This window comes from Periplaneta americana, chromosome 14 (genome assembly GCF_040183065.1).
Source record: "Periplaneta americana isolate PAMFEO1 chromosome 14, P.americana_PAMFEO1_priV1, whole genome shotgun sequence".
In the NCBI taxonomy this organism is placed as follows: domain Eukaryota; kingdom Metazoa; phylum Arthropoda; class Insecta; order Blattodea; family Blattidae; genus Periplaneta; species Periplaneta americana.
In genome coordinates this window covers 155,083,056-155,141,049 of record NC_091130.1, presented here as the reverse complement: position 1 = coordinate 155,141,049, position 57,994 = coordinate 155,083,056, and the positions used below count along the sequence as shown (strand labels likewise).

The 57,994-nt window shown below is 35.3% G+C and overlaps 2 protein-coding genes across 4 annotated transcripts; both read left to right on the top strand.

The window, feature by feature from the left end:
* Positions 1-1,546: 1,546 nt before the first annotated feature.
* On the top strand, positions 1,547-24,903 carry LOC138713896 (tubulin epsilon chain-like). Of its 3 annotated transcripts, none has more exons than XM_069846404.1 (10): positions 1,547-1,853; positions 4,027-4,256; positions 5,133-5,248; positions 8,101-8,289; positions 9,862-9,982; positions 11,739-11,869; positions 14,382-14,534; positions 19,257-19,397; positions 23,044-23,221; positions 24,626-24,903. In XM_069846404.1, the coding sequence occupies exons 1-10, from the start codon at positions 1,826-1,828 to the stop codon at positions 24,770-24,772; spliced, it is 1,434 nt and encodes a 477-aa protein (XP_069702505.1). In that variant the 5' UTR covers positions 1,547-1,825; the 3' UTR covers positions 24,773-24,903. The 3 variants fall into 3 exon arrangements, with proteins under 3 accessions (XP_069702505.1, XP_069702507.1, XP_069702506.1); XM_069846405.1 differs by lacking the exon at positions 1,547-1,853 and adding an exon at positions 2,071-2,491; XM_069846406.1 differs by lacking the exon at positions 4,027-4,256.
* Positions 24,904-27,866: 2,963 nt separating this feature from the next.
* Positions 27,867-57,075, top strand: Vps16A (vacuolar protein sorting 16). Its single transcript, XM_069846403.1, has 17 exons — positions 27,867-28,124; positions 28,793-29,111; positions 30,621-30,765; positions 35,376-35,497; positions 38,432-38,607; positions 40,180-40,426; positions 41,962-42,087; positions 42,692-42,819; positions 44,501-44,645; positions 45,132-45,266; positions 47,891-48,052; positions 48,220-48,369; positions 50,952-51,058; positions 52,806-52,946; positions 53,102-53,198; positions 54,777-54,880; positions 54,962-57,075. The coding sequence occupies exons 1-17, from the start codon at positions 28,069-28,071 to the stop codon at positions 55,104-55,106; spliced, it is 2,505 nt and encodes an 834-aa protein (XP_069702504.1). The 5' UTR covers positions 27,867-28,068; the 3' UTR covers positions 55,107-57,075.
* Positions 57,076-57,994: the final 919 nt, after the last annotated feature.

The window sequence follows — 57,994 nt, the reverse complement described above, 5'->3', positions numbered from 1 at the left end:
CATGAATATGTTAGGAGAAAATCCACAAACGATTAGGGAAAACACGGAAATTTTACTTGAAGCAAGTAAAGAGATAGGTTTGGAAGTAAATCCCGAAAAGACAAAGTGTATGATTATGTCTCGTGACCAGAATATTGTATGAAATGGAAATATAAAAATTGGAGATTTATCCTTCGAAGAGGTGGAAAAATTCAAATATCTTGGAGCAACAGTAACAAATATAAATGACACTCAGGAGGAAATTAAACGCAGAATAAATATGGGAAATGCATGTTATTATTCGGTTGAGAAGCTCTTATTATCCAGTCTGCTGTCCAAAAATCTGAAAGTTAGAATTTATAAAACAGTTATATTACCGGTTCTGTATGGTTGTGAAACTTGGACTCTGACTCTGAGAGAGGAACATAGGTTAAGGGTGTTTGAGAATAAGGTGCTTAGGAAAATATTTGGGGCTAAGCGGGATGAAGTTATAGGAGAATGGAGAAAGTCACAACACAGAACTGCACGTATTGTATATGGGATATGATGATAGAGACTGGATTGATCTTGCTTAGGGATCAATGGCGGGCTTATGTGAGGGCGGCAATGAACCTTTGGGTTCCTTAAAAGCCATTTGTAAGTAAGCAAGCAAGTGCAAGTCTTATAACTGAATTTTTATAAGCGAATTTAAAAATTACACTATGTACTGTGTTTACCTACTATGGACGGTACACTCAATTTTTTTTTTTAATTTAAAAAAACTTTATGGGGAAAATAAAGGATAAATTCCAAAGACAAGCAGGTCAGGGGAACGAATGCGAGGGCAACACGTTTACGAGCCAGATGAACCCACCCCTAGTATTAAGCAGACGTGACATTGTTGTCATAAAAGTAGGTGAACAAGAGAAAATTTCGGCCTTTTACATAAAGAAATGGTGAAGAATTAATATTTAGATTGGGTAATACTGTACCCAGTGTGTTTTTAAGTGCGCGTGACCGTTTAACTCTTAAGAAAAGGGGGGGAGGGGAAATTAGACCCATTATTTCGGGTAATTGGTTTTACTGTAAAACAGTTTGTACAAACTGGTAGAGACAATAATGGGGGAAAGGCACTATAAATCATCAGTCACTATTTGTGGAACATACTACACCAAATTAACGCGCGTGCAAAAGTGATATGTGATAGTGACCTTAAAGCACCGTCAATTCTGTGGGCCAAACAATTTGCCGAAACGAATTCTGCATTAACAAGAAAAATTAAATACGTTAAGTTTTGGAGGGAAATTCGAGAGACGATATTGGTGCGGTGTTGTTTTAACGAACAGTGTTGCCAATACAACGATTCTTCCCGCTAGATATGGCGTTTTCCAGTGTCAGTTTGACGGATAAAGTGTATGAAATTTTTATTGAAGATATAGACATTAGCTATTTTTAATACTTACAGCGGGAGCAGTCTCATTTTGCCCTAGATCATATTCTGTGATCTAGGATTTTAAATTGAGAATATAGCAGTTTAGCGATTTATTCAGTGTTTTTATGGTGAGTTTTTAAGAAATGGGTTGGCGACACTGGAAATGGAGGTAGTGAGAAATGGTGGCGGTGAATTTGGATTCAGTATTACGGTATTACTGAATATTATTGAGTAGGATGTATACGAATTACACGATTAGCACCCTATAATGTTTGAATGACGTGACATTATTTTGCGGTCGGCGTGGAATTCTTAATACTGGGAAGAAGTTAGGCCTATGTAATATTGGTTCCACTCAATACAAAGCAGCAGTAGGCCTATGGCACCATGGACAGTAGATGATAATAATGATCAAGATCAGTGTAATTTTAGTTCATGATGAGTGAATTTATTACAGTTCAAGGTATGAAAACATATTCAAAGTATAATTAGGATTAGAATGTTTATAAAGTGACTGGCTGTAATGTGAATGTAAAGCCTAGCTATGAGCAGGGTGTGAAATAAGGAGAAAGGCACACCGCTTTGCAACACACGAGAAATGTCCCGAAATCGCTTAAATGACCTTCTAAATGAAAGAAGGAAGACTGTGTGAATAGTGTGAGCGCTGTATGCCAATCCAATCGTAGACCGATTGCTATTACATAACCACAAAAAGTTCCTATATATATTACGTCGCGTTTGGAGCTATACGAACCAGAGGATATTTTACAACACGATTACGTATTGTAAGAAGCAGATTTGCGTTGCACAAGAAGTCCTAGCCGCATATCGAGAGAATAGAGGAAGCTATCCCCCAACAAAATCTAGTCACGTATTATAGGCGTGTCCTTAAATCAAACTTTCTAACCTTGAGGCAGAAAGTGGGGCTATCTTGGCCTACCTATCACTGGTATTTGTATTAAGGGGCCTACTCTTTCTTTCGCTCTTTTCGTTTCTCAGATCTTACCTCTACTTTGCTCTTTAGCTGTGCCAGTGATACTTTAGTAAATATGCCCTAGAGTACCGAAGGCGACATGCAAAGCCATGTTCTGATTTCAGAAGGTGTTGCATTATTATTATTATTTTGTTATATTGTCCACCACTGTGGAGCAATGGTTAGCTTGTCTGACCGTGAAATAAGTGAGAACAGGTCCAAGTCTGGTTGGGACAAGCTACCCTGTTGGAGTTTTTCCCCGAGGTTTTCCCTCAACCACTTGAAGCAGAATTGCCGGGTAACTTTCAGTGTTGGACGTCGGACTCATTTCACCTTAATTAACATCAGCTCTGTGTATCATCTTTAATAGTTTCAGGTCGACCAGGAGATCACGGTAAATGTGGTTCCAGGATTCGCCTATAGGTGTCATCTGTTAGAGGAAGCTGCATAACTTCCAGTGAGTCATAGGGGCTTCTATAGTTGATTATGGCAGACTGATTAGTAGGGCTAGGATTTTGATGAAATTGCATGTTTTTTCTAGTAAGCCAGAAACATAGCTGCTTTAGTATTTATATGTTATGTAATAAACTGAGTGTTTTAAGACATTATTTGTTAGGGCATTTTTTGCCTGTTTCAACTCATAAGAGCATCTTTTGCTTTATTCGGTCATTTTTTAGGCATTTTCGTTTAATTTTGGCCATAAATCCCCATTATTAATGTAAAATAATGTCTATTTCCTTTTATATTTTCTTTACATATTTTGTCCATTAATACTCATTATTTTGTATAATATTTTAATCGTTTTTCTACACAAATATTGCCATTTTAACGTAGTACACCCCATGTAATGGATCAGTCCAACCATCCCTTCAATATCTATACCTGCCAATTCTGGATAAGAGTGGCCTTGTGGTAGACTACACGGAAACTAAAAGTAAAGTAAATCCATGGTGCTACAGCCCATGAAGGGCCAAGACTGACCAGCCGACTGCTGACCTCACTTCCACATGCCGACGCAGAGGTGAACGATCATACATGGAAACTACATCAGATAAAATAATTAATTAAAGTATACTATTTAGAAAAAATTATGTAAAATTTAATTTAATTACTAGTCTAAATATTAAGTGGTACAAAACTTCTTTTCCTACTAAGGCAATTATATAAGATCAATTTTAGGGCATTTTTTAAAGATTTTTAGGTCATAAATGCATTGTTTTTAGGACTTTTTTTATGATTTATGGGTCATCAAAATCCTAGCCCTACTGATTAGTGTAGCTCCCTCGGATAGATGGCGCCTTGAGTCCTAGAATCTGCGGTGTCGTGATCATTTAGTGAAAGGCTGCAGCAGGACGCAAGCACGTGAATTGCGAATAGATGGCATCGATCTGAGGAGGCGGTATATTAACAGGGAGTTAGAGGGGCGTTTGTGGACTTCGTCAGAACTGCATGCCATAGCCGAATCGATAAAATGGCACCAAGCAGTGAAACACGTGTTTGAAGAGCAGTGCTAAGGACTTAATTAATCATTCCAATACACGGAGGTTGCGGTGCTTGCCTACTGGCCCTGCTCAGGAAGGAAAAGAAATGCAGTTATGTTTTGTTATGTCATATTTTGCTACATTCAGTTTACTATTATTTAATGGAAATGTTTCTTCTGCAGTGGGCCAGTGTGGAAACCAGATAGGCAGTGCCTTCTGGCCACTTGTGCTGCAAGAACATGGAATTGAAACCCAGAGAAAATGCCACTCAAAGCAGTTACAACGGCGTTCTACTCAAACTCAAAAAAGATTGTTCGATGCCTTCCACAGTTTTTTCTGGAATCCAGATGGCACATCAGAAGCTGATTACAAAACTCTTGCTGATTTGGAGAGTGCAAAAATAAAAGCAAGGGTAAGAAATTGTTTTATTCTGTTTAGTATATTACAGCTATTATTATTTGCCGCACACTTCAAAATAATGTACATGGAACGAATTATTTTTAGTACCAGAATTGTGTGATGACTCTATTTTATGATGTTTCACTTATATCTTCGATTTCCTTTGTATTCGATGGTCAAATGGCTATCAGTTGTCATACTCACGTCTGGATCCGAGGTTCAGGGTTGTTCAAACCTGGTTGAAGGTAATGAATTTTTATGCTAGAAATTGTACGATTTCTTTTCCTTGCATTTCATTTTATATCGCATTACTTATAGATTGTAATGTCTTCCTTGCATAAATTATACTTCAAATAATTTTTCTGCTGAGTAATTCTGACCAAGTAATGTGAGTGATAGAAATCTAGCAGATTTTTCATGATTTAACTATATTCTACAGGAATTATATTCCTTGTCCTTGTCTTGTAATGTGAGTGACAGTACATTTAATTTTTTTCCTTATTAATAAATTATTATTTATCAAATAAATGTACACCTATTTTCAGTCTTTCTGTTGGGGATTGAAATATCTTATGAAATGAAAATATGCAATTAAGAATAGAAAGTTTATAATTAAGAACGGGTGGTGAGAGTTGTTACATTGTAATGTGAGTGACAGTGGAATGACCCCATCACATTTTCACCAATTCACCTGTAATAAATTAATGAATTGAAAAGTGTTATTAAAAACAAATTTTTCAGCCTTACAATGTGCAAAGCTATTACATTAATAAAGGCCAAATATCACCATAATGTGAACTGGGAGATATATATATATATATATATATATATATATATATATATTCTATTTGGCATATACGAGTACTTAATTGCTATTGTTTGGTTCCAGGCTGTCTGTATTGATATGGAAGATAGTGTGGTGGCACATTTTCGCACTGGCCAGTTCCGCAACTTATTTGATGATACTTGTCTCTTAACAAACTATCCTGGATCCGGAAACAATTGGTAAGTACGAAGACAGTTAAAAAAATATACATTCATTATCGATTCACAACACTTATATCAAATAATATAATGATTTTTAATTATGTTCTGTATTAATTATTGAAACTTAAGAAGGGTCTCTATCTTTGTATTGGTTTCGGCGTAATGTGCGCCATTTTAAAACAGCCTAGTCAGTGTTGTAGGAAAAGAATGTGTGGATATTAGTGGGGGTTTGTCTGTGATTAGTATATTAGATTATAGTATTGTCACAGTCTACTACATACAGTCACGAAACTTGAGTTTTGAGGGTGCTAGAAACAATAGACTGTGACGTACTATTTTGCATTGCCTGTAATGAGGCGATATTAGCGATCCTAGTGGTGAGCAACTATCTAATGTTTGCATATTTACTACGTATTGAGCTTCGCGACTGTATATACTAGACTGTGGTATTGTGTTGAACAAGGTGTGTGTTTTGAAATTCTGTGGACTGTTGAGGATACCAATATGTTGTGTTTATGTCTGAGTGTGTTCATACATGGTGAACTGTAAGTAATGTAATTAATTTCAAGGGGTTATTCTTTGAGATATTTCAAATAAAAACGTAGAGCTGAAAACCCGGGTTCAAATCCTGGCGCCGGAGAGAATTTTTCTCCGTTCCATTACTCTTTCATCGTTTAATACAGTTTTGCTCGTTTTTGCTTTCTTTTCGAGATAAAAATGGTTTCACATAAAACATTTTATAGTGTGTTTTGGAAAAGCCATTCATTGAATTTTCAATTTGCTCAATCAATTTAAGAGACCAGTGTATTATGATAATGAATAATTGAAATAATTTTAGTCTCGTCCTTTAAATGTGCAGAAATTTGATCCAAACAAATGAGGGGTTTGGGGGAAAAACCAGGCAGTTCCAATTCAGTACTTTTCAAGATAATGAAGAAAAACTTACCGCCAACTTACCAAGCATGTACAGAAGAGGCAGGTCCAAAATGCATTATAACTGTGAATGTAATTCTTGGAACTACTTGGTTCTTCGGCCAAACGATAGAGCATATTTTTTTGTCTATGCATAAACAACTCAAAAATGAAAAAAATTGGAGTTGCCTGGTTTTTCCCCCAAACCCCTCAAATGTAACATTGTAAAATTCCTTTGCAGAACGGGAAGTTACATTTGATCGAATCAAATTTCTGTACATTTAAAGGACAAAATTAAAATTCTTGCAGTCATTTATTATCATAATACACTGATCTCTCAACTTGACTGAGCATATTGGGAATTAAATCAATGGCTTTCCCAAAACACGTTATGAAATTTTTCACATAAAACAATTTTTATCTTCAAAAGGAAGCAAAAACGAGCAAAATTCTATTACAATTTTTTGTTTGAAATATCTCATAGAATAACCTCTGAAATGAATGCCATTACTTATGATTCACTCTGTGTATTTCGAATTCTAGTACCAGTGTGTTTAGTTTATGCTTTCCGATTCAATGTGTAAAATTTGCCATTTCTATTGTATTGTTGTAGTTATGGTTAGAGTTGGTGATGTTTCCTGCATAGGTGATGTATTCTGTTTGAAAAGATCTACCAAACTGTTTGATGTAAAAGTCGTACCAACTGTAGCATGTTGGCTTGTATTTGAAGGGTCCATGGAAAGAACATGCTTGCTTAAGTCACTTTTTTTAGATTGTATAGGGAAGCATTTCTCAACTTGATACACTGATAAGACATTATTAATTTATATCTCATTTGGCTTTTTGCTATTCTGATTTACTACAAAGATAGTTCACTTTGTGGGCTAGTAGATGGGAACAAAAAACACAAATAAAATAAACAAAAAGCGATTTACCATATTCTTTTCGTGGACCCTTTGCACGCACGAGCGTGAAGGGGTGTGTGTGCATGTGCGTGTGCACATGCGTGCGTGCGTTTTTTTTTCTTTTTCTTTTAGCTGTTTTTAGTATGTTCTGTATACAATGTTGCATTTTAGTTTTTCTAATTAAGATGCAAATCACATGAAACAAATAACCACAGCACAAACACAAGATAACAAGTACATCACACTAACATAAGAAAACAAATTCACAGACAGAATTCTTTAGATTCTTTGTCGAGTTCACTCCTAATATCCGCAGCTATTGCAATTCAGATTCTTTGTCGAGTTTGCCTTTGATATGCACATTCATTCATTCATTTATTTTATTCCATAGATCTTACATGAGCAATGAAGCTTTAAGATGTGGAACAAGTCAAAATTTTACAATATTACAATTACAATTTTTACAAATTTTTATAGTTTTACAATTTAGTAATTTTCTACAATTTTTACAATGTTGTGCAATTTTTTACAATATTTTGGCGAGATGTAGTGAGATGAGGTGAGATCCGAGGATTCGCCAAAATATTACCCTGAATTTGCCTTTTAGTTGGGGAAAACCTCAGAAAAACCCAGGTAATCAAATCAAAGGGGGGTAATCAAATCAAAGGGTTTGATGCCGAGGACTCGCCATAGGCCATCCTGCTTCAGTTCCACGGCTGGGGAAAACCTCGGAAGAAACCATTCAGTGAGACCAAAGGGGGATCCAACCCAAGCCCGAACGCAGCTCCGGATCAGCAGCCCAGCGAGTCTGCTGACTGAGCTACATCGATGGCTCTACTAAAAATATACAGTACCTAGCCAATCAGATTATTAAATTTACAAACGCAAACGATCATTCATCAGTTGAGCTGTATGTATAATACAAAACAAGTAACTTAATTAAATTTAAGGCATAAACAATTCAACCAGTTGTGATATACAGTGCCTCATGTCTTGAGTATCTTGCTGTTGTATTCCATGTAATAAAATCAGTCTGCTTTAATTTCTTGGCAGGGCAGAAGGTTTTTATGCTCATGGAGGAGAATATCAAGAGCGGATATTAAATCTGTTACAACGTTCTGCTGAAAGATGTGACCGGCTTCACGGATTTTTGTGTTTGTTTTCACTCGGTGGTGGCACAGGGTCAGGCTTGGGTTCTGCTACGATTGAAATCCTTGCCGATAATTTTCCTTATGTAGGAAGGTAATGTTATCTAAAAATAATTAATTTATAGAAATTACACGGTGAAATAGAAATGAATATACAGGGTGTTAACTAATACGCGGGAAACCATTGGGGAATGCAGAGAGGATCTAAAAACAGTAAAAAAGTTCATGTAAATATACATATGTATAGTCATTTTCGCTTTGTTTTTTAATTACAGGCAATTTTCATTTCATACGCATAGCAGAAAATTCTACAATCTGAAACTCTTTTTCACAACAGCCTGTTTTCACTGAACATTCATGTATTCTATGGAAGAGCTTGTTTTTGGATAAATGTTAGTTAGTTCAACATACAAATGCCTTGTTTCATTTGCATTGCAAACATTAGGTGCATATATATACATATATTCATATAGGAGACCTCGCCGTCCTCATTGAATAAAATATTGACTATAAGTATACTGGGTGTTCAGTTCAAAACGTGTCATGGCTCGCTGTATGCTGTCATGTGGCTAGTCGTTCAGCCTAGAGAATTCAATCTTCCTACACTTCTGCAGAGGCATATTACTTATGTGCCAGAGAAGTTGCCTAGCAAGTATGGCGTTCATTCTGAAGAGTACTTACCGATACGTACGGTAACACCTATGGTGGCAGGAATGTGAACTGTTTGGAAACACGTACTGAGGTGAGTTTTTTCTTATTGTCGGGATATGTGGAGAGGGTTAAGACTATTACTTACGTATCTGCTGACATTAACTTCGACGGTCAACATGGACACGGAGCATTTGATTTGTATTGTGGAATGTTGCTGTATTCAACCTATGATAACAAATACCCTGCGTAAGACTTGCCCGCGCAAAACACAGTTCGAAAGAGGTTATGGTAGCACGCAGACTTTACAGACCGCCATCTGTTGCTACGACGTTCAAGTTGTGCCGTACATGTTCTCAAGTTCAAATTGAACGCCTTGATTAATAGGCAACTTCTCTGACATAAAAGCTGAAACTCGCTTCAAATCGCTGACTCACAACAGTGACGTCATGACACACTTTGAAATGAACACCGAGTATATATATATATATATATATATATATATATATATATATATATATATTAATTTGAGAAAAATTCGTTTCGGCACCGGGAATCGAACCCGGGACCTCTCAGCTATCTCTCTCTCCAAAATTTGGAAATGATGTTGATTTATTCTGCAAAAAGGCAGTGGCAATGACAGTGAGGTTGCTATAAACCGTCTATTCTGTTCTCATGTCTGTTGGTGTGAAGAAGAAGAAAATTTTACAATAATTGATTAATAAAAACATAAAGGGTTAGCCAAGGAAGATATAAGACAATGTTTAGAGCGTGTAACAAAAGTTTTGAAGAGAATTGTATAAGAATGACGTTAAAAAGGAATGATTTCGAAAATTTCTTTCCAAATTTCTAAAAAATAAAACTAGGCCTATAGGATGTATTGCATTTTTTTGGCTATACTATGTACAAGTATAGTCTTTTTTGTGACTGGTATGTTAAAGTAGAAAATATGAAACATTAACAACTATTTTCAATTAACAGTATGTTTGAAATGATAAATGTCATGTCTTATTTCCAGATTTGTAAATTGTGTGTATCCTGCAGAAAACGAAGATGTAATTACTGCCCCATACAATGTCACTCTGGCTACTAAAAAGCTTACAGAACATGCAAGCTGTGTGTTTCCTGTTGACAACAAGGTAACACCCTGATGTTTTGCAGATTTATATCTGAATCTTAACCTAATATATTGAAGTATGGTTGTTGGCATAGTGTGGTAGAATTTCATAAAGCGAAGTAACGTATTTTTGTTTATACAAAGTGGATACGAAAAACGGACAATTTTAAACCTCGGTCTTTTCCAGCTAAACTCGGTTGGGTTCATTGCGAATATTTTCGTCGTCATCTTCAGGAGTGTATACCATTTAGTGAGGATGGAGAATTGGAGTGGTGGATTACATGCATATGCCGTCATTGCTTATTAAAAATAGTGATGATTCCCTGAATGCAAGGCGCTTATTTGGGCAGAATTACAATATCTGTCATAATGATCTATTGTCATCTGTGCAAGCTAGCAAAGCGTGGGTGAAAAATTTCGAAGGAACTTATCTACAGGGAGAATAAGAAGTATGCGGACACCAGAGAACATCACTGCTGTAAGAACTTCATTTGAAGGAAGTCCTAAATGTTCTGCTGGACGTCGCTCTGTTTCTCATGGGGTATCGCATTTTAGTGTGTTGCATAAAGATTTAAATTCTTTCTACAGGAAATCGAAATGTTTCAGACATTACAAGAAGGTAGATGCGCATTGGCACTGGATCATTACGTCGAATGTTGTAATACTGTCAAAAGAAGCGCTGTGAGGTCATGATACTATCGCCATTTTTGTAATAAGCATTCATGGCATGCACACGATGTGCACCACTCTAATTCTCCATCCTGACTAAATAGTACATACTTCTAAACACAACAAGGATGTTCGCAGCCAAACTCAGCCGAAAATAGCTCAGGTTTAAAATCGCCCGCTTTTCTGGTCCACCTTGTACTTTTACGAAATTGATAGAAATGCTTAAACTGCAGTTATATACACTAAAATAATGGGACGTAGTAATGATAAAAAAATAAATTTCAATAGACTGATTTTCAATTAAATCAGTTAATATGTGACATCTTTTTGACCTGAAGTATCTGTGTTCCAGGTACAAGAGAGAAAAATTGTAACATTTTAACATGAAAGGTTTATTCTGTCCCGCACCATGGCATCGTGGTCTAAGGCATCCTGCCTAGGGCTCACGTTATGCCATGCATGCTGGTTTGAGTCCTCATAGGGGGACATAATTTTCTCATATTTTGGCCAGTGTATGGGAACGGTCCCTACCCAGCATTGTGATGGACTTGGGGAGCTACGATGAGTAGTGAAATCTGGTTACAAAAGCCAGCTGTAATGGCTGGGGGATCATCGTGCTATCCACACGATACCTCCATTCTGGTTGGATGATCGTCCACCTCTGCTACTGCATGCGAACTTGAGGCCAGCAGTTGGCTGATCGGTCTGGGCCTTTAAAGGGCTGTAGCACCACGGATTCATGTAATTAAATTTGCATAAATCCATATAAAACTTCTACTTTTTATACTGTAATCTTTTGTAACATCTTTTTGCTAATTACGAAACTCGCTATAGAAATACTTTTAAATGTCTAATTTTTATCTATGTTCTGGATGCACTGCAGCCTGAAGGTTTATTGTGTTTGTCAGTGAACAACAATATATCGTCGCCTTAATGTAAGGTGGGATATCTTTGAAAAAGCGAGCAGTATTAGAACCATGGATGGGATGTAAAACACTAAATACTGTACAATTGGAAAGTAACATCAGCTCCATTTAGTACACTTCATGGTTAATACTGAAAACAAAAAAATGTACATGTGCTTCATTTTACTTGTCTTTTGTTTGTAGGCTTTGCTGGATATTTGCAGTCGTCTTAAATCTTCTAAAAGTATGCAAGGAGTGGCAAGATACATCGCTTCTTGCAAGCCATTCCAAGATATGAACAGTATTGTTGTCAACATGCTCCTACATCTTACTAGGTAAAGGCATTCTTTCTTGATATTTTAATTGCAGTCAACTAAATTAATTTTTTATCACAGCCTTTTTTTTAATCATTATTGGTGGGTGAATGGTTAGATGATTGCTGTTAAATTCAGAGTTCTAGGGTTCAAACTTGCCCATGGACAGTAAATTTTTAATCAATCAATCAAAGGACATAAAAATAACACATTGCTTTATCGCATGTAACAACTATTTTATTAATATAAACCATTTTTAACAATCTTATTTTAAACTCTTATCTATAAGTTTATGTTCGACAAAATCCTTCTTATGTTCAAGATCCAAGTGTCATCTGTTATTATGATGTTTTATGTAAATCTTAACTGAACAGATGAGGCTTTGAACTTTACTTTTATTCATAAAACAGATAGGAAGATGAAGTTGAGGACAATCACTTAATTAGAGGTAAAAGGCCATATAGAAACACTAGCAGAAAAAATTATGAACAATAAAATACAAATACTGATAGAAGTACCGAACAAAACTATTTACTAAGAGGTAGGCAACAACAAAATCTTAACTTTCCTATAATCAGAAAATCCAAAAAAAAAAAAAAAATAAATAAATAAATAATAATAATCTGAACAAGAAAGATGTATTTAGTAGTAAAATTCTTTGTTTATGAAGACAACATCAAATTAATTTGTATATTTCAAGATCTTGAATTTCAATAAGATTACACATAAAAATAAATTTAATAAAAAGTAGAATAGTATTAAACGAAAATGTGAGCATGGAAAAGAATGTTGTAACTGTAATTGATATTGATTTACGTAATTAATATGTCAAGTATGTTTACATGTATGCTGCAAGTGTATAAATGATAAGCAAATAACTTGCTGACAAGCATGTAGCAGGAATTTAGACTGACCTGCTGCACTCACTGAGAAATACCGATTCAGCTATTGCAGTGCGCTGGCTATATGTCAACAACTGCTAACCTGGATGCAGTATGATGACGTGGAAGAATTAGATTAGATTAGATTAGATTAGATTAGATTAGGTTAGATTAGATCTTTATTAGCCGAATAGAATTACAAGCATTCATGGCGTCGTCAGTACACAAGAAAAATGACATAACATACAATATAATACAAAAATAGACTTAATTCTAAATAAATTTAACAGTTTAATATTAAGTGACATGCAAAAAAAGAGAGAAAAAAAAATACATATAGGACAAGCTTGATCTTCAGTCTCCACTGTTCTACCTAGTATCTTCTCTTGTTGCTTTCCCCTGTCTTTTCTTCAACTCTGAGTTACCTGAAACATAAATGGTCAAGGGCAGTATCAAGAAACGTTAAATTCTAAAATTTTAAATTTAGGTATTCATTTGTGCAAAATGGCATATGTGTTAATAAAATGTTCTTTACCTCTTTTTTGAATTTTCTTATGTTAAGTTCTTTGATTTTCTGTGGAAGTTTATTATATAAATTGCTGCCTCTATGTGATACGCTGTTAAGACTTCTGGTAAGCCTGTGGAAATTCAGATGTATGTTTTGGGATGTTCTGGTGTTATACTCATGATAGGTTGAATTTGTTTTAAAGGAATCTATGTTTTGATGAATAAAGCACACTGTTTCTAAAATATATATGCAGGGTACAGGTAGGATTTTTAGTTCTCTGAAAATTTTTATACTTTCAGTCCGAATAGGAACTTTTTTAATGATTTTGAGTATTCTTTTCTGCAATTTGAGGACTTGTGTCACTTTTAGTTAATAGGCATAAGTGAACCTTTAATTAAACATAAATATGAAAGTTGTAGAATAGATTTAGATGTTTAAAGTAAAGAAAAGAAGAAAAAAAGAAGAAAAATTAATTTAAAAATGTTCATGGTAGAAAATTGTGAAAAGGAGCAGATAAATAAGTTTTAAAGGTTTAATGGTTATCACGATTGGTTTAAACTGCACTAAAACTAGACGTAAGTGCAAGTTTGAACCAATAAATTACTGACATTTGCGATAAATTAATTAGTTTAGGAAATTGTATATTTATTATGTATAACTACTTGTGTATATAGATCATTTTTTTAAATTATTGTTTGTACTTTTGTGAACTAATATCAATAAATCTATCACTCACTATCACTATCATAAAACAGATAAATCTTGTTCCCATGTTTCTTGGAAATTAAAACGAAACCTACAATTTGTTTGCCATATTCCACCACTTCACACACTTCTGATTAGAACACTATGGTACAGAGCTCAACCTCTATGTACACATAGATAGGTAGACAGGTAGAATATTTGTAGGGGGAGAAATGAAGGGTGGTGTAAATAGTGTCCATACATGAACATTGTGTCCGTCCGTGTCTTACGGATCACCAGGTTCGCTCACATCCAGATGGACTTACATCACATCACTCAAATAATAGTTCAAGAAAATTAACTAGACATGCGAATATTATTCACAGTATGATAAAGAAACTGAATTATTGAGAAACTCATAAAATCTATAATGAGGAAGTATGTTATGGTTATGTTTCAGTGGGTCACGATTCCCAGGTGCCCTGAATGTGGATATGAACGACCTGTACACGAACATGGTTCCTTTCCCTCGCCTACATTACATCTGCAGCAGCCTCAGTCCTCTGTTATTCAGTTCAGCAGGAAGCTGTTCTTCACAGTGGACGAAAGTGAAGTGAGTATTTGTTTTTATCATGGATCTCTTGTTTGCTATGCAGTCAATGTGTTCGTTCCAGTGTAATTAATTCTTTTACTGGTCTAGTTTCTAATTCGTTTCTTTTAGATGGACCTATGAATTCAGTTTTATTTGATATTTTTCGTGTTATCGGTAGTTACATTATGGTATCCAATTCTCTTTATCTGTGTTGTTCAATGAGTTTCCGACGGGAATTCGCATCGGAATGTTGAAATAGATTTTACTGCTGATTTGTAGCATATATCGATCGTCTGGTTCAAAAGTGCGATAACTCAAAAAAACAAGTTTTGAGATATCTTCGGTTGAAAGTTTCAAATAAATCACCTAGAAAGGAACAGATTTCTGGTTCATACCCACGACAATTAGAAATGAGTCGCTATTCAGGACGAGTATATCACAATCTTCCAGCAGTGGCGGCTCGTAGTCAAATGTCCAGGGTAGGCAAAATTTACAGAACATTTTTATGTAATTCCCGCGATTCAATGACAGCTCGCTTTCATCATGCCCCTCGAAAACTTAACTCTTGCTTACATAACAATACTGTTATATCAATGAGCCGTCTCATAATTTGTCGGTTTTTTCTAGTTTATTGTTATACTGTTGTCTTGCAACCCTTGTTGTTCAGACATTTCCGAAATTGGATTCAAATTCTTTTCAAGTCTCTTTAGACTTACCGAGTTACAAATATGATATGATTCCAAGTACCTTCTTTAGATTACAATAACAAACGTGACCACCTACAGCTTAGCTTTAACTTCACTTCCTGTTAGCCATTTATGTGTTTCATACCATACTTACTTACTTACAAATGGCTTTTAAAGAATCCGCAGGTTCATTGCCGCCCTCACGTAAGCCCGCCATCGGTCCCTACACTGTGCAAGGTTAATCCAGTCTCTATCATCATATCCCACCTCCCTAAAATCCATTTTAATATTATCCTCCCATCTATGTCTCGACCTCCCCAAATGTCTTTTTTCCTCCGGCCTCCCAACTAACACACTATATGCATTTCTAGATTCGCCCATACATGCTACATGCCCTGCCCATTTCAAACGTCTGGATTTAATGTTCCTAATTATGTCAGGTGAAGAATACAATGCGTGCAGTTCTACGTTATGTAACTTTCTCCATTCTCCTGTAACTTCATCCCTCTTAGCCCCAAATATTTTCCTAAGGACCTTATTCTCAAACACCCTTAACCTATGTTCTTCTCTCAAAGTGAGAGTCAAGTTTCACAACCATACAGAACAACCGGTAATATAACTGTTTTATAAATTCTAACTTTCAGATTTTTTGACAGCAGACTGGATGACAAAAGCTTCTCAATCGAATAATAACAGGCATTTCCCATATTTATTCTGTGTTTAATTTCCTCCCTAGTATCATTTATATTTGTTACTGTTGCTCCAAGATATTTGAATTTTTCCACCTCTTCGAAAGATAAATCTCCAATTTTTATATTTCCATTTCATAGTGTTTCATACCACGAAGGATTAAATTTTCTTGCACCTTTAGCACTGACATTATGAACAATAGAGCTTAATGCAGGAGTGGGTCGTCCATTGTCCAAAATACTTCTCTTTTCGATGTCATTACGACGCGAAAACGGACAACGTAACAGTTTACTTATTATATCAGTCATAATATAATATTATTGTTATCACTTACATTAACTATAAATCACCAAATATACGTAACATTAATATACAGTACGTACTTGCAAAAATCACATTTTCTAAAATACACTGTTTAAAAAAACATCTTTTAAAACACACTGTTTAAAAACTGTTATACTACTCGTAACAATCTACGTTCCAACTCGTGAAACTTTCAAACAGAAATTTCGCAAATTGTAGGTGTTCGATAATGCTCGTGGGTTCTCGTTAGGGCAGGCAGAATTCAAGCGCGCTGGCTTGAGCATAGAACGCATGCGCTAAGAAAGCATTTAGAATAGCGATCTCTTTTAATGCTTACTCCAGGGCCAGCTTTGAAGTTACGTGGAAGGTCGGCTAACTTCGCTTCTGCCTACCTTCGGACCTCTGTTATTTGTCTATGCTTCTGACGCATCGTGATCTGTCCAGTGTATTCTTGTCGCATAAATCGAACTGCCAGCAGTAAGCAACGTCCAACTAACCCTCAAAAAATCCCATTCATAGTTAATTGAAGAATTTCTAAGAACCTAGACAAGAGTATATAATTATGTAAGGTTTTCCAAATGTGTTGGAGTAGTTAATAAATATCCACTTTTAGGTTTTTCTAAATGTGTTGAGGTAGGCTTAGCCTACCCTGCCTGCCCTGAGGAGCCGCCTCTGTCTTCCAGTTCATTATTAATACATTTCGAAATGTACTAATAGTGAATTAATAAAGTCCATAGTTATAATTACTTCTGAAGCAGTTTATTTAGTTTTTTTTTCTTCTTGATTGTAAATATGACTTATCTCAATATTGAATCGGAAAGAGCTCCGAAAGGGGCTTTCAGTAGTATAAATAACTAAAAAATGGGCGAGACCTCATTCATATTTGATACATAAAAAATGGTAATTTTTTATTTGTCGTACTTTTGAACTGGACGATCGATATATTAACAATTCTATATCTACTTACAACATTTTTATTTTTCCAAATAATAATACTGAGACATGCAGATATTTTATTGATGAATGCATGATTTGAAGTGTCATCTATTATGGTATTCTTGCTCTTTATTTCTGTATATAGGGTGGAAATGATATAACCCTGCACATTGAAAGGAGAGATAGAGTACATTGAAATAAACAGAAATTCTGTTATACTTTTTGTGATTAAGTGCATGATTAATTAAATGATTGCATCAAACGTTTAAACTCGCTGCCAAACTTTCACAACAGCGCTACAAATTATTTATAAGACTAACACACAAATTTTTCACGTGGTAGTAACACTATGTAACACAAACTGACAACACAGCAGAAGTCTGCATGGCAGCAGCAGCAGCAGCTGATAGAAAATGTTACAATCTGATTGTCAGTCGCATTGGAAGGGTTGCCAACGCAAATAGAAACTGTCAAGTGCATAGTTACATGGTTTGGGTATATTGATTTATTTATTGATTTTTGTTGACATATTGATTTATTGATATAGTTCACAGGTACAAAACTTAATAATATAACAAAAGATCTATAAACAAATGTAGTTCTACATACTAAATATACAATTTCCTAGACTCATTATTTTATCGCAAATCTCAATAACTTATTGGTTCAAACTTGCACTTACGTCTGGTTTTAGTGCATGTTTAAACCAATCGTGATAACCATTAAGACATTAAACCTTATTTTATCTGCTCCTTTTCACAATTTAATTGTAATTATTTAGGTCTTACTTTAATAATAACTTATTATTCCAATTAGGTGATCAGATGTCGACATACTGTAAGTCATGAACCTGAATTAGCTGACTCGATACATTCTATATGTAGGTTGTCTTTATTTCTTACAATATTTCCTTGTCAGCAGAAACGTTTGCGTAACTTCAATGAAGACTACCGCATACCTGCTTAAAAGCAAACTTGACAAGTTGCTTACATGATCAACCTCAATTTAGTTTCATTATTGTGTCGCATGTACTCATTATCAATTCATTACTATTATAATGCCTACTAAATTTATTATAAATGCATTATTATTGAAATTAAGACATATTAGTAAAGCAATTTATAAAGTCAAAATTATCTTCTGAACCTTTACTAAATAATATAGCTATCTGAATACATTAATAACTGCCTTAATTCTCTATTTTCAATTTTTATTATTTTAAAACCTTGACGTAATTCTATCTTATTTTCAAAACCTGTCTGCTTATCTAATTTAATTAATAATAAGTGTTTCTAATTTTAGGAAAATTTAGTCTTTGCTGATGCCTATCTCTTAGTAGGTAGTTTCGTTCAGTATCTATAGTTTTGATTGAATCTACTTTATTTCTGATAGAGTTTCTATTTGTTAATTTACCTCTTAATAACTGTTCGTCACCTTCTCCTACTCCATCGGTCGGTAACGCACAGTTCCTCCATATTGTAGCCCTTCCTCTCGCGCACCCCGGACTACCAACGGCATGTGGCATTCTTATAAATTGCTCTTCACTTGCGCTGACTTCGGCGGTTGATCCACAATCGTTTCTCCTTGTTGAGTTTTCACTTGCGCGCCTCAGCCTACCCTCACTGGTCGTGGTTTGGGTATAGTACTTTTCGTTGTTTGTATTTATGTATTTTTTCCCCATGTTTCTGAATATTTTTCCTATTTTTCCACACAAGTTTGCCTACACAATACTAACTGCTATCACAATGAAAAAAGCTACTTCCAATAATTATGTCATATATCTGTTTTTGAACTCCCTTCTGTTTGCTAACTGCATTGACCAGCCAAAAGGAACTGGATTTGTCACTCGCCTTTCTGGCACCATGAGGCAGTGCCACATGCTGACTGTAGTTCCTTATAACTCAGTTGTCGTCGTATTGTAAACATTTTCTTTCACGCTTATTGCTACTAATTGCAATCTACTTTCCATGGTCTTCACTAGAGACATCAGAAGTCGATTCTTTCATTGTGATAGCAGTAAATTACCTATCTAGATATAGCTGATTCTTGGACAGTGGTACTGATATTTCACTATATTTCGTAACAAATGTGATGACGATGACTGATGAGTAGATGATTTTCTTGACAGGCAGGATGACTTGTTTACATCAGCCTGGTCAAGGGACAATCAGTTACTCAGAGTCGACCCCCTAGGAGGCGTGATCACAGGTGCAGCTGTGTTGGGTAGAGGACTGCTTTCTGTTTCAGATATGCATCGCAACATAAACAAGTAAGTGACATTCTGTCTGCTTTCAAACTCATTACATTACTCAATAAATTTAAGAATGCAGTTATATTGTCAGACTCCAAAGCAGCTATTCTATCATTAGTCTCTAAACACACACCTTCATCTCAAACAGCAGAAATAACTAAAATGCTCTCTCAATTAATATCACTCAATAAAAGAATTGTATTCCAATGGATACCATCCCATTGTGGAATCCTGGGAAACGAGAATGCGGATGCATTAGCAAAGAAGGGCAGCACTGCTACTTACAGACCTGTTACTAAATCTACGTATTACTCTGTGAAGAGATTTATTAAATCTACATACTTAGACTTTAACAAACAAAATTTGATAACACAATCACAAGGGGGAAAAAAATGGAACTCTCTGCATCATAATCCACAGTTATTCCCGATTTACCACGAAAATCGTCTGTAGCTGCATTTAGATTGGCAACAGGCCAAACACCTGCATAGAATTGGAATATATCAGTCCCCTAACTGTCCATTGTGCAACTCAAACCAAGAAATGGATTCGGAACACCTCAAAATCTGTGCTTCAGTGGCTGACCATGATAATATCTTTGAAAAATATTGGAGTGCAAGAGGTCAAATGACTTTATTGTCAAACGCCTGGCATTAGAAAACAACAACAACATTACTCAAGTTATAACTAAAGGTTTCCTGCATAGAATTGGAATATATCAGTCCCCTAACTGCCCATTGTGCAACTCGAACCAAGCAATGGATTCGGAACACCTCAAAATCTGATAATATCTTTGAAAAATATTGGAGTGCAAGAGGTCAAATGACTTTATTGTCAAATGCCTGGCATTAGAAAACAACAACATAACTAGAGATTTTAAATTGTGGCATTAATTTTTTCTGTTTATAGCAAAAATGATTTTAAAACTAGCATTATGTAGCATTACTTACGGTACTTAAAGAAATACTTAGTGTTTATTGGCTAAATAATATTTTGCTATTTTATGAGAGGAGTAAATAAAAATAAATACATAAATGGTAATGGAGGCACCTGTTCACTGTTGTCTACTGCTGTGGAGTAATATGCATGCCTGACCATGAAACAAGTCTTAATTTAGTGGCCACATGTGTTAACGAACCTTGATAGAAAACTGTTCAGTGGCTGTTATCTCGATATTTAAGATTTAATACCGGTACTTTAAAATAAAATAACATTGTCTGAATATGTTAAAAGAAATCTTCTCAAATGGGGCCTAGTGTTTTGTTTCACAATAATTTCATTTTTAGTTCCGGATCGTATTCATAAACGAGACTTTGGATAAAGACTTCCCAAAGTCGACTTTCGTAGTAAAGTTTAACTTTGTTAAAAGTCCTATTCATAGACAATACTTCTGAGACTTTGACTTTGACTTCGGTAAGTCGAGATTTGACGATCATGTTCTAATGTTGGCAATCAAAATCACTGCCTTCTAAACGAATTAAATTAATAGATAGTTGAAATAGAGTAGGCATTGCCACAATCAAAGCCATCTTTTGAGTCACAAATCAGTGAAATAATTGAACATCGGTACATGTTAAGCAATTGTTAACCGTTCTAGCAGCTTTACATAAGAATAATACTATTTGAGGGCTTATTGTGAAACTAACGTAAGTACAAAAATTGAAATTTTTAGGTCTTTACACCAGTCGATAATAATTTGTTCTTCTACCTGGCCACAAAAACTTGTAACTCAGTTCGAACAGTCTTGTATATAACACAGTTCATAACTACAAAACATGATGGTATAGTTCATCTGAAATAGTATTGCCTGTTAAGAATTTTGTTGTGAATAAAACATCTATTGTAGTTACGTTAGTTTCACATTAAGCCTTGATATTATTTCACTGTAAAATAATTTTGTTGTGAAGATATGGAAGATGAGATTCCACCAATGACAGACTATGAAAGAAACATATTATCCTGCTCACAGTTGGCAGAGTTATTCCCTACATGTCTGCAGAAACCAGCGAATAGGGATTATAAAGAATGGACACTGAGCGAATTTTCCTGTGTTTTGTTTCTCTGTGCGCCAGCGGTTAGTTCCACTTTCAAGCGCTAGAGGTAGTGTAATCGAGCATACGCTAAGATAATAATTGAGAATAGAGTTGAGGCACAGAATCCAAATATCGCCTACCTTATTGCATAATCCAGTAACGCTTTGCTTCAAATAAATTCAAATTAACAGTTTTTCCTTATTTCTTAGTGTCAAACTAGTTGTAATAATAATATTTTATATTTCAGATATAATACATTATATTATAAAATAATATAATACATTATAAAATTAAGTATCGAATTCGCTTAAAATTTGTATATAATATTATATAGGTATATGGTTTTACTTCTCGTAACAGTTTTGTTTTTCCATTTTCACTGCTATCAAACCATTACAAATTTTAATTGCTGTTGGGGTCAACGTCTCAACTCTCATTATAAAGGAACTCTAGAGTCTAGACATTGCAGTCAATGACGGATTTATTATTTTATGGATCCAATTTATTTTATTTGAGTACATAATGTACCTAGATGTATTAATTATATGTGTTATATTTCCGCTGTGTCGACTGCTAGCTGGTGTGATGTCAGCGCCAACTCTAGGGAGAAAGCAGAATCTGACGCTTTAGCTGGCTTGAAGGTCATTGAAATCAGTCCGGCTACATCAAAGGTACCGACACGAAGTGTCCATTCTTTATAATCCCTATTCGCTGCAGAAGCTATTTAAAAATTATCTGAAATCAATATGCGGAAAACATTATTATGACGACCACAAGGATTATAAATTAACAGAATTTCCAACTGTATAACCTATCCTCTATAGAATTAAATAGTAAGAATCAATATTAAGCTATTAATCCTTACCTATAGCGTAAAATCGCGATGAAATAAGTTGTATTATTTATTGGTGGAACAGACAATCCTCTTTGATTATTCATCAATGAAAGTTGAAACATGACAAGGATATTTAATACTGTCTGTTTATGAAATCTGTACCTTGATTTGAATTTATAATCTATAATAATACGCTAAGGTACATGAGCAGCTTTAATAATCTCCTGGATATCTTCAATATTCTCGGCAATTCAACAATTTCCAAAATATCAGCCATTTTTCTGATGTCCACAAACGAAAGTCAAAGTCAAAGTCTAGATTTTCGGCAACTTCGAAGTAAAGTCACGATTGAAGTTTACTTTGCTCAAAGTGTCGACTGTGAATATGGAAATGGTGACTTTGTACTTTCCAAAGTCAACTTTGGTCCAAGATCTCGTCTATGAATACGACCCTAAGTCATCTGCTCTAATTGAGAGTGAAATTTACATTGTTTAGATTTTTTTATTGATAAATATAGTTAAAGTATTTTTAAGAATTGCTTTAAGAAAAGTCCTAATCTTTGTCTTCTTGACACTAGATAATGTTTTGCCATGGTTGCATTATCAGTTTCTGCTATTAACAAATATGAATGCTTTTAACAAAACGTGTACTGGTAATGGTTTAATTCAGGAATTACTACAATAGTAAGTGATATTTTAAATTTCGTAAATAATTTTCTAGCATAGTATTATATTTAGTTCATTAATTTAATTTTATTTTATTTCAGTTCTCACTTGAAGCTATCTTTCATTTTCAGATTTCAAAATAAAATGCGGTTTGTTCCCTGGAGTTGTGGTGATGCTATAAAAATTGGAATCTGTTCAGTTCCACCTCCAGGTCACTCGGCTTCCCTGCTTTCTCTTGTGAACACAACCAACATATCTTCATTGTTCAGTAGGGTTGCACAGAAATTCAATACACTGTATCGAAGAAAGGTAAGCAGTGCACACAGTCTGAATTTTTTTTCTACTTTCTATCATCTTTAATTTTTTTTGTAATGCTAAACATGTTAAATTCTGTGTGGAATTTTTCATTCCCTTTTTGTGTCCGTATCCAGAAATATTTGTTAAAATCTTTATTTCTGCCACTTCTATAAATTCCAGCCATTTAATATATGAATATATAAACAAGCTTTGTATAATTTGAAACTCTGAAGAGTTGCATTTGAAATTATTAATAATAGTGAAATTTGTGCGTACAGAACATGAAATGTTAACAGTGTACATATATCTCTCCTGTCTGACTGCCGTTGATCCATTCAACATTAAAGAGGTATGCAAGCCCTCCAACCATGTCAAGGTAGCAGGAGAAGGGACGATGCTTCTACCAACACCTTATCTAACTCGCAAAATAACTGGCACCGAAAATACGAAATTTCTGTAAGAATAGTATTTCAGTAGCCAAGTTTTTTTGTTGTTTCACACGAAAAATGAAGTAACAAATACCGGAATCGAAGGGTAAGACAGAAACAATTGAAATAGCTGCTAATAAAAGGTAAAATAATGTTCAAATCCATTATAACTTGTAAAATTGTTCTTCAAAGTTCTCCTCTTCTTGAATACCATGAAAATGTCAGAACGCAAAAATACAGGACATGTTTATTGTGAAGATGTGACCCACTTTGAAATTCGTTGAAATTCGAAGCTTATATCCGCTGGTCTTGTGACTAATGATGATGTGTTACTGTTGTAGAAAGTGAAACATTTTGTAACACATCATGATGTACTTGAACAAATCATGGAACAGTTATCACAATTTGTTCCTTAGGAGCAAGCAGTCCAAAATAACTGACTTTTTGTAAAATAATCACGTGTCATTAAATGGAGATCACACTGGAAGACCAAGGTAAGTCATTGTCGTAAAAGTTTTTGGATTTGAATTTGTAATGTAATATACCAGACAGCTTTGGCTCTAAGCAGCAAAAATTCCGTACAAATAGTCTTACATTCTTCAAGTAAAATTTGTTTGCAAAGCAAAGTCAAAAGACAAAGCAATAGCATTTGTGAAGGTGTATCAAAGTCTACAATTTGGAATTTCTCATTAGACAGAGGACAGGATGGAGAAGGAAAAATCTCTAACGAGAAATTCCAAATTTTAGACTAAAATTTGTTATAAATTTGAGTACTGTATTATAGATTTAAAGATGGATTAACTATGAAGTTCTAAATTTTTCATTTGAAAATATTATTAAATTGACTTAACTCGTTCTCTCCATGTAGTCTTCAAATGTTATTTCAGTTGTTAAATGGGTTAACATTAACTCAGATTAGTGTCTGTCGTATTTATTCTTTAAGCTGTATTATGTATAAATATTTTATCTTCTCGGATTCTTCATAAAGGCTCATGCACACCACTACATGCAAGTACCTGGATTCAGTGAAGAGGATTTCACGAGCAGCCTGGAAAGTCTATATGAAGCGGAAGAAGGATACAATAAGCTAATACAGACTAAAACCCAAACAGTTCCAAGATTAGAAGTGCTGTGATCTGTTGACAGTTCATAATTTTGTACTTCAATGGAAATATGAGTGCAGTTTTTCACACTAATTTTGTATCCGGAGAAGAGTCCTATTTGTGTTACATTACATTCTTGAAATAAAATTATTTTTAACCATAACCTATGTTGTCCCTGTAATCGAGTGGTTATTTTATTCTCCACCAAACCAGAAGTTTGTGTGCTCAACTCAGCTGAAGATTACGGATTTGGTTTACTGTCATCTTAGAAAGGCACGTAAAGTCAAGAATGCTGGCCATTGATTTACAGCACGTGAAAAGACCTTGTCCTGAATGAGAGGACCAATCAACTGTTCCTAACCCCACCTCATCCCCTGCTTTGTCTCTCTTTGGGTTAATGTCTCATTGAGATTGCAGGTGTCTTTACAGGACAGTATCTCATAGATCAGAGATCTCTGGCAACATAGGAAAGAAATGAAAAATTTCAAATTGGGGACTGCAGTGTATCTAGGCATGGATAGTTGGCGTAAAAAACTGTTAAGCGTGTACTTGTATCAAATATCTTATTTCAATCCCTTGAAGAGAATACCACAGTGTGAAGAATTCATATTCGAGGCCTAGGTGTTCATTTCACTTCCCTTCTTCCTCCTTCTACTTTTCTGTTCCTAGTGCTGACCTGCTATGGCACTAAAATCGTCCTCCAGTGGCTTAAGGAGGAAAAAGCTGTTGATCAACAAGATCTCCCAGCTAGGTCCAATGGACCCGTCGACCAACAGCAGGTGTGGTCCTTCATACATTCTGAAGGTTGTGTGTGGATGAAGTAGCCACCAAAACATTAAAGTATGGAGTTCACTTAAATTGGCTACAACTTGCCAATCTCAAGGGAAAAAATGGAACTCTCTGCATCATAATCCACAGTTAATTCCCAATTTACCACGAAAATCGTCTGTAGCTGCATTTAGATTGGCAACAGGCCATAATTGTTTGGCCAAACATCTGCATAGAATTGGAATATATCAGTCCCCTAACTGCCCATTGTGCAACTCAAACCAAAAAATGGATTCGGAACACCTCAAAATCTGTGCTTCAGTGGCTGACCATGATTGTATCTTTGAAAAATATTGGAGTGCAAGAGGTCAAATGACTTTATTGTCAAACGCCTGGCATTAGAAAACAACAACAGAATTCATATTTTTACCTATGCTTCCAGAAAGTAAGTTTCCCTGTGGCTGTTTATAGAAAGACTCGGATCACTACAGGTTCACCATTCATCTGTAGATAAGAATAAAAACAAGAAATAACTGCTTAGTGAGCTTTTTTAATGATATTGGAATTTTGAATTCATCTATATTCAGTTCAGTGGCTAAATAAAAGAGGAGAGTGTGCAGTTTCTGGCAGCATTTTGTACAAGTCTTAAGACCAGCTTTTCCCTAATATAAAACTCAGAAAACTTCTCCTGCTCTTTGGACGACTTCCCAGAATCTTTCGGTAGACCTATCCTGGAAGCTCCTAACCTGCATTTAAAGAAGATCGTCCTCAGTACAAACAGTCTGAATGCAAACATTCCCTTCCAAGAAAACAAGAAAGCAAGAGATGAACGCCACAGGTGCTGCAGTAGATTGCTAGCCGCTGAAATGGTACCTTCTGGTTGCCAAAGATACATTACCTTTCTTAAATTTTAACACTTCTAATTTTTTTTTTTTTTTTTTTTAAAGCTGTATATTTTAACAGTAAGTCTTACAAAATGAACTTTAAGAGAAATAAATACTTGTTTTAAACATATATTCTTTATTACATAGTTATCCTATTTTGCTTCCATACTTGTTCTGACTTGGGTCAGGGTGTTATGGATCTGTTTGAAATGGTGAGGTAGAAAAAAACTTATAAATTCTAGTAGATTGTGTCGTAACGTGAACAAAATACTGTTCAGGTTTTTTTTATGCATAGGATTATATGGGTGCTGGTAGTATATCATTCACTGGAACCGACTTTTTCGTTAGTATGGGCCCACTTCCAATAGGGTCGCTACTGACGAAAAAACAAGTTTCAGATACATGGAAAGAACCGAATCTGATGTAGGTTATTTCACATATATTACAAAATAAAGCAATGATACATTACAAGGCTACCAACATAGCTCAGAAGTAAGGTGTTATTCTCCTGATTCAAGGCTGTGGTCGGTATAGGTTCGAATCCCGTTCGAGCTGATTAACTGGTTTTCTCCGAGAATTTCCACAAGTGTGTGATAAATATCAATCGATGGCATCATTAAATAACGGATTAAACTGATATAATAACATGACGTAAATTTCTGGAAATGAAAATCCACGTGTTACATGAATATAAGCGCAAAGGTCTGCCTCCTTGGTCTTGAGATAGCGTGCTGGACTCCTGATCAAGGTGGCCCAGGTTCGATTCCCAGTCGTGAAGTCAGGGGATTTAATTGTTTAATATGAACCTCTTCACGGAGACTGGTTGTCTGTCCATTGTCCAAGTGTGTGTGTGGTGTCTTGCAGTGGCCTCAGGTACTCCTTACCCAGTAAACGGTGGAGTCCTGCAGTGTGTGCGTGTATTCAGTATAGTTGTGGGTCTAGGTACAAGAAGCCTCAGGCTGCGATGCCGAAATTTGTAAAAATAATAATAATAATAATAGGAAAGCAAATAACTATATCGGTCTACGTTATCAACTGCATTCAGCCTCTTTCAGATCATTGCCAGTGTGTATTGACATAGTATACGTGGTTAGAACCATATCTTTAGAGTTCGTATTCTGAGCAATTAATCTGGTAATAAAGAGGAGTTTGGCGAATATAATTTGCAAAGCGCGCGCTTGCTGGAAGTTTGCAGAGATCTCAGAACGATTCAAAGCATGATTCAGGTATACCAAGCTTACAAATTAAAAGTCAAATTCCAAGTAACCTTTGTAAATACAAATAATGGGGTTGTGATAGGAAAGATATGGTTAATATTATTTTTTAAATGTGTAATGTCTCATAGACTGTACTGTGATGTTTTTGTAGTATATTTTCCAATTATTTTTTAATTTCGATTGGTTATGTTCCTACCCCTGACTTGGCTGTCGATCATTGATCATGTACAGATGTCGATTCATACAATTGAGTCGAAAGCTCGAAACTCGTAAACTTAGGAGGTGGAATAGTGCGGATAGATTCAGTTTACGTTAATATATAATTTTTTGTGTTTAGTTGTATCGCATGGCGTATGACAGATCTGTTTGTGTTGTTGAGATGTGAAGTTTCCAAACAACGTGAACTCAGTGTATTCAATACTTGTGCGGATTTAATCTTATTAATTAATACTTGTTAAAATGTCAGCTATGCTCACTGCAGATTGGTGTCCTCTCGGACGGGACACCTATTTTAGGTGAGAATGATAACAACATTGTTTTCATAAACTAATCTAAACTATCCAAGAAGTATTCTAACAGAAGGATAACGGGTCTGACGTTCACTTGTGCTGTTGATACCGAAAAAAATAGTTTCCTTCGCTACCTTCACTCCTTACTCATATTGACAGTTTCACTGTCAATGACAAGGTTAGGTATCGATTATGTTTAATGAGGGTATAATGACAAGTACTCCACTGTTAGAGATGAGGTTAGGTTGGGTCGACAAGGAGAAAAAATGACAGAAGTAAATGCCAGGCCCAATATCTATCTGTTTTGGTAAATCTCTTATTTTCACACTGAATATATATTTTGGTCACAAACCATGACACTAGGCTAATTGTGCGCAAAAGCGCCTGTCAAAAGCCTCCACTGCCTTGGTTAATAAGTTGGTCCTAGATATAGGCCTTTGTCTTCAAAACAGGAAATGTGATACAGTTGGTAATTTTGTCTGAGTTATTTTATGTGTCGTAAATTTATGACACTATACTTTCCATTATTCTTTCCTTGGAAAGCCATTGTACGGATCTGTATTGTCCCTTTATACCGAGTTTGTATTTTTGTTCAAAGTAAGATCTGTTTTTGAAACACTAGGCTATAGCTCATTGCTGCATTATTTAAATATGTATTTATAATATGTTTTCAGAAAGTTCGAGATTTATTCCATGGGATGGCAAAATGAGATTAATATAGAAAATGTGAGTGTTGCTGTAGCACCATATGGAGGTCCAATTGCCCTCATCAGAGACAGGAAGAAGTTTGTTAAAGTTCAAGGAATAGGAAAGCCTATTGTTTCCATCTATTCCGCATCTGGAAAAAATATATCATCTATTGTCTGGTCAAGTGGACAAATCATTCAACTTGGTTGGTCATCAACTGAAGACCTTCTCTGTGTACAGGATGATGGTTCTGTCTTGATATATGATATGTTTGGCACATACCAACATACTTTTAGTGTAGGACAGGTTCGTAATAATATTTTATCTACAATAACATTTGTTTCGAAATAAGTCATAACATTTCTGTCGATCATGTATTGGTTTACAATTTATTAATGATGCTATATTTCATATTTATACTGGGCTATGTGTAAGAAGTATTGGAAAACAAGAGAGTTAATGACTTTATTACCAAGAACTCAACATTAGTTAACAATAATAACATATTTTTACTGGGTGTCTGAAGCTGCGTCTACACTGTTCAATTTTCCATGCGCATATGCTTGCAATCTGGGGAGAATATTGAAAGAATCAAGTTGAAAACGTACGTTCATTTAAGAGGCATGCAGATTTTGTGTCTACATAGTGTGCCATTTTGAATGTCATCTTCACGTCGTAGATATTAATTAATAAATATTAAATATCAGCCTACTTGATTCTCAAAAATTTTAGTTGAACACTCCGTTAATAACCTATGGTAACCATAACCAGGTTTTCTAGGGAGCAAAAACATGTATTATAAAAATTTAGGCTTCAGAATATTACACAGAATTCACTTTTGCATTTCTTTCCTGGTTAAGTTAGAGCCAGAGTGCAATGAAGAACAGTTTCTTCAAAACACATTATTAGAACAGAACTACAAAGAAGATTGGATTCATGCATGTTTCTCTACTGCAGTTTAGTATTGTGTATAAGTGTTTTGATTAAAATTTTTACCACTATTAAATTCCACCTAATTTCATTGAGTCCACACCTGTGGAGTAACGGTTAGTGCGTCTGGCTGCGAAACCAGGTGACCTGGGTTCGATTCCTGTCGGGGAAAGTTACCTGGTTGAGGTTTTTTCCGGGGTTTTCCCTCAAGCCAATATGAGCAAATGCTGGGTAACTTTCGGTGCTGGACCCCGGACTCATTTCACCGGCGTTATCACCTTCATCTCATTCAGACGCTAAATAACCTAAGCTGTTGATAAAGCGTCGTAAAATAACCTACTAAAATAAAATAAAAAATTTCATTGACAAAAAGATGGTGAAAAGTACTAGATTTAAAATCTGAGGTTAATGTACAATAACAGGCTGGATTTTTGTATTCAGAATTCCAAAATTAGTAAAAATTCCGATATCATAATTTCTTGCATAGTTTTCTTGGTTCAAATTTGTTAAGTGTCTTTAATTTTCTTCAGACATTTCATCACTGATACCTGTATAAATAATTAATATAGCCCACTTATTAAATGTTACACTCTGTTTTAGTAAAAGAATGAGAAGAGATTTTATTAGGCCTACTTATATTTGCCAAGAGTTAAAACATCAAATGAAACTTAATTGACTTCAATCTCAAAGAACTATAGAAACTTTCATGATCACTCTCATTTCTAACAATCTGGTGTTATGACTTTGCCTATGCAATCATATTATCTTGGAAACTGTTGATTACCACAAGGTTCCTCCGATTCTCTTATTAGAGCCTGTTAACCATAGTGAAATTATTTTTAATTAGAACAGTTGCAATTAATTTCTTAATGTATTTTTTAACAGGAAGTAAAAGATACGAAAGTTATTGAAGCTAAGATCTTTTCCAGTCTGAATGGCACAGGTGTTGCAGTTCTTACGTCATCTTATCGCATTTTCGTAGTCAACAATGTAAAAGATCCAAAAATTAGGAGACTGCCAGAAATATCAAGTAAGTAATGTTTCATAATGTACACATATTCCTATATCCCTGAGATGTCATTTAAGATATGCAGATAAATACTACTATAGGGTATGTAATTGCAGTGATAATTGACTTGAATATAAAACACAGACGGAAAGGAGAGGTTATTATAAGCAAAGGCTTTCTTGTCATGAAAAAATACATGTTATTTTTCTTACTGTGCTGTGACTCTGAATGACTTTGTAATAAAATCTTGAATTGAACCAGGTCTTCTACTTGTCCCTTTAGATATGGTGAAAGTATTTTATGGATCACAGTGTCACATTTTAAACAGATTGACACTCGGAAATTAATCCACTACAGCTATGAAACCAAAACAATATAGACAAACTAAATATTCATAATCTTTAGTTATTTAATAGGTGTATAACCATAACCATAACCATAACACAAGAACTGCCAACAACTTTCATATAAATTGTCATACTATTATCAAAAGTCTTAACAGTACTTCCCATACAGGTATCTTATTATATAACAAAATACCCGGGGATATTAAATATTTAAATTATGAGGGTTTCAAAACCAGAGTGAAAACTATTATGCTCCAGTACATGCCATTCAGAATCACTGATTTCTTGGATTAAAGCTGTAAAGTAAAATACCTACCTTCATTACTGTTGCACATAATTTTTCTTCAAACAGTATTAATAGTATTAAAATAAATGATCACCTTAGTGAATCACGTAACATTGATATAGGTGTACCTCAGGGGACGATTTTAGGTCCTGTTTTGTTTTTAATATATATCAACAATTTACTTAAAATTGACATTGAGAAATATTCTGGTACTCTGTATTCTTATGCTGATGATACTGTGGTTATATTTAGCGGTTCGAGTTGGAATGAAACTTATCAAAATTCTAACAGTGGTATTAATATTATTAAAGAATGGCTGGATGCTCACTTACTTTCTTTGAACGTTTCTAAAACAAAATTAATACCATTTTCATTAACATCACATGGCCTTGAGCAACTAGAAATAAATAATAATATAAGTATAACAATACATGATTGTAACCTACCTACTTGCTCATGTAACGCTTTGAGTATATCCTCACAAGTTAAATATTTAGGCATTATTATTGACCAACATTTAAAATGGGACAAGCATATCTCCTTTCTGTGTAACAGATTGCGTAAAACAATCCACAAATTTTCCATTCTACGCTCTTATTTACCTGTTTATGTTCTGCGTACTGTGTACTTAGCTCTGTTTCAATCAATAATTCAGTATGGTATTTTAGGTTGGGGAGGAATGGCAAAATCGACTCTCCATCCTTTAAATTTGCTCAAAAAAAGAATGATCAAAATTTGTCTATATAAACCTTTTGATTACCCAACAAAATTAATTTTTCAGGAATTTGGCGTATCAAATCTAGAACAAATTTATAAACAAACATTGCTGATTTACTTCCATAAAAACCACAATAAATTTAAATTTGATCCTCATGAATACCATACGAGACAAAACTACAGTTTCTTTCTAAATACTCCCAAATGCCACACAACTGCTGGATTAAAACACAGCAGAAGTTTTGGACCCAAAATATATAATGAATTAATTAGAGCTTACCCTGAGCTAAGTACGCTTAACACACATAGATTTAAGAAACAAATCAGATTAATTATTTAATTGTTTAAACTAATTGAGTTAAAAATTGATACTCTAATATTCATGTACTTTTGTATTTTCTATTTGTATATAGACCCTATTATTACATGCTGTATGTATTTTACCATTTATTAATGTTATTGTGCTCAATGAACTCTCGTAATTTTGTGATATATTTTGTATAACTGATCTGAACTGCGCCCGAGCACGAGCTTCTGCTCTTTCGGGCTGCAATGCCTAATGTAGCTCAAGTGTATAGTATTAATAAATATTATTATTATTATTATTGTTATTATTATTATTATTAATAATAATAAATGTACAGAATAATGAAGATGAAGTCTCTTGGTCCTTAAAGATTCAATTGCTCTCCAAATAAATCACCTCAGATGATAAACTTGTTTAATGTAATCTCATTGTGTAGGTCTATCTTGTTTTTACCTAATCTATGTTAAGTAATCTATTTATTTAATGTCTTGTAAACTGAAGATGTATTATGTATCTTGTTATTTATTGTGTCTTTTGGTAGTTTTACTGTGCTTTGGAGAAAAGTGTTAAAATTAATTTCATACTAAAAATCTTATTGTTTTGTGTGTGCGTGCGTGCATTTGTATTTTGTGTTTGTATCTAATGACGAACCTATAATCTAAAATAGATTGTACAGGGAATAAATAAATACAATACAATACAATATGTATTTCCCGTACTAACAGGCAAAATAATTGAAACATAAAGACATATTGATGGTTAAGAAGTGATTTCTTGTATCTGTAAATCTGTAGACTGTTTTAAAACTAATGTTTCTCAAAAATTGATAAACTTCTTATATAAGTTTCTGTTTTGCAAGATCTTCTACTCGAGGACAAAATATTTGTTAACTTTAAAACTTTGTGAACATAATAATAATAATAATAATAATAATAATGATAATGTAGTTAAACTAAATGACTATTGCTTCTTAGCCATCGATGCGAAAACTGAATGTAGCTTCCATTCCTAACATATTACTTTTGCTTGATTGGAGAAGAGGCAATATTTTTAGAGTTGTATACTTGGTATTCTCATGGTGGCTCCTGGTAAATGATAGAGTAGGAGCCAGAACTGTGCTGTGCACTTGAGAGCCCCAACTATACAATGTGCATGTAACAAAAGAACAGCCATTATCAATAAATGAGATTTAAAAAAATGAATCTGTATTACCACATTACTGTAGGTGCTTAAAATGTTGTCCATTGGTGTGGACACAAGCGTTGTAACATGAGGTGATGTTCCTATTCATCCTTGGGAATTATTGAAATTTTCCTGCTAATTGAATCCTTAATGCATTAACACTGTTCGTTCTTTTTATTTGCTAGTTTATGAATCCCAGAATAGGCTATGTTGGAACTTACATTCATTGAAATTGTTGTCGAAACTCTGCAGGTTCATACTTAAAGTACTTACAGCACACGAAAATATGCTGACGAAAAACCAATAATCATAACAAGAATATGTGTATGCTTTCCGAGAAATGAACATACGTACACTGATGGAAGCCAAGAGTGCTTGTTGAAGAGAAATATTGTCAAGTTGTAAAAAAAAAATAAACATTCACGTGCAATAATAAACCATCAGTCACCTGCTGTTATTGCAAGAGTCATCTGGTGAGAGAGCTGCACCCAAAACAAACATGTTACACTGGGATTTGTAGCTACACATTTTTGCGTGCACATAGCAGAGTTGGGGCTTTTTCCTCCATGTGAGTGCATAGTGTGGTCTCGACTCTTAACACCTTTTTGTTCTATCATTATTATGTATCTATTTTATTTAACTGCATTTTTAAACTCTTAATTCTGTGGTTCAGTGCAAGAACCCTGTAACCCTTACATAGCTTGTTCTGAGAAAATCAAAGTTAAAGAAAATTGTTAGCATTGTACAGTCTTAGAAAAAAGTTTTGTCGCACAGATTTACAAGTCTCAGAAAGGAGACAGTGCGCATGCTCAGAGGACGGGCGACCTGGTTCACAAGAGAACGACTAGTTGAGGTAATAAAATTAGTTTTGTTTCGTTGTATTTCTGATCATGCACTCTACTTCCTTCTTGGAACTTATAAATTATCTGTGCGACAAAACTTTTTTTCTAAGACTGTACATAATGGTGATGCAGTATTGTGTCACCTTTTTCCTATCTTTGATGTGGATACTTAAGCCTACACACCAGTCACAAGAAAATCAATCAATCAATGTTCTTAATGTATCCAGCTGTTTGCTGACAACATAAAGTCCACTATAGTCAACTATAGTCTATTCAGTTGTTGTTTTTCACGAGAAATGAGGGGTATTTTGATCGGTGTACTCACAAGAAAAGGGATGATAAATAATTAATATTATTATTTAATTTTTTAAGAGTTACAGGATTCTGAACCACAGAATAAATGAGGACCGTTTTTGCAAAACTTGCTAACTGCAAAATTTGCAAAATTGAGATTTTTATGGATTCCTCAACATAAGGCAGGCCTCTACATGATGTTCAAAGCGTCTTAGTAAAATTGGGTTATTTCTCTTCATTGTAGTGTGTCAAAGTGTGATCGTTTTTTTTTTTTTCAAAACTTGCTTTCTGCTATAAGTGAGAGATACAGCAAAACTTGCTTAATATAGTCTTTTGTCTCTCCTGTAAAATTTAGTTTTTTCAGTTAGCAAGTTTTGCAAAAACGGTTCTCAAATTCAATGTTATTGGGATGATACGATGATGATGATGATGGTGATAATGGTGGTGATACTAACAACTTAATAACAAAGGTTATTGTAGTAATAATTATTATGATGATGGAATGATAGAAGAAGATGGATGAACAAATAAAAATAGAAAACCACAAATTTTGAGTGACATTCCATGGACTTAAGCCTGATCTATGGGGTGACAGACGCTCATATAACACAATAAGGAATGTGCCCTCTAACGATGATGATTTTCTAATTTTTCAGGTCTGAATATTCCTCCAAGCAGTTGGACTGTTTTCGTCGAAGACCGACAAACACGTGTCCTTGTTGCGAAGGACAAGGATCTGTATGAGTTAAGGCAGTCTGAAACACATGCGTTGCCAGTTGTGAGTTGACCATGTCTTTCACGTATTGAATGTTCTATTTGGTTGTGTTTATATTTGAAGTTGTAAGTGATATTCTTCAACATTTTTCATTGTATCAATTGTTACAGCAGATAGGTTCTGTGAGACCAAAAATTAATCTTTATGTAGATTTTTCATTGCACTGATTATAAACAATACATATTTTTTACGTTATATTAGTGAATTCAGAAAATAAGAAAAGTATCTATTGAAACCAACACCTACTTCCCTGGAAACCATTTATATCTCATATTTTACGAACCTCTGCTCTTTATATTGAAGTGGCAACTGTGATGGCTGAAAAGAAAAAAGGTTTTAAGATTAGTTAAGATGTAAATTGGTTTCATATATGATGATGATATATATTGAATAAGCAGTTGCGGACAGCCAATAAGAGGTGGTCCTCCAGTTTGGGGGTTAGGCAAAGAGCTAACAACCCATCTCCGTAAAAAAAAACAGCTTGTTACGTAACCCCAAAATAAGCCTCGGAATGGGACTGATTCTCTTGCACGACCACAACAAAGCATTGTGAAACTTGGACTCTGAGAGAGAAACAGAGATTAAGGGTGTTTGAGAATAAGGTGCTTAGGAAAATATTCAGGGCTAAGAGGATGAAGTTACAGGAGAATGGAGAAAGTTACACAGTACAGAACTACACACATTGTATTCTTCATGTAACATAATTAGAAACATTAAATCCAGACGTTTGAGATGGGCAGGGCATGTAGCACGTATGGGCGAATCGAGAAATACATAAGTTATAGAGTGTTAGTTGGGAGGCTGGAGAAAAAAAGATCTTTGGGGAGGCCGAGACGTAGATGGGAGGATAATATTAAAATGGATTTCAGGGAGGTGGGATATGATGATAGAGACGGGATTAGTCTTGCAAAGGATAGGCATCAATGGCGGGCTTATGTGAGGGCGGCAATGAACCTCCGGATTCTCTAAAAGTCATAAGTAAGAAAGTATAAGATGATGATATGCACGACAGCCTATAGAGGGTCAAACCTATCAACTGACTGCAGCCTCAAGTCCACATGCCTTAGCAGAGGTGAACGATCATCCAACTAGTACAGGGATATGTGGTAGCATGTTCCCACCATTCAGGTTTTATAGCTGGCTTGCAGAACCGGAGGTCCTATAGCCTACACTGACAGACATTTTAGTGAAAAATTCCTTCCCTCATAAAGATAGTCCTTTAAAATGTATTTTTTATTATAAGAATCTTGATGTACTGCTGGTAAGCAGTGGAATGACTTGGCATAGGCTTCCACGTCCGGTGTCCATGGGTTGTTGGTTTCCGGGCTTTTGCCGTGTCGTCTCGGTTGCTGGAGCTGATGCAGTAGAAGCTCAGAAATCAATAACCCAGTGGAATGACTTATAATATGAAAATCATTGTTATTTTGAGGTACAGTCATATGTACCTATTTTTAAGAAGGGGGACAAAACCAACTGTGGTAACTTTCGAGGAATATCACTTTTGTTGGCGTCGTACAAAATTTTGTCCAATATTCTTTTGAGAAGATTAGCTCCATACGTAGATGAAATTATTGGGGATCATCAGTGTGGTTTTAGGCGTAATAGATCGACTATTGATCAGATTTTTTGTATTTGACAGATAATGGAGACAAAATGGGGGTATAAGGGTACAGTACATCAGTTATTCATAGATTTCAAAAAGGCATATGACTCGGTTAAGAGGGAAGTTTTATATGATATTCTTATTGAATTTGGTATTCCCAAGAAACTAGTTCGATTAATTAAAATGTGTCTCAGTGAAATATACAGCAGAGTCCGTATAGATCAGTTTCTATCTGATGCTTTTCCAATTTACTGCGGGCTAAAGCAGGGAGATGCACTATCACCTTTACTTTTTAACTTTGCTCTAGAGTATGCCATTAGGAAAGTTCAGGATAATAGGCAGGGTTTGGAATTGAACGGGTTACATAGCTGCTTGTCTATGTGGATGACGTGAATATGTTAGGAGAAAATCCACAAATGATTAGAGAAATCACGGAAATTTTACTTGAAGCAAGTAAAGCGATTGGTTTGGAAATAAATCCCGAAAAGACAAAGTATATGATTATGTCTCATGTCCAGAATGTTGTACGAAATGGAAATATAAAAATTGGAGATTTATCCTTCGAAGGGGTGGATAAATTCAAATATCTTGGAGCAGCAATAACAAATATAAATGACACTCGGGAGGAAATTAAACGCAGAATAAATATGGGAAATGCGTGTTATTATTCGGTTGAGAAGCTTTTATCATCCAGTCTGCTGTCAAAAAATCTGAAAGTTAGAATTTATAAAACAGTTATATTACCGGTTGTTCTGTATGGTTGTGAAACTTGGACTCTCACTCTGAGAGAGGAACATAGGTTAAGGGTGTTTGAGAATAAGGTGCTTAGGAAAATATTTGGGGCTAAGAGGGATGAAGTTACAGGAGAATGGAGGAAGTTACATAACACAGAACTGCACGCATTGTATTCTTCACCTGACATAATTAGGAACATTAAATCCAGACGTTTGAGATGGGCAGGGCATGTAGCACGTATGGGCGAATCCAGAAATGCATATAGAGTGTTAGTTGGGAGACCGGAGGGAAAAAGACCTTTGGGGAGGCCGAGACGTAGATGGGAGGATAATATTAAAATGCATTTGAGGGAGGTGGGATATGATGGTAGGGACTGGATTAATCTTGCACAGGATAGGGACCAATGGCGGGCTAATGTGAGGGCGGCAATGAACCTTCGGGATCCTTAAAAGCCAGTAAGTAAGTAAGTAAGTAACAGTCATATGATTATTTCATGAGTAGTGCGTCTTTTATTGTTAACTATACGTACTTTTATTGCATTCTGTGTGCTTGTAACTAAACTACTACGAGTATATTGTTTTCCTTTGTGTAACAAACAGGAGCAAAACTTCACAGAGACTGTTGGTTCTATTGTGGAGATGGCTGTTTCCCAAAACAACAGACATGTCGCTCTCTTTGCTGATAATGGGCGGCTGTGGATTGGATCAGCAGATTTCAGAAAGAGATACTGTGAGTTTGATACCAAATGTCCAAGCCGACCAAAACAATTGGTGTGGTAAGTGCATTCCTAATCTTTAATTTTTGTAATTCTAATTTGAGTAAAGAAATTGGGTTATAAGGAGAACTCACAGTGTCAGTTATGTAACAACTTGTCTGGTGTGCACTGGCATTCATCAGTCACCAATTTCAGATTGGACTTCTTGGTGTATTCTGCCTCAGAATTGATTCCCAAGTTCTTTGTAGTCTTAAGATGTTAAGTTAGCCATCGGTGTAGCTCAGTCAGCTGAGGTGTTTACCTACCAACCTTGAGTTGTGCTTGGGTATGGGTTCGATTCCCACTTGGACTGATAATGTGGTTGGGGTTTTTTGGAGGTTTTCCCCAAACGTAAGGCGAATGTCAGGTAATCTGTGGCGAATCCTTGGCTTCATCTTGCCAAATACCATCTCGCTATCACCAATCCCATTGACGCTAAATAACCTAGCAGTTAATACAGCGTTGTTAAATAACCAAGTTAAAAAAAATGTTAAATTCGCGTTTCTTGGTTTGTAATTCTTTGTACTTTGTGTACTTTAGTCATACGTCATCCTTAAAATATGGTTAAGCCAGTTATATTTATAAGTATTAAATGTTTAATGTTCACAACTACTAACATGGTTCTAATATCTGAATAGGCCTAGGTTATGTAATCTCTGGATAAATAATAGGTAGAAATTCTTAAAATTATCAGATCTGACCTTAGCTCTGCCAGATTAAATAAACTATTATTATTATTATTATTATTATTATTATTATTATTATTATTATTATTAGTATTGTCATACTGTACCTACCTCTTTTTCATAATCTTTTATTCATCTTCATTATGGCTCAGTTTTCGGACTCCTGCATAAGTACAAGAACTGCATTACATTATGAGACATATTGTTTTTACTTCTATTTTTGTTTTCTTTTAATGGTATCATGGGTATACAGGGTGCTCGGAAAAGTCATTCAAGAACAGCACTGCAGAACATTTGTATGTAAATAAGTTGTAAGTATTCTTATGGTGATTTGGCTGGGACTTAACAGATTATTCCTTAAAAACGGGAATGTTAAAACGGGATTTTACTGTAACTTTCACTGAAAGACTATAAACTAATGAAATGTTGAAAAACACTCTTAATGTTAAGACTGAATCTGCCTTTTTAAGTTGTTAGGAGCTATTCCTGAAATAGCCACGTAGTTGCAAGGAGTGCTTCAGATGTCAGACAGTAATTTTTGTTCTTATTTCTTGATTTGGTCTTTTTGAAAAAACATCTGTTCACATAAGTAAGCACAGCCAAAAATGGAGAAGATTCTTCTGCATACATTCTTAAATTGACAAAATTCTCCTTTCCTATATACTTCATGATGAAATTGAAGGGAAAGACTTCATCAAATATGCTAATCAGAACTGAATATCAGTGACTTCTATTTGAAGGTTCCTATGACATTCACAGAAAAGGGCTTAACACCTTTAAAATATCGTATCAGATTAGAGTGAACACACTATGGTACCATACTTCTTTGCTGCTGATCATTTTTACATGAAAATAAATTAAATTCGTGTGAAATATCCGTTCTAATGATAATACTATTATACCTCAGGTGTGGAACAGAGGCTGTGATAAGCTATTGGGATAACATTGTGCTGGTGATTGGGCGTCAAGGTGACCATATCAACTACAGCTATGACTCGGCAATCAGGCTGGTCCCAGAAATGGATGGCGTGCGCGTGCTGTCTTCATACAGCCATGAGATGATTCAGAAAGTGCCTCAAGTTGTGCAGCAGATTTTCAGAATTAACAGCACTGAGCCTGGTTCATATTTGCTGGAGGCATCCAAACAGTTCCAGGTAGTTAATTTATGTTTTATAGTTAAATAAAATAAATATTTTTATGTGATCTTAATGTTTATAATTTTACTTCTGCCCTTTCAAGAGCACTACCGAGAAGTTTTCGGTACCCTCTGATTCGAAGATTGATTTTTAGTTTTAGTTACACGAATAACTCTTCACACATATACATCATGCATAATGTGGCCCGCCGAAGTGGTGTGCAAATTGAAAATGGGTCACAGTCCTGCCATCTGTCTGCAGTATGTGGAACCCGAATCACGCAAGTGAAGTGGATAGGCATTAGACACACACACAACACACACACACACACATATTTAAATATGTAATTAATTTAAATTTGGCTTGGTGGATCCCTATCACCACAGCATGATGCATCCTCAGGTTGTGGATAAAGGAGGCGGTCTCCAGATATGGAGGGTAGCTGCGAATATATTGAATAAGCAGCCATGGACAGATAAGGGGTAGTCCTCCAGCTTGGGGGTTGGGCGAAGCTAACAACCCATCATTGTAAAAAACAGCTTGTTACGAAACCACACCATAAGCCTGGGAATGGGACTGATTCTCTGGTATGACCACAGCAAAGAGGGTGTTAATTGGAAGCCCAGAGGGATAAAGACCTTTGGGGCGGCTGAGACGTAGATGGGAGGATAATATTAAAATGGATTTGGGGGAGGTGGGATATGATGGTAGACACTGGATTAATCTTGCTCAGGATAGGGACTGATGGCAGGCTTATGTGAGGGTGGCAATGAACCTGCGAGTTCCTTAAAAGCCATTTGTAAGTAAGTAATTTAAATTTATAAATCATAAAGTTCTGAATAATTATCTTTACATTTCTAATGTATTCAGATTAACTAGTACCTTAGATAAATTTCAGTAGTAATCTTTTACTAAGTATTATTATTATTATTATTATTATTATTATTATTATTATTATTATTATTATTATTATTATTACCTGGACAAAAACTCCTGTGTTGCCAGGACCACGGGCTTGCCTATTACAAGCAGTGTTGAGCATAAAGTATAGGCTTTAGTGTTCAGTGTTGAGCGGGATTTGAACTCAGACCCCCTGGTTTATGAGCCCAGCACTTGAGCCACAATGGCTGTCATATCATTATATTCATACTTACATTACAATTGTGTCCTTGCTAATGATCAAGTAATTACATTGGGGTTTGCAAGTAAAAACTTTGCAGAGGGCAGAGATACTTTTAAGAGAGGGCAGAGAATTTTTCAGGATATAAAATTATTACCATACTTCATATGGAAAAACAGTAAAGTTGCCTGTTCTTGTTCTTATCTGCTAGTCCCATCTTCGACTGTCATCTCATAGGTGATAAATTATGCCTTGAATGCCCCAGTCTCAAAAATGGAATTAGACATTGCCAGACCAGCATGATGTATGTGACGTTAACTGACATTCGTAACCAACCTGCCACAATTTTTAATGTGATTATTGTATACAAATTGTATTGAAATGTTACTTAGTGGAAATGAAATGCATGTGAGACTCTTTGTTAATATTTCAGAAACGAAGCCATCGAGCTGATGAATACATTCGTCTGGTGAAAGATGACTTGGTTGTCGCTGTGAAGCAATGTGTGGAGGCCGCTGGCTATGAGTTTGACACAGGAAATCAGAAGATGCTCGTTCGAGTGAGTGCGTGTATATCACTGCTGCTAGAATGTTGAATTTCACTAAGTTAGATTTATTTTGCTATTTTAATAGATTACTATATTAAATAGCGCCATTGTCAACTCCATCATCATCAATCGTAGTTCTCTTTCTCCCCCTCTTCCTCTTCTCATCATCACCATCCTCTTCATCTTCATAATTATCACTTTTTTCTTTTTGAAAGGGTTATATATAATCGAACAGTTTTGATAAATATATATTCTTCTAGATGTACAAAGAACAAAAATGATGATGGCAATGGCGAAAATGGCAGCAAAAGTATTCCTGCTATTTTAATAATATCCACAGTTTTCTTGGTTTTATCTCTGTGATTGACTAAGACCTTTGCCACACATTTTTTCTTTCCATAATTTCCTATACATGTTCAGAGAAGAAAGAAGAAGTGTCATACTGTAGGATTGTTTATATAAGAATGTTAAACATAATCGCAGTTAGAAATTTCTCTTGTAAATTCATTTGCAGGTAAAATTGACCTAGTAATTTCTTTAACAAACACTCGTTTGTTATTGTATTTGAGAGTTTAATGACTGGAAATCTCTAAGATAACTTTGTTTCTGTAATCAGGCAGCTCAGTTCGGGAAAGGCTTCATTCCAGACCTGAATTCTGAGTCATATGTGAAAATGTGCCGACTTCTGCGGGTGCTGAATGCAGTCAGAGACCACAAGATTGGCATCCCACTTACTTACACACAGTATCCTTTTATATACAACTAGTGGCTTGTGCAGCAAATGCTGCTGTAAACTAAGTTCGTTAGACGTTCAAATAAAAATTTTTCAGATATATTTTCAATGAAGAATACTTGTCTGTTTGATAGTTATTTGCTTCCATAATAATGAAACATACTCCCTCAATGGATTTTTTTAGGCCAAATATTTTTTCTTGAACCTATCCAACTTCAGTTTTTGAGTTTCAACGCGAAAACGCAAGTATCAATGTCAGGACGATAGCAGTAGCTATTTCAGGTCATTGTGGATTGTAGGCATAAGTTAAAAAAATGTCAGGTTTGCTAAGCTTTCGAACAATAGCATTTTCGTATAGCTGCTGCATGTAGAACTTGAAATGTAGAGCGTAAAATCATTTTATCCTACTAAGAGATCTTGCTGAAATGATCTGGAGACTACAAAATTTTCTAGGCCTCTTATTTTATCAGTAAGTAATACCTTTTGATCTTTCCTTAGGAACTGTAATTTTTGCGCTCTCTCGAGCCAATACTGAAGAAAATGACACATATCAATATCTACACTACACCGCCATTAAGTATATGAAAAAAGACCCAACCCCACTGGGTTAATAAGTATAAAAATATTTGATTTTTAATAACAATATTATTATCTTAAGTTTTGTAGTTATGTATAGCAGCCACTCATTAAATTATAGAAATGAAGATCTAAATTAAGATATTCTCTACATTTACTTACATAACCTCGAAACATTTCACTTTCATGTTATCAATATAGCATCAATATTATGTAAAATTAATGAAAAATAGACGCATCATGATATTAACTATAATAATATTTAATTTCTAATGGTAACAATGTCATCAAACCACCTCAAGTTTCGTAGATTTGAATATCCAATACACAGCTGTACTCAGAAAATTATACACTGCAGAATCAGTTTTTAATAACAAATTGAATTGAGCTCTAAATAATATTTAGAGAATATTATGTCGGCAATCCTGCTGGTCATGACCTTCGTGTAATAGCCTATTGTTTATTGTAGTGTGTGTTTTGTTCTGAAATTCAATCAAGTCGGCCGTGATTCAATAAAATTAGTTCTCAAAACTGACAACAGATGGATTTTGGAAAATAGGAAAATTATGTAGGAAAATTGACATTTCACTGAAAACTACTACTGTTCCGCAAAACTTTGGATGCCAGGCATGAAAATGAGGGGTCACTCATTAAAATCCGTTCAGCCATTTTCCCGTAATTTCCATTACCAGTTCAAATTATATATATAGATTTTACGCATGTAATACCTAAAAATTGTACCGTATGTCAAATTGGAGTATGCATAGTTTGGAAAGAGTGTGGAATGTATGAAAATAAGTGGCTTGCAGTTAACAACATTACATTTTCGTTTGCATAGACATATTTTAATTAGTGCAGTAATAATTTCTTGTAAAGCATTTCACTTTTGTAAAGTGTAAAAATTACTTATTTTATACTCGTAAATTAAGTTGTATGAAGTGTTTTTGAGGTTCTACTTGCATTGGGATAGAAGAAACACCTGCAATAATACATTGGGCTGAGTGATAAAAGTACATCATGATTGAGATTAAAACTTTAATCAATCAGCTTTATTATTCATGAGTGATGTGTAAGAATACAAATCTGTATTGTCTTATTCCTTAATCATGATTACAGAATGCAACATCTTACAGTCCAGGTACTTCTAGATCGACTTGTTCTAAGGAGGCATTATTATTTAGCTATCCAAATTGCAAAATATTTGAAATTGCCTTACAACGAGGGATCTAGCAGAATTTTGGCACATTGGGCATGCTATAAGGTAAGTTAGTATTGTATATTTTATTTTCGTCTTTGTATTATTTTCTATACTCAGTTGTGAATGAATAGACTTGAAGAGAATGGTTAGTATGATGCATGCCATGTCTTAGATTTATGTCTTGTTAATTAGTAAATTCCTCGTCGAATATGTAAATAAATACAAATAAAGAATATTGATACTTCATTTGCATGCAGTGTTCGTACTGTTCAGACATAATTTACATCTCAACAAAAGTGCTCAAGCTTCTGCAAGGCAGCAGAAGTCTCTTGATGCTTGAATTAGAAAAAGAATTGAAAGCCTAAATTGCTGTAAAGAATCTGAAGGTTCCATGAAATCAGTAAAACCTTTACAAGGAGTAGAACTGGATTAACTGTGGAAGTGAACAAAAAGCCAACATGCTGACATATATAGAAACATATTCATCACCATAAATTTAATCTGATCATTGATGTCGTAAGCGAATAGCAGTGAACATTTTATTTGCAGGTGAAACAGACTCAACTGGATAGGGAACAAGTTGCTCGGGACATTGCTGACAAGTTGGGGTATGCTCCTGGAGTTTCATACAGCGATATAGCAATGAAGGCAGCTGATTGTGGGCGAATGCAACTTGCCATAAAGGTCAGTTTTCAATTGTTTGCTGTTTCTTTAGATCAGGACGACCGAGTCAAAACAAATACTTGCAGAGTATAAAATAATCCTCTTGCCTTGAAATCTTGGTTGTTTCAATAACATAATTTATAGCACTGTGATCCAATATTCCATCACTGCGTTTGGGAAACTTCCAGAAAGAACAGACATTCGACAATCAGAATGTGACTGCAAATCAGTGAATTTGTGAGATACAGTACTCTCTTTGCATATAAAATTTACGTTTTTAATGTTTTTGTAATGTGTATCATCCAGTAAAGTGTAGAAAGTAATATTTGTGAATGAAGAATATGGAATATTATCAATGTAGAATGTAGGTAAAATACAGAAACAGTAAGATGTTTATTGGTACATTGCAAAATAAAAAGTCTTTCAATAATAATATTGTGACTTTTAATTCACACAACAATGTCACAATAATGGCCTTCTATATTTCTGAATTTAAACACTCCCGTCAACAATGGGTATTTCACTCCACACATCAACACAGTATTCGTTATTGCACTCCACAGACGACAATGACAATTCACTTGGATTATTGCGAACAACAATGTACTCCTAATCTCAACTAATGTTCACAAAGCACTATTTACAAATCAGAACTGTCAGTTCTCAGTTCACAGTTCGTTTGCTTTGGCTAGTTCTTCTAGCTCATTCACTCAAGTTCACAGTATATCGAACCCAAGACTTCCAGAGACAGTCCACTGAACTTCGAACTCAGGTCCCCCAACTGCGGTCCACTGCACGTCGAACCAAGGACTCCAGATATGCCGCACTCGCCTGAACGCTCGCACAGTTGCGAACATACTCAAGTCGAACTCTGGTCTCGAAGCTGGCTTCACAAGACTGACTGGCTTGCTGTCCAAAAACTAGCAACAGGCTCTCTCTGAAGGCTGCTCGCTTTTTATTAGTTAAACCACACTTTCCAGAAACTACGATCCTGGAAGTTTCTGTTTCTGGACAATTCTGTTCGGGGGGTTTCGTTCCCCCCCCCCCCCCCTTCGCCAGCGCAGCACCTCCAGCCTTGCGTCCCCCTTGCTTCGTACCACACCGCAGCGACCAGCATTTCGTCTCCTCTCCGCGCTGCGTCCCCAGCACTTCACAGAGCTCGCCTTGTCTATCGCGCCTCATGTCTTCTCGCGCGCCCCCCTTCTGTGGGACGCGTGATCGACTCTCGACGTGGCTGTCAGAATTTGTATTATTTCTCTACTCTCTATAATATCTTATTTTCTTTTCATACATATATTAAAAAATGTTTTTTGCACAACTTATACTTTTCTGTTCTTATATTTCAAGCATTCTTGTTAGGATAAGATTATACTGTTGTAATTTGTATGTACTCACAGACTATCATCTTTCCAAGATGTGAACTACAAAAAGAATATAGCGAAAGAAAAGAAGACGTGTACTTGATCCACCAACCTCACTATTACTATTGTAACACTTTGTCCACTAGGTTCCGGAATTCCTTCCATACAACTTAAAAGGCACAGAAGAAACTTCAAAAGCTGAAATATCTAATGCACATGCGTTGTGTTTGTGTGTGTGTGTCTCTCGCGTGTTTTTTTTTTTTATGCGTCAATATGAATGATGTGATGTGCTTTAAAACTGAGAGGTTGGTGCTAGTTTCAGAGATTTCCATATTTACTACCTCCATAGGACATTTTCCTTAGGTACTGTACGGAGTTAGTCTTTAGGGGAAAATGGTATGATGCACTAGGCCTAGTTTCCTTTTGCTTCTGGGCAGTGATCAGAATGAATATGAGTTACAAGGAAATGGAAGACCTACAAATTAAGCTTTCAAGAATAACTCCCTGTAAAGTTAATTTGAATAATTTCGAGGGAAAAATTGTTCCGGGGCTGGGTATCGAACCCGGGACCTTTGGTTAAACATACCAACGCTCTCCCACTGAGCTACCCGGGAACTCTACCCGACACCGATCCAATTTTTCCCTCTATATCCACAGACCTCAAAGTGGGCTGACAACAGTCAAGCAACCAACATTGAGTGCACACTAACTCTGTGTGAATTATTCAAATTAACTTTACAGGGAGTTATTCCTCAAAGCTTAATTTGCATAATACACGTCACTGTACGTAACAGAAAACCACAATTTAAAGTCACACAGAGTTAGTGTGCACTCAAATGTTGGTTGCTTGACTGTTGTCAGCCCACTTTGAGGTCTGTGGATATAGAGGGAAAAATTGGATCGGTGTCGGGTAGACTTCCCGGGTAGCTCAGTGGGAGAGCGTTGGTACGTTTAACCAAAGGTCCCGGGTTCGATACCCAGCCCCGGAACAATTTTTCCCTCGAAATTATTGAAATGGAAGACCTGTTTCAAAACCTTTTCTGTCCTCTAAAATTGACACAGAAACTAATCAGGATTTGAAGCCAGCTCTCTGATGTGGAAAAACTGATATTCCAGCTGTGAATCAACAGTGTATCCATCACCCTCATACAAAATTACAACATGCATACATACTGTAAATATTAATCCAGTACATAATACTGTCCAAGGTATTATAGGCTTGAACTGTTAGTGTATGATTATGGTTCATCTTCTTCTCTCTCTAGTTGTCGTAGTGTTTTTCAGTTGATGGACTATGAGCCGAGTGCAAGCTTGCAAGTGCCACTGCTGTTGAGACTGGGTGAAGATCGACCTGCATTAGTGAAAGCCATCGAGAGTGGGGACACAGATCTGGTGTATACTGTGTTGCTTCACTTGCGAGAAAATATGCCACTTGGAGAATTTCAGGTATTTAGACACTCCGTGATGCATGAATTTTATAGCTAAATGGAAGACGAGATGTTGGTTGCTTCAGAATATAATGATCAGTTTTAACTTAATTTAGTAGAGAAAGAGAACAGGCCTGACGATTATATTTTTATGATAATAATTTTCTAAGTTTATTTTCTTTACAGATGGCAGTACGAAACTATCCTGTGGCACAGGCTTTGTATCTCAAGTATTGCCGTGACCACAACCGCGAGACTCTTCGAGATATTTACGTACAAGAAGATGACTACAATGCACAAGCAGCATGCTTCATTCGGGAGAGTTATGATCCAAAGGTATTCAACAACTCATTATAAAAATGTATTGTATAAATTTTTTAATACTTTCACAACCATACGAGATATTGATGGCCTCATTCTTAGAGAGATTTAGTGACGCACTGTTGTGGAATTATTGTTCTTTAATTTTGGCCCTGTATTTATGTGGTTAAAGGGCAATAGAAGATGCATTCTTGAATATAGAAAAGGCAGGAAGGAATATGGGATCGACCATTAATCAATCGATAACTAAGTACATGGCTTGTGAAAAGGCAAACCTCAAGAATATGCCATCCTCAATAACAATAGGCAGATATGACTTCGAGAGAGTGGATGAATTTAAATACCTGTCATCTATGACAGGTTAAAGACAGTCAGGGCCTAAGGACACCAGGGATCTACAAGATTCCATGTGAGTGCGGCGAAGTATACATAGGGCAGACTGGCCGCACAATAGAAGACAGAATCAAAGAGCATAAGAGGAACCTGAGGCTCTATTACCAGGAAAAATCTGCAGTGGCGCAACACAGCATAGAAAAGGAGCATAAAATACTATTTGACCACACCAAGGTCATTAACAAATCAAACCACTACTGGGAACGTACCATCAAGGAGGCCATAGAGATTAAGCTGGAGAAAAACAACTTTAACAGAGACGGTGGACTCCAGCTCAGTCAGGCATGGACACCGGCCTTGGACCAGCTTAGGCCCTCTTACAATCAAGGTCATGAAGATCACGGACCAAGGACAGCAACCGATTCCAACCAGTGGAACAGGGCTCGCCGCCCGCCAAACTTCACACAAGAATCCCAGGAGGGGCGGAGCTTATGAGGAATGATGATTCCCGGCCCCCAGTTGGCTGATCCGCCAACCAATCCCGTATCACCTGAGACAGCCTAACATCTATATAACCTTAGACTTTCTGTCCAGACACAACTTCCCTGAAGATGACTGCAGAGATAGCAGTTGAAAGCTTGGAACATTCCAAAATTTTAACTCGGCTGATATCCCGCAAAAACATATTAGCGAGCTGGGATCAACAGTTACTCATTCTAATGATATTTCATATGAAATAAAGCAGAGGTTAATGGCTGCCAATAGAGCTTACTTCACCTTAAGAAAATTACTTTGTTCAAGAATTTTATCTCGTACCACAAAGATAACTATCTATAAAACACTTATAAGACCTGTACTAGCATATGCTGCTGAGATGTGGTCCCTAACAAAAAAGGACGCTGGAAATTTGGATGCCTTTGAGAGGAAGGTACTCCGTAAAATAATTGGTCCAGTATTCGAGAGAGGAAGATGGAGGAGGCGATATAATAATGAATTGTATTCCATCTATAAAGATCCGCCTATTAGAAGAATAGTAAAAGCAGCAAGATTAAGGTGGGCTGGGCATGTGGCACGGATGAGTGATGTAGAAATTCCTAAAAGGATATTAAATGCATAATCATGACTACAATAATATAGAAACAGATACCGGTATGGAAATTTTACACATCACACCAAAAAGTTCACAGTTAAACATCCTAGAACAGTACGAAATATATATGAATACACTAGCACACCCACAATATATACTTAACACACAATTGCAGTTCAATACGCACACATTATTCGACGTCATAATACATCATAACATACAAACAGCCAACCCCCACCATAGGAGCAACACACCCCCATCCCTACCGTCGACAACTGCACATTGCAGAGTCAAGATCACCAGTGGTTCAAGAAACACTGAGGACGACGTGACGTCGAAACGGGCCGTCTGTTGAAGGTATATATCTTTTTTAACAATTTTAACACTTTTAATGTATGACTAAGTAAATTTTATGATATTAAATGGAAATCCTGGGGGTCAAAGAAGACCAAGAATAAGATGGTTGGATGGAGTTGAAGACATATGTAAGATGAGATATAGGAATTGGAAAGCAATTTCGCAGGATCGAGACAACTGGCGGAAAATCGTGGAAGAGGCCAAGGTTCACAATGAGCTGTAGCACCAAGAAAGAAGAAGAAGAAGAAGATTTATGTGGTTGCCTGCATTGCCTGCAATAGCCAATAAGATTTGTAATTAATTACATGTTATAAGTCCAGAAAGTAGCCTGATCATTCATGATGTGGTGATAAAATGTCTGATTGTATTTACAAGTCTAATACATTTTCCATTTTTAATACATCGTGAACCTTAATAGAGTTAAGTTGAAATTAGACCGACAGTTGTTGGAGATTTTGTATATTGATTCAGCTGTCTGGGTACATAACCAGTCTTAGCTATATCATTAGCTAATTAGTAACAGAAATTTATAGAGACTCGGATGCAAATTTTGGCATGTCCAAGTGGAATTTGGATCAGTTTTTAAATCACCAAATCCATTGGTCTTTTCCACTGATGCATGTTCGTAACATGAGCTAGAGAAGTCAAACTTCTTGTGTAAAAGACGCTCAAATTCTTGGGTATCCCATTGTAATGGTAAACTTGTAAGAAGAAAGTGATGTACCACCTCTGTGATTTTTCAAGAAATTCATTTAATTCCCTTATTTGAAGAGACGCGTGTGCTGCTGTCCTAACTTGTATGTTTCCTGTTTTGTAGAACACATTGACAAGGGAGGCCTCATTGTCAGCAGCAGTGGAGAGCTACAAACGAGCTCGGAATGAATTTTGTGCAGTGCTTTGTGAAGAACAGCAGAAGCTGCTTAGGCAAGTTGTGGTGTTTCTCCCTCTCCTGCCTTTTTTTAACTGAAATGTTTAGCACAGTTAACTTTTGATAAGTTAAAAACTAGTCTCCAAAATGAAGCATAGCAAAAAGAGAAGAAGGAATACTTGCAGGTCCTTTGTTCACTGTAGATCTCGCAAGATTTTTCAGCCCCTAGCATATTGAGGTCCACTTTTTTCTTCTTTATCTTCTTTGTATAACTGTATTTGAGTTGTGCCAGTTATGGACGGAAATGTTCCATTCCTTTGTCAGAAATTTAGTATCTATATTGGAGGTTTTCAATATTTATTTTTTTATAAGTGAATGAATAAATAAATAAATAAATAAATAAATAAATATTGTTGTTGTTATCTAATGGCAACACATAAAGATTCAATCCATGAGTCTTCTGACATTCCAGTACAGCTTTGAGAGGTTCTTCGTCTTCTGAAGATTAGGATCCAGTTTTTGGCAATGAAGTAGATGTTCTCCATCCATTTTAGTGCTTTGGTCCTTGAAGATGGTGCAGTGTTCAGAGTTATAAATTTTCATGCAATATAGATGTGATACTAGACAGTTATGTTCAGTGTTCAGTCAGAAGGTTGCTGCTGCTTTTGTTTCTCCCTACAGAAATATAATGAGACAAGAGCTCACAGTGTATTCCTGCTCCTGCTCCAAGATCTTTGATGGATAGTGAATAAATAAATATACACTAGTGCATTCGATAAATAATGGCAACAATGCTGTAAATCAGTGCTCTTAGTGGTGACCATTGAAATCTTGTACTACGTAATAGAGCAGTGATTGTTTCATAAATTTGCAATATTGAAAGTCTCGAAGTAGCCGTATTTTGTAAATACAATGGCTGTTTCTAATTTGTAGTAAACAGTACAGCCCCAAAACTACGAACAAAGTTGGTTCATAAAAATCCAAGTTGCAAGAGAAAAACATGCAACCCAGTGCTTTAGGGCATTACAAGAATCCTGTGGGAGAGAAGTTCTACCATACTGAACTATTGCAAGTTGGGTGGAAGCGAGGCATTCGCTTTCAATCAAGAGTTGGCATCTGAAGAGCTTTAGATTGATCAGTGAGAGAGATATTCAGAAATGATGCTGCAAATGGAGTCCGCCGTCTTCCAAGAATTTGGCAATGTATTGTTGACATGGCAGGATACTATATTTGAAGTAATGTCAAAAGTAACCTAAATAAATTTAGTGTGAAACAGTAATTATGTTGCCATTACTTTTCGAATGCCCTAGTATAATAAATTATTAATTTAAAGTTGACGTATAATTTACCAGGGTAGTCAGAAAGTATGGTTCTGTAAGCAATAAAAATGTATGAATACATTATTAAATGAAATAAGCAGTACTATCATTTCGTGATACTAAAATTGTTCATGAACTTAAATTCGTAGAGGTTCTGCTGCTTAGCATAAATTTAAAGTTGACGTGTGAGAAAAATTATGCTTGTAATTCATCGTCTTTACACTCCCCGTAATGGAATTGTTAGCAGTGCAATAGATGAGTTGAAAATATTTCTGCCTCAGCAAGGCAGGTTGTGATTGTATACATGTAGCGCCTTGCAGAACAAGAACTGGTGAAATGAGCTTGGCAGTGAAGTGGTCGCTTTATTGAGAAGTTTTGCATTGTTGAAACTTTATTTTCTGACTTATCTTCGTAGATTACCAATATGTACCCTATTTTTAAAGAGGCCATCATGTTTATGACGTTAAATTGTGAATTTTTTCAGGTATCAAAAGACGTTAGAGGATAAATTTCGAAGAGAATTTGTAGGCCGGTCTTTACATGACACTGTGTACCTTCTGCTCCTTCTGCATGAGACAAAGCTGGCAGACAAGCTGCGCACAGAATATCGAGTGACTGACAGAAGGTAGGCTCTGCATCGTTACTGTTCATACGAGTACAAAATTGTCTTCTGGCATGTTCTCTTGAATATTGCAATACCATTATGCTGAACGAAAAGTTATAATCATTGCATTTCTCTTAACTTTTATTTTTACCTGTAATTTCCCCCTCCTTCCCCAGGTACTGGTGGTTGCGTATTTTGAGCCTCTCAGAGTTGGGAGACTGGGTGGAATTGGATAAATTCTCCAAGAGCAAAAAATCTCCAATTGGCATTGAGGTAAGTTATGGAAAGACCATTTCATTTCACATCTATAGAATTATAGGGCTATTCTTTGAGACTCAGCATTAGCTAAATAGCTGCTGCATTGACATTGTACAAATCCTGACACCAAAATGTAATTTTTATTTGACAATTGCAGATATATTCCACTCCTCGTAACATAATGCTATGTCTGTCGTAATTGTTAATTATTTATAAAAGAACATTAAAATCCCAAGGTTACTGAGTTGATAAGAAAAAGATAAACTTGTTACAATTGGAAGGATACATGACAACCTAGTTCTAAAAGCAAGCCTCTGGATTATTATGTTCGTCATATAATTATACAGTAATTCTACATTTTTGCATTTTTATGGGGGTATGAAGAAAAGAATAATGCATAAGTGGTCGCCAGTTCGAACAACTTTTGGTTTAATACAAAATTATTACGTTCATATAATCTTTGCCTAGTACATAATGCATAAGTGGTCGCCAGTTCGAACAACTTTTGGTTTAATACAAAATTATTACGTTCATATAATCTTTGCCTAGTGCTTACATTTTTTTCCACACATTACTAATACTATTCATTGGTATGTCATTCATCATGTAGTTCCTGATATTTTCAGGCTTATACTGACTCAAGATTACTTCCTAGACCACGATTTCCTATTCCAATGCTTTGTGACAGCCTTCAGTTTGAGCACAACCTTTTGAATCACTCTGTATATACCAGCTGATCTTAAAACATTACAGTAGATATTAATATATTTGCAACTGTAGTTCGTATTTGCCAAGTTTGATTCATGTTTATTTTAATTCTCTCAACTACAAGATCACGATTTTTAAGTTTTAGATTTATTATTATTTTGTTATTCCAGCACAATTAGTACAAGGGCATTTGTTATTTTCCACTATATTTAAGTTTTGAATTCCAATGGATACCATCCCATTGTGGAATCCTGGGAAACGAGAATGCGGATGCTTTAGCAAAGAAGGGCAGCACTGCTACTTAGAGACCTGTTACTAAATCTACGTATTACTCTGTGAAGAGATTTATTAAATCTACATACTTAGACTTCAACAAACAAAATTTGATAACACAGTCTTAAGGGAAAAAATGGAACTCTCTGCATCAAAATCCTCAGTTAATTCCCGATTTACCACGAAAATCGTCTGTAGCTGCATTTAGATTGGGAACAGGCCATGACTGTTTGGCCAAACACCTGCATAGAATTGGAATATATCAGTCCCCTAACTGCCCATTGTGCAACTCAAACCAAGAAATGGATTCGGAACACCTCAAAATCTGTGCTTCAGTGGCTGGTCATGATAATATCTTTGAAAAATATTGGAGTGCAAGAGGTCAAATGACTTTATTGTCAAATGCCTGGCATTGGAAAACAACTATATTTAAGTTTTAGTATCTTTTGTATATCATTATGTACCCATAGACAGTCATATATTCTGTGTATTGGACTATTACTGTCCCATTTTTCAAAGTAATCCGTGTTTATGTAGGCCCCATTTTTCTCTTGAATTTTCTTGTATATAAAACTAATAAATGTTAAATGGCATTTCTCTGTTTTATTCCAGCCTTTTGTAGATGCATGTCTGAAGTATGGAAATCAATATGAAGCACAAAAGTATTTGCCTAAAGTGAAGGATGAACTAAAAGTGAAGTATTACATTAAGGCTGGGTGAGTGCCTTTTAATTATTCGTGAATATGCTTTCACAAATTGTGATTATTGTTGCTAAACTTGCGCGTCTCAATTTACAGGATGTTCGAGGAAGCAGCTCGAATTGCATATGAGCAAAAAGATCTTCAAGCACTTCTGTACGTCCAGGGAAGGTGTGCACCATCGGACCGTTCTCTTAGTGACAAAATAAACCTTCTTGTTACCCAGCTAGGCACAAAGAAGTGAAGGGCAGTCCGTGGAACTAGCATTCATACCAAAGGCAAGCATTTCTATCACATGTAGGAGGATGATGCGTTTGAGGAGACATAAAATAATAATGCTGTAACATGAGAATGATTGCTATTTATTTTTCAGTAATCTGTAAATACAAGGTGGGTCAAAAGTCGCTTTCCCCAATATTCGTTCTTAGGTTCATACTTGTACACATATACAGATGTCATAACTTGAATAAACAAATGGAAGGTGTAATAAGTGGTGGGTTGGCAACCATGTTCGTGTGTCAACTGTTTGTTATTGTTGTTGTTTTGTTTTATTGTGTTGGGTTGCGTCTCTATGCAATAACTGTTAGTTTCTTGAATGAATCGCAAATTAACCACAGAACAACGTGTGTTTGTGCTACAGCATTGGTGGAAGCACAGTAAGAACACAGCTCTTATCACTTGTGTGAGAGAGCAAACTACAGTTCCACAGGTCCACAGATAGCCAATTCCAAGAAACAGTTGCCAACTGTAATGTCTAAGCAACTGCACTGAACTTTTGGGTGATGATTATTCTGAAATGGAGCTTTTGTCGAAAATTATTTGATGAAAAGTTAATTTTTATGTGTTAATATTTGGAAATATTTCCTTTTATCAGGCTTGAAAGCAATAGAAAATAATGGCCTTTTGTGGTAAATACCCAATATCGAGCAAAATTTGTTTAAATAACACAATTTTGGAAAGAGTTAATGAGTTTAATTATTTAGGATATAAACTTTCTTTTGTTGAAAATTTAGATTTATCAGAGAAAATTGTAAAATTCAACAAATCAATGGGCATCATTAATAGAGTTTTAAAACCTTCATTAGTACAAAAATCAACTCAAACTCATCTTTATCAAATAATAGCTCGACTAGTCTTATGTTATGGGATTGAAGCGTGGACTATAAGGACAAAAGATGAAAGCAGACTAACAGCTTGCGAGATGAGATTCATGTGCCGAACAGCTGGCTATACTATATGGGATCGAAAGGAAAAGGAAGATATCCTTCAAGAACTTAATGTGTCATCAATACTGGACTATATCTCCAGATATCAATTAAACTGGAAGGAACACGTCTCAAGAATGGTTTCATCCAGGATCCCTAAGGCAATAATGAAGTATTGTCCAAATGGGAAATGGTCACTTGGTCGACCTATGAAAAGATGGCAAGAAAATCGCTTTTTCAGGCCATAACAATTCTTTTGGGACTAGTACTTGACAGGATGATGATTATGATGATATTTGGAAATATGTATTTACATTTAAAAAAAATTCAAAATATGTTTTTTTATGTGAAATAAAATTTTTAATATATGCACAGCTGACCTTGTCCGAAACTTAAAACACAATTACGAATTTCTATTGCAGTACAAATAAAATATTCATTTCTCTAAGAACCCTAGGCCTAGTAATAAATACAATTAGCTGTCAGAATTATTTGAAGCTCTCCGAACACCATAATTATGGCGAAATGATGTTGAACTGATGTTATATTTTCAAACTTTGCAAACTGCAACACACATTTCACTTGTCTTGCTATAAACAGGATTTTGTTTATTCGGCCGTTGCTAAGTGATAATCTGATTTCTTTTGTGCGTGAAAATAACAACAAAACTCTTGTGTTGTAATGTTAAATGGAACTGAAATAACCTTTGTATCACTGCTGGTATAATTGTTATACTGATTTTATTTTATGTCCTCTCAAACAGACAGACTGTCAATTACACGTGACTGAATAATTATAGTCTTATTGTATATTCATCTCCTGCAGTCCATAGTTATCCAGTTTATTTTCTTCATGACAACTGGCATGAAGATTTATTATGGATGCACTTTATCCATTCTGTGTAGATGTTAACAGTATTGAAAATAAAGTTGTAAATGTATCACAATATATTTTATATGATCATGTATATGTGTTTGGTTGTTTAAGATTAAATGCAAATGATATTGATATTATTGTTTTTAGTTCTATTACATCAGTATACGGTATCAAGTGTTCTCCCTTCCCATTACAATTTATTGAATCACATTGGACTAAGTAACTCTTGGCCATAACTGTGTTTGATTTTTTTGTACAAAGTGAAATTGTCACAATTTAGAATGTGACCAAAAAGATTGGTTTCCTTAACCCTTCCCTCTCTCCTTTGCAATAGTTTTTAATAGCTGTTGTGTACTAAATACACATTTAATTGAATATGTTTTATAATCAATTTTATTACATATTATAAAACTTTATTTATACCTTTTGTTTTTCTGGGTATAGAACATTCCATAAGACATCTATGTATAATAATAATTAAGAAATAACTTAATCAGTGGCCATGTTCAGAAATTAGCAGTCTTGAACAATTTGTAAAACAAGAGAATATCATGCTTTGACCACAGTCTAGTATATACAGTCACGAAACTCAATACATAGTAAATATGCATCCATAGATAGTTGTTAACCACTAGGATCGCTACTATCGCCTCATTACAGACAATGCAAAATAGTACCTGCACAGTCTATTGTTTCTAGTACCCTCATAAACTCAAGCTTCGTGATTGTATATACTAGACTGTGCTTTGACTTTGATGTTCTCTTCTTTTAAAAATTGTCAATGCCTGCTAATTTCTAAACATGGCCCACTGATTAAATTATTTCTTCATTGTTTTTATACATATTTCTTATAGCCTATGCCCGATACACAAAAAAAACACAGGTATATTCACATATATAACAATTAATTTCATTTTGAACTAATTCCACATTCTAGGTAATCAAACACAAACAAAACTGTACATATCATTTTCAAATTGTCCAATAAGAAAGACTTTCAGTTACAAGGAAGAAAATATTTGTATATAGAAAATCTTTATTCCACATCTGC

What these genes read in the sequence shown, in the direction of transcription:
- LOC138713896 (XM_069846404.1), top strand. Translation starts at nt 1,826, where the DNA reads ATGATGAGTGAATTTATTACAGTTCAAG. An exon ending in AATTTTCCTTATGTAGGAAG is followed by an intron (nt 8,290 to 9,861) that starts GTAATGTTATCT and finishes TCTTATTTCCAG; the next exon opens with ATTTGTAAATTGTGTGTATC. An exon ending in TCACAGTGGACGAAAGTGAA is followed by an intron (nt 14,535 to 19,256) that starts GTGAGTATTTGT and finishes TTTTCTTGACAG; the next exon opens with GCAGGATGACTTGTTTACAT.
- Vps16A (XM_069846403.1), top strand. Translation starts at nt 28,069, where the DNA reads ATGTCAGCTATGCTCACTGCAGATTGGTGTCCTCTCGGACGGGACACC. An exon ending in GAGACTGCCAGAAATATCAA is followed by an intron (nt 30,766 to 35,375) that starts GTAAGTAATGTT and finishes CTAATTTTTCAG; the next exon opens with GTCTGAATATTCCTCCAAGC. An exon ending in GAATGCAACTTGCCATAAAG is followed by an intron (nt 45,267 to 47,890) that starts GTCAGTTTTCAA and finishes AGTGTTTTTCAG; the next exon opens with TTGATGGACTATGAGCCGAG.